General features: G+C 46.5%; 1 protein-coding gene and 1 long non-coding RNA gene across 5 annotated transcripts; both read right to left on the bottom strand.

The window, feature by feature from the left end:
* Positions 1-32,606: 32,606 nt before the first annotated feature.
* Positions 32,607-33,674, bottom strand: LOC118476095 (uncharacterized). Its single transcript, XR_004855418.1, has 3 exons — positions 33,532-33,674; positions 33,335-33,455; positions 32,607-32,905 (listed from the first exon to the last, which is right to left on the bottom strand). It is a non-coding gene; the product is annotated as an uncharacterized lncRNA (long non-coding RNA).
* A 19,102-nt stretch (positions 33,675-52,776) lies between these two features.
* Positions 52,777-55,611, bottom strand: LOC100383462 (uncharacterized). 4 transcript variants are annotated; one of them, NM_001366819.1, is made up of 11 exons: positions 55,356-55,551; positions 55,155-55,267; positions 54,894-54,984; positions 54,510-54,637; positions 54,200-54,270; positions 54,031-54,073; positions 53,846-53,942; positions 53,622-53,705; positions 53,364-53,491; positions 53,208-53,283; positions 52,777-53,107 (listed from the first exon to the last, which is right to left on the bottom strand). In NM_001366819.1, exons 1-11 carry the CDS (start codon positions 55,439-55,441, stop codon positions 53,005-53,007), a joined length of 1,020 nt encoding a protein of 339 aa, NP_001353748.1. In that variant the 5' UTR covers positions 55,442-55,551; the 3' UTR covers positions 52,777-53,004. The 4 variants fall into 4 exon arrangements, with proteins under 4 accessions (NP_001353748.1, XP_035815399.1, XP_035815396.1 ...); XM_035959506.1 differs by having other exon boundaries at positions 52,788-53,107; positions 53,208-53,280; positions 53,622-53,702; positions 55,356-55,611; XM_035959503.1 differs by having other exon boundaries at positions 52,788-53,107; positions 53,208-53,280; positions 55,356-55,610.
* Between the last annotated feature and the right edge of the window lie 16,079 nt (positions 55,612-71,690).

Here is a 71,690-nt window from a genome sequence, read left to right as displayed (position 1 = left end):
CACACCCAAGAGTCCACCAAGCAATACAACGAGATCACCCTGTCGACACCATCCTCGGCGACATTCATAAGGGGGTAACCACTCGATCTCGTGTCGCACATTTTTGTGAACATTACTCTTTTGTTTCCTCTATTGAGCCACATAGGGTGGAGGAAGCACTTCAAGATTCGGATTGGGTGGTGGCGATGCAAGAAGAGCTCAACAATTTCACGAGGAACGAGGTATGGCATTTAGTTCCACGTCCTAACCAAAATGTTGTAGGAACCAAATGGGTCTTCCGCAACAAGCAAGATGAGCATGGTGTGGTGACAAGGAACAAAGCTCGACTCGTGGCCAAAGGGTATTCACAAGTCGAAGGTTTGGATTTCGGTGAAACCTATGCACCCGTAGCTAGGCTTGAGTCAATTCGAATATTATTAGCCTATGCTACTTACCATGGCTTTAAGCTTTATCAAATGGACGTGAAAAGTGCCTTCCTCAACGGACCAATCAAGGAAGAGGTCTATGTTGAGCAACCTCCCGGCTTTGAAGACAGTGAGTACCCTAACCATGTTTATAGGCTCTCTAAGGCGCTTTATGGGCTCCAGCAAGCCCCAAGAGCATGGTATGAATGCCTTAGGGATTTTCTTATTGCAAATGGCTTCAAAGTCGGCAAGGCCGATCCTACTTTGTTCACTAAAACTCTTGCAAATGATTTGTTTGTATGCCAAATTTATGTTGATGATATTATATTTGGGTCTACTAACGAATCTACATGTGAGGAATTTAGTAGGATCATGACTCAAAAATTCGAGATGTCAATGATGGGGGAGTTGAAGTACTTCTTAGGATTCCAAGTGAAGCAACTCCAAGAGGGCACCTTCATTAGCCAAACAAAGTATACTCAAGACATTCTAAGCAAGTTTGGAATGAAGGATGCCAAACCCATCAAGACACCCATGGGAACAAATGGGCATCTCGACCTCGACACGGGAGGTAAATCCGTCGATCAAAAGGTATACCGGTCGATGATAGGTTCTTTACTCTATTTATGTGCATCTCAACCGGATATTATGCTTTCCGTTTGCATGTGTGCAAGATTCCAATCCGACCCTAAGGAATCCCACCTTACGGCCGTAAAACGAATTTTGAGATATTTGGCTTATACTCCTAAGTTTGGGCTTTGGTACCCTCGGGGATCCACATTTGATTTGATTGGTTATTCGGATGCCGATTGGGCGGGGTGTAAAATCAATAGGAAGAGCACATCGGGGACTTGCCAGTTCTTGGGAAGATCCTTGGTGTCATGGGCTTCAAAGAAGCAAAATTCGGTCGCTCTTTCCACCGCCGAAGCCGAGTACATTGCCGCAGGCCATTGTTGCGCGCAATTGCTTTGGATGAGGCAAACCCTGCGGGACTACGGTTACAAACTAACCAAAGTCCCTTTGCTATGTGATAATGAGAGTGCAATCAAAATGGCCGACAATCCCGTCGAGCATAGCCGCACTAAGCACATAGCCATTCGGTATCATTTTCTTCGGGATCACCAACAAAAGGGAGATATCGAGATTTCTTATATTAACACTAAAGATCAATTAGCCGATATCTTTACCAAGCCTCTTGATGAACAAACTTTTACCAAACTTAGGCATGAGCTCAATATTCTTGATTCGCGCAATTTCTTTTGCTAGATTGCACACATAGCTCATTTATATACCTTTGATAATATCTCTTTCATATGCTATGACTAATGTGTTTTTCAAGTCTATTTCAAACCAAGTCATAGGTGCATTGAAAGGGAATTGGAGTCTTCGGCGAAGACAAAGGCTTCCACTCCGTAACTCATCCTTCGCCATCGCTCCAAGAAAAGGACCTTGTCTTTGGGGGAGAGAGTAAGAGCCCAAAGCAAAAGGACCGGACTTCGTCTTTGGTATAATCTTAACTCATTTACTTATGACCAAAGGGGAAGATAGTACTTCGATGGGCTCTAATGATTCCGTTTTTGGCGATTCATGCCAAAGGGGGAGAAAGTATGAGCCCAAAGCAAAAGGACCAGCACCACCACCAATTTCAAAAACTTAATTTTTCAAAGAGTATTTTCAATTGGTATTCTATTATGTTCAAGAAGGGGGAGAAAGTAGTATTTCAAAAATGCTATATCAAAACCCTCTTGAACTCTAAGAGGAGAATCTCATTTAGGGGGAGTTTTGTTTAAGTCAAAGGAAAAGCATTTGAAACAGGGGGAGAAAATTTCAAATCTTGAAAATGCTTTGCAAACTCTTATTCATTTACCTTTGACTATTTGCAAAAAGAACTTTGAAAAGATTTACAAAAGATTTTGCAAAAACAAAACATGTGGTGCAAGCGTGGTCCAAAATGTTAAAAATGAAAGAAACAATCCATGCATATCTTGTAAGTATTTATATTGGCTCAATTCCAAGCAACCTTTACACTTACATTATGCAAACTAGTTCAATTATGCACTTCTATATTTGCTTTGGTTTGTGTTGGCATCAATCACCAAAAAGGGGGAGATTGAAAGGGAATTAGGCTTACACCTAGTCCCTAATTAATTTTGGTGGTTGAATTGCCCAACACAAATCTTTAGACTAACTAGTTTGCCCAAGTGTATAGACTATACAGGTGTAAAAGGTTCACACTCAGCCAATAAAAAGACCAAGTTTTGGATTCAACAAAGGAGCAAAGGGGCAACCGAAGGCACCCCTGGTCTGGCGCACCGGACTGTCCGGTGTGCCACCGGACATGTCCGGTGCACCAGGGGGACTCAGACTCAAACTCGCCACCTTCGGGAATTTCCAGAGGCGACTCGGCTATAATTCACCGGACTGTCCGGTGTACACCGGACAGTGTCCGGTGCGCCAAGGGAGGTCGGCCTCAGGAACTCGCCAGCTTCGGGAAACTCCAACGGCTAGTCCGCTAAAATTCACCGGACTGTCCGGTGTGCACCGGACTGTCCGGTGCGACTCCGAAGCAACGGCTAACTCCGCGCCAACGGCTACCTGCTGCGCAATAAATGCGCGCGCAGCGCGCGCAGATGGCAGGCGCGCCCATGCTGGCACACCGGACAGCAAACAGTACCTGTCCGGTGTGCACCGGACACCCAGGCGGGCCCACAAGTCAGAAGCTCCAACGGTCAGAATCCAACGGCAGTGATGACGTGGCAGGGGGCACCGGACTGTCCGGTGTGCACCGGACTGTCCGGTGCGCCATCAAACAGACAGCCTCCCAACGGCCACTTTTGGTGGTTGGGGCTATAAATACCCCAACCACCCCACCATTCATTGCATCCAAGTTTTCTACTTCCCAACCACTACAAGAGCTCTAGCATTCAATTCTAGACACACTAAAGAGATCAAATCCTCTCCATATTCCACACAACGCCCTAGTGACTAGAGAGAGTGATTTGCTTGTGTTCTTTTGAGCTCTTGCGCTTGGATTGCTTCTTTTCTTTCTCACTTGTTCTTGTGATCAAAACTCCATTGTAATCAAGGCAAGAGGCGCCAATTGTGTGGTGGCCCTTGCGGGGAAGTTTTGTTCCCGGCTTTGATTTGAGAAGAGAAGCTCACTCGGTCCGTGGGATCGTTTGAGAGAGGGAAGGGTTGAAAGAGACCCGGCCTTTGTGGCCTCCTCAACGGGGAGTAGGTTTGCGAGAACCGAACCTCGGTAAAACAAATCCGTGTGTCACACTCTTCATTTGCTTGAGATTTGTTTTGCGCCCTCTCTCGCGGACTCATTTATATTTCTAACTGATAGTCGCCTAGAGGGGGGGTGAATAGGGCGAAACTGAAATTTACAAATATAAACACAACTACAAGCCGGGTTAGCGTTAGAAATATAAACGAGTCCGCGAGAGAGGGCGCAAAACAAATCGCAAGCGAATAATGAAGTGAGACACACGGATTTGTTTTACCGAGGTTCGGTTCTCGCAAACCTACTCCCCGTTGAGGAGGCCACAAAGGCCGGGTCTCTTTCAACCCTTCCCTCTCTCAATCGGTCCCTCGGACCGAGTGAGCTTCTCTTCTCAAATCAAAGCCGGGAACAAAACTTCCCCGCAAGGGCCACCACACAATTGGTGCCTCTTGCCTTGATTACAATGGAGTTTTGATCTCAAGAACAAGTGAGAAAGAAAAGAAGCAATCCAAGCGCAAGAGCTCAAAAGAACACGGCAAATCTCTCTCGCTAATCACTAAAGCCTTGTGTGGAATTGGAGAGGATTTGATCTCTTTGTATGTGTCTAGAATTGAATGCCTAGCTCTTGTAAGTGGTTGAGAAGTGGGAAAACTTGGATGCAATGAATGGTGGGGTGGTTGGGGTATTTATAGCCCCAACCACCAAAAGTGGTCGTTGGGAGGCTGTCTGTTCGATGGCGCACCGGACAGTCCGGTGCACACCGGACAGTCCGGTGCCCCCTGCCACGTCATCAATGCCGTTGGATTCAGACCGTTGGAGCTTCTGACTTGTGGGCCCGCCTGGGTGTCCGGTGCACACCGGACAGGTACTGTTGGCTGTCCGGTGTGCCAGCATGGGCGATTCTGACTCCTGCGCGCGCTGTGCGCGCATTAAATGCCGCAGCAGGTAGCCGTTGGCGCGAAGTAGCCGTTGCTCTGGAGTCGCACCGGACAGTCCGGTGCACACCGGACAGTCCGGTGAATTATAGTGGACTAGCCGTTGGAGTTTCCCGACGCTGGCGAGTTCCTGAGGCCGACCTCCCTTGGCGCACCGGACACTGTCCGGTGTACACCGGACAGTCCGGTGAATTATAGCCGAGTCGCCTCTGGAAATTCCCGAAGGTAGCGAGTTTGAGTCTGAGTCCCCCTGGTGCACCGGACATGTCCGGTGCCACACCGGACAGTCCGGTGCGCCAGGCCAGGGGTGCCTTCGGTTGCCCCTTTGCTCCTTTGTTGAATCCAAAACTTGGTCTTTTTATTGGCTGTGTGTGAACCTTTTACACCTGTATAATCTATACACTTGGGCAAACTAGTTAGTCCAAAGATTTGTGTTGGGCAATTCAACCATCAAAATTATATAGGAACTAGGTGTAAGCCTAATTCCCTTTCAATCTCCCCCTTTTTGGTGATTGATGCCAATACAAACCAAAGCAAATATAGAAGTGCATAATTGAACTAGTTTGCATAATGTAAGTGTAAAGGTTGCTTGGAATTGAGCCAATATAAATACTTACAAGATATGCATGGATTGTTTCTTTCATTTTTAACATTTTGGACCACTTTTGCACCACATGTTTTGTTTTTGCAAATTCTTTTGTAAATCCATTTCAGAGATCTTTTGCAAATAGTCAAAGGTAAATGAATAAGAGTTTGCAAAGCATTTTCAAGATTTGAAATTTTCTCCCCCTGTTTCAAATGCTTTTCCTTTGACTTAACAAAACTCCCCCTAAATTGAGATCCACCTCTTAGTGTTCAAGAGGGTTTTGATATATCATTTTTGAAATACTACTTTCTCCCCCTTCTTGAACATAAAAGAATACCAATTGAAAATATTCTTTGAAAAACTAAGTTTTTGAAATTGGTGGTGGTGCGGTCCTTTTGCTTTGGGCTCATACTTTCTCCCCCTTTGGCATGAATCGCCAAAAACGGAATCATTAGAGCCCATTAAGTACTATCTTCCCCTTTGGTCATAATTAAATGAGTTAAGATTATACCAAAGACGAAGTCCGGTCCTTTTGCTTTGGGCTCTTACTCTCTCCCCCAAAGACAAGGTCCTTTTCTTGGAGCGATGGCGAAGGATGAGTTACGGAGTGGAAGCCTTTGTCTTCGCCGAAGACTCCAATTTCCTTTCAATACACCTATGACTTGGTTTGAGATACACTTGAAAAACACATTAGTCATAGCATATGAAAGAGATATGATCAAAGGTATATAAATGAGCTATGTGTGCAAGTTAGCAAAAGAAATTTCTAGAATCAAGAATATTGAGCTCATGCCTAAGTTTGGTAAAAGATTGTTCATCAAGTGGCTTGGTAAAGATATCGGCTAATTGATCTTTAGTATTAATGTAAGAAATCTCGATATCTCCCTTTTGTTGGTGATCCCTAAGAAAATGATACCGAATGGCTATGTGCTTAGTGCGGCTATGCTCGACGGGATTGTCGGCCATTTTGATTGCACTCTCATTATCACATAGCAAAGGGACTTTGGTTAATTTGTAACCGTAGTCCCGCAGGGTTTGCCTCATCCAAAGCAATTGCGCGCAACAATGACCTGCGGCAATGTACTCGGCTTCGGCGGTGGAAAGAGCGACCGAATTTTGCTTCTTTGAAGCCCATGACACCAAGGATCTTCCCAAGAACTGGCAAGTCCCCGATGTGCTCTTCCTATTAATCTTACACCCCGCCCAATCGGCATCCGAATAACCAATCAAATCAAAAGTGGATCCCCGAGGATACCAAAGCCCAAACTTAGGTGTATAAGCCAAATATCTCAAGATTCGTTTTACGGCCGTAAGGTGAGATTCCTTAGGGTCGGATTGGAATCTTGCACACATGCAAACGGAAAGCATAATGTCCGGTCGAGATGCACATAAATAAAGCAATGAACCAATCATCGACCAGTATACCTTTTGATCCACGGACTTACCTCCCGTGTCGAGGTCGAGATGCCCATTTGTTCCCATGGGTGTTTTGATGGGCTTGGCATCCTTCATTCCAAACTTGCTTAGGATGTCTTGAGTGTACTTCGTTTGGCTGATGAAGGTGCCCTCTTGGAGTTGCTTCACTTGAAATCCTAGAAAATACTTCAACTCCCCCATCATAGACATCTCGAATTTCTTTGTCATGATCCTACTAAATTCTTCACATGTAGATTCGTTAGTAGACCCAAATATAATATCATCAACATAAATTTGGCATACAAACAAATCATTGTCAAGTGTTTTAGTGAATAAAGTAGGATCGGCCTTGCCGACTTTGAAGCCATTAGCAATAAGGAAATCTCTTAGGCATTCATACCATGCTCTTGGGGCTTGCTTGAGCCCATAAAGCGCCTTAGAGAGCCTATAGACATGGTTAGGATACTCACTGTCTTCAAAGCCGGGAGGTTGCTCAACATAAACCTCTTCCTTGATTGGTCCGTTGAGGAAGGCACTTTTCACGTCCATTTGATAAAGCTTAAAGCCATGGTAAGTAGCATAGGCCAATAATATGCGAATTGACTCAAGCCTAGCTACGGGTGCATAGGTTTCACCGAAATCCAAACCTTCGACTTGGGAATATCCCTTGGCCACAAGTCGTGCTTTGTTCCTTGTCACCACACCATGCTCATCTTGCTTGTTGCGGAAGACCCATTTGGTTCCTACAACATTTTGGTTAGGACGTGGAACCAAACGCCATACCTCATTCCTTGTGAAGTTGTTGAGCTCCTCTTGCATCGCCATCACCCAATCCGAATCTTGAAGTGCTTCCTCCACCCTGTGTGGCTCAATAGAGGAAACAAAAGAGTAATGCTCACAAAAATGTGCAACCCGAGATCGAGTAGTTACCCCCTTATGAATGTCGCCGAGGATGGTGTCGACGGGGTGATCTCGTTGGATTGCTTGGTGGACTCTTGGGTGTGGCGGCCTTGGTTCTTCCTCATCCTCCTTTTCTTGATCATTTGTATCTCCCCCTTGATCATTGCCATTATCTTGAGGTGGCTCATCTTCTTGATTTTGTCCTTCATCAACTTGAGCCTCATCCTCATTTTGAGTTGGTGGAGATGCTTGCGTGGAGGAGGACGGTTGATCTTGTGCATTTGGAGGCTCTTTGGATTCCTTAGGACACACATCCCCAATGGACATGTTCCTTAGCGCGATGCACGGAGCCTCTTCATTACCTATCTCATCAAGATCAACTTGCTCTACTTGAGAGCCGTTAGTTTCATCAAACACAACGTCACATGAGACTTCAACTAGTCCAGTGGGCTTGTTAAAGACCCTATATGCCCTTGTGTTTGAGTCATAACCAAGTAAAAAGCCTTCTACAGTTTTAGGAGCAAATTTAGATTTTCTACCTCTTTTAACAAGAATAAAGCATTTGCTACCAAAAACTCTAAAGTATGAAATGTTGGGCTTTTTACCGGTTAGGAGTTCATAGGATGTTTTCTTGAGGATTCGGTGAAGATATAACCGGTTGATGGCGTAGCAGGCGGTGTTGACCGCTTCGGCCCAAAACCGGTCCGGTGTCTTGTACTCATCAAGCATGGTTCTTGCCATGTCCAATAGAGTTCGATTCTTCCTCTCCACTACACCATTTTGTTGTGGCGTGTAGGGAGAGGAGAACTCATGCTTGATGCCCTCCTCCTCAAGGAAGCCTTCAATTTGAGAGTTCTTGAACTCCGTCCCGTTGTCGCTTCTTATTTTCTTGATCCTTAAGCCGAACTCATTTTGAGCCCGTCTCAAGAATCCCTTTAAGGTCTCTTGGGTTTGAGATTTTTCCTGTAAAAAGAATACCCAAGTGAAGCGAGAATAATCATCCACTATTACAAGACAATACTTACTCCCGCCGATGCTTATGTAAGCAATCGGGCCGAATAGATCCATGTGGAGTAGCTCAAGCGGCCTGTCGGTCGTCATGATGTTCTTGTGTGGATGATGGGCTCCAACTTGCTTTCCCGCCTGGCATGCGCTACAAACCCTGTCTTTCTCAAAATGAACATTTGTTAATCCTAAAATGTGTTCTCCCTTTAGAAGCTTGTGAAGATTCTTCATCCCAACATGGGCTAGTCGGCGGTGTCAGAGCCAACCCATGTTAGTCTTAGCAATTAAGCAAGTGTCGAGTTCAGCTCTATCAAAATCTACCAAGTATAGCTGACCCTCTAACACTCCCTTAAATGCTATTGAATCATCACTTCTTCTAAAGACAGTGACACCTACATCAGTGAATAGACAGTTGTAGCCCATTTGACATAATTGGGATACGGAAAGCAAATTGTAATCTAATGAATCAACAAGAAAAACATTTGAAATAGAATGGTCAGGAGATATAGCAATTTTACCAAGACCTTTGACCAAACCTTGATTTCCATCCCCGAATGTGATAGCTCGTTGGGGATTTTGGTTTTTCTCATATGAGGAGAACATCTTTTTCTCCCCAGTCATGTGGTTTGTGCACCCGCTGTCGAGTATCCAACTTGAGCCCCCGGATGCATAAACCTACAAAACAAATTTAGTTCTTGACTTTAGGTACCCAAACTGTTTTGGGTCCTTTGGCATTAGAAACAAGAACTTTGGGTACCCAAACACAAGTCTTGGAGCCCTTGTGCTTGCCCCCAACAAACTTGGCAACGACCTTGCCGGATTTGTTAGTTAAAACATAGGATGCATCAAAAGTCTTAAATGAAATGCTATGTTCATTTGATGCAATAGAAGTTTTCTTAGGCAACTTAGCACGGGTTGGTTGCCTAGAGCTAGATGTCTCACCCTTATACATAAAAGCATGATTAGGGCCAGAGTGAGACTTCCTAGAATGAATTCTCCTAATTTTGCTTTCAGGATAACCGGCAGGGTATAAAATGTAACCCTCGTTATCCTGAGGCATGGGAGCCTTGCCCTTAACAAAATTAGACAAGTTCTTAGGAGGGACATTAAGTTTGACATTGTCTCCCCTTTGGTAGCCAATGCCATCCTTGATGCCAGGGCGTCTCCCATTATAGAGCATACTTCTAGCAAATTTAAACTTTTCATTTTCTAAGTTATGCTCGACAATTTTAGCATTTAATTTAGCTATATGATCATTTTGTTGTTTAATTAAAGACATGTGATCATGAATAGCATTAATATCAACATCTCTACATCTAACACAAATAGAAGTGTGCTCAACGGTAGATGTAGAGGGTTTGCAAGATTTTAGTTCTACAACCTTAGCATGCAATATTTCATTCTTACTTCTAAGGTCGGAAATAGTGGCATTGCAAACATCAAAATCTTTAGTCTTAGCAATCAAATTTTCATTTTCTAATCTAAGACTAGCAAGAGAAATGTTCAATTCTTCAATCCTAGCAAGCAAATCATCATTATCATTTCTAGGGTTGGGAATTGAAACATTGCAAACATGAAAATCAACCTTAGCTAACAAATTAGCATTTTCATTTCTAAGGTTGTCTATCATCTCACGGCAAGTGCTTAGCTCATTAGATAACTTTTCACATTTCTCAATTTCAAGAGCATAAGCCTTTTTAACCTTAACATGTTTCTTGTTTTCTTTAATTAGACAATCCTCTTGAGAATCCAAAAGGTCATCCTTTTCATGGATAGCACTAACCAATTCATTTAATTTTTCCTTTTGAGCTATGTTAAGGTTGGCAAAAAGGGAACGCAAATTATCCTCCTCATCACTAGCATTATCATCACTAGAAGATTCATATTTAGTGGAGGAGTTGGATTTAACCTTCTTCCGTTTGCCGTCCTTTGCCATGAGGCACTTGTGGCCGACGTTGGGGAAGAGGAGTCCCTTGGTGACGGCGATGTTGGCGGCGTCCTCGTCGTCGGAGGAGTCGCTTGAGCTTTCGTCGGAATCCCACTCCCGACAAATATGGGCATCGCCGCCCTTCTTCTTGTAGTACCTCTTCTTCTCCTTTCTTCTCCCCTTCTTGTCGTCGCCTCGGTCACTGTCACTAGATATGGGACATTTAGCAATAAAATGACCGGGCTTACCACATTTGTAGCAAACCTTCTTGGAGCGGGACTTGTAGTCCTTCCCCTTCCTTTGCTTGAGGATTTGGCGGAAGCTCTTGATGACGAGCGCCATTTCCTCATTGTCGAGCTTGGAGGCGTCTATTGGTTGTCGACTTGGTGTAGACTCCTCCTTCTTCTCCTCCGTTGCCTTGAATGCAATGGGTTGAGCTTCGGATGTGGTGGCATCATCAAGCTCGTTGATCTTCCTCGAGCCTTCGATCATGCACTCAAAACTAACAAAATTCCCGATAACTTCCTCGGGGGTCATTTTAGTATATCTAGGATTACCACGAATTAATTGAACTTGAGTAGGGTTAAGGAAAATAAGAGATCTTAGAATAACCTTAACCACCTCGTGGTCATCCCACTTTACGCTCCCGAGGTTGCGCACTTGGTTTACCAAGGTCTTGAGCCGATTGTACATGTGTTGTGGCTCCTCCCCTTTGCGAAGCCGGAACCGACCGAGCTCCCCCTCAATCGTTTCCCGCTTGGTGATCTTGGTGAGCTCATCACCTTCGTGCGCGGTCTTGAGTAAATCCCAAATCTCCTTTGCGTTCTTCAACCCTTGAACTTTGTTATACTCCTCTCTACTCAAAGAGGCTAGGAGTATTGTTGTTGCTTGAGAGTTGAAGTGCTCGATTTGGGCCACCTCATCCTCATCATAGCCCTCATCCCCTACGGACGGTACCTGCGCACCAAACTCAACAACATCCCATATACTTTTGTGGAGCGAGGTTAGATGAAATCGCATTAAATCGCTCCACCTTGCATAATCTTCACCATCAAAAGTTGGTGGTTTGCCTAATGGGACGGAAAGTAAAGGTGTATGTTTGGAAATGCGAGGGTAATGTAGGGGGATCTTACTATACTTCTTGCGCTCTTGGCGCTTAGAAGTGACAGATGCCGCGTCGGAGCCGGAGGTAGATGTCGATGAAGTGTCGGTCTCGTAATAGACGACTTTCCTCATCCTCTTGTGTTTGTCCCCACTCCGACGTGGCTTGTGGGAAGAAGATTTCTCCCTCCTCTCCTTGTGATGAGAAGAAGACTTCTTCTCCTTCCCTTTGTTGGAGGAGCTCTTCTTCTTCTCCTTCCTTTTGATGCGGGACTCTTCCGATGAAGTGCTCCCGTGGCTTGTAGTGGGCTTTTCGCCGGTCTCCATCTCCTTCTTGGCGTGATCTCCCGACATCACTTCGAGCGGTTAGGCTCTAATGAAGCACCGGGCTTTGATACCAATTGATAGTCGCCTAGAGGGGGGGTGAATAGGGCGAAACTGAAATTTACAAATATAAACACAACTACAAGCCGGGTTAGCGTTAGAAATATAAACGAGTCCGCGAGAGAGGGCGCAAAACAAATCGCAAGCGAATAATGAAGTGAGACACACGGATTTGTTTTACCGAGGTTCGGTTCTCGCAAACCTACTCCCCGTTGAGGAGGCCACAAAGGCCGGGTCTCTTTCAACCCTTCCCTCTCTCAATCGGTCCCTCGGACCGAGTGAGCTTCTCTTCTCAAATCAAAGCCGGGAACAAAACTTCCCCGCAAGGGCCACCACACAATTGGTGCCTCTTGCCTTGATTACAATGGAGTTTTGATCTCAAGAACAAGTGAGAAAGAAAAGAAGCAATCCAAGCGCAAGAGCTCAAAAGAACACGGCAAATCTCTCTCGCTAATCACTAAAGCCTTGTGTGGAATTGGAGAGGATTTGATCTCTTTGTATGTGTCTAGAATTGAATGCCTAGCTCTTGTAAGTGGTTGAGAAGTGGGAAAACTTGGATGCAATGAATGGTGGGGTGGTTGGGGTATTTATAGCCCCAACCACCAAAAGTGGCCGTTGGGAGGCTGTCTGTTCGATGGCGCACCGGACAGTCCGGTGCACACCGGACAGTCCGGTGCCCCCTGCCACGTCATCAATGCCGTTGGATTCAGACCGTTGGAGCTTCTGACTTGTGGGCCCGCCTGGGTGTCCGGTGCACACCGGACAGGTACTGTTGGCTGTCCGGTGTGCCAGCATGGGCGATTCTGACTCCTGCGCGCGCTGTGCGCGCATTAAATGCCGCAGCAGGTAGCCGTTGGCGCGAAGTAGCCGTTGCTCTGGAGTCGCACCGGACAGTCCGGTGCACACCGGACAGTCCGGTGAATTATAGTGGACTAGCCGTTGGAGTTTCCCGACGCTGGCGAGTTCCTGAGGCCGACCTCCCTTGGCGCACCGGACACTGTCCGGTGTACACCGGACAGTCCGGTGAATTATAGCCGAGTCGCCTCTGGAAATTCCCGAAGGTAGCGAGTTTGAGTCTGAGTCCCCCTGGTGCACCGGACATGTCCGGTGCCACACCGGACAGTCCGGTGCGCCAGGCCAGGGGTGCCTTCGGTTGCCCCTTTGCTCCTTTGTTGAATCCAAAACTTGGTCTTTTTATTGGCTGTGTGTGAACCTTTTACACCTGTATAATCTATACACTTGGGCAAACTAGTTAGTCCAAAGATTTGTGTTGGGCAATTCAACCATCAAAATTATATAGGAACTAGGTGTAAGCCTAATTCCCTTTCACTAACGCTAACCCGGCTTGTAGTTGTGTTTATATTTGTAAATTTCAGTTTCGCCCTATTCACCCCCCCTCTAGGCGACTATCATGATCCCATGTGGTGTAACCGCGTGAGCCATGTGAAGGATGTGTGGGCAATGTATCCTGACTTGGTTGGGAGGGTCACTGTTCAGTGCATGAGTGCGCTGTACCGCCTTCAGGCCCTTCAGAGCGATGCTATGACGCTTCTTGCTAACACCGCTCAGACTGCCAAGCTCACTCTCGACAGTCGGGAAGATTTCGTGGTCGACCTATCCACAGAGTTGGTGGAGAAAGATCTGCAGGTGGAGAGGCTGAGCCAGCGTATCGCTACCCTGGAGCAGCAAGTGGAGATCCGAGACAACACTATTGATGTCTTGGAGAACCAGCTTCACGATGTGCAGAGGGAACTCGAGGAAGCCAATGACCACTTGGACATGCACCACCTGGAGATGGAGGCCAATGAAGCGGGAAGCGAGGGAGAAGAGGCTCCCGAGGAGCTAGGACCAGCCCCTGGTGCCAATGGGACTACCTCCGCGATGCCTCCTTCACCCGCATCCAGTGTCGCTTCCACCGCTCAGGGTTTAAGCAGTCGCTTTGACATTTTTTAGGCGGATAGAAACCTATGCGAGCTTAGTAGTATCACATTTTGGACTAGGCTTGTGGGTACTTTCCCCTGATTGATGTAACCCTGTAAACTTTTGATATCTGTGGGATCCTTGTCACCATGTTATCTTCATTTCGAACCTAATATTATGATTATGGCATTTTTCCTTCCATATGAGATGATATCTTGTCGTTCGGAAATGTGAGTTGGGATAACAATGACGACAATCTCTGTTTTCAGATGGCAGCTAGGCAGCGTCGCGGGCAGAACGAGCAAGCTCCCCCGCCACCTCCCCCAGCTCCCACAGTGCAGGAGCTGATGGCCTAGCAGAATGAGATTCTGCGACAGCTCTTGCAGCGCCAGCCCCACCAACAGCATCATGGTGGAGGCCAGCATCAGCGACCTCCGGCTATGGCAACTTACCAAGAGTTTCTGAGCACGCAGCCGCCCTTGTTCACCAAGGCAGAGGATCCGTTGGACGCCGACGTGTGGCTTCGCATCGTCGAGTCCAAGTTTCCCCTCCTCACAGGAGACTGCCCTGATGAGGCCAAGGCTCGCTTCGCCGCACAACAGCTTCGCGGCCCTGCTCGGACTTGGTGGGACCACTTCCGTGCTATGCTCCCTGCTGATCGTGAAGTATCTTGGGAGGAATTCAAGACTGCCTTCAGAGGACACCACATTCCAGCTGGCATTCTTGATCGGAAGTTGAATGAATTTTTGGCCCTCAATCAAGGAACCCGCACGGTACTGCAGTATGCGCAAGCCTTCAACGACTTATGCCAGTATGCGGGGTATCATGCCGATTCTGATGAAAAGAAGAGGGATCGCTTCCGCAGGGGTCTCAATACCAAGCTGCGGGAACGACTCAACACTGTCCGGGCTGATAGCTTCAATGAGTTGGTCAACATGGCCATCTCTCAGGAGGATTGCATTGTTGCTCACCGGGCAGAGAAGAAGAGAAAGGCACCAATGGCAGCACCATCCGCTCAGGCTCAGAGGTTCCGGATTGTTTCTCACAATCAGAGCAGGGGTTTCCAGCAGCAGGCAGGCAGATGGGTGATCAGGCCACCTCAGCAGCAGCAGCAGCCGGCACCCAACCGCTATCCAGCTCCCGCCCCAAGGAACAATCAGCCTCCACAGCAGCAGCAGTTCCGCCAGGGCAATGGGAACAAGTGTTTCACTTGTGGCAATGTGGGCCACTATGCCAAGAATTGTCCCAGGAACCAGCAGAGGCAGATGCCAGCACCAAATCAAGACAAGGGAAGAAAGCAGAAGGTGCAAGTCAGGCAAGGGAAGCTCAACTTCACTGCTCTAGAGGAAGTGCCAGAAGGAGCTCCTATCATGACCGGTACCTTTTCAGTTTATAATCGACCTGCTTTAATTCTGTTTGATTCTGGTGCATCTCATAGTTTCATTAGCCAAAAGTTCAGTGCTAAATGCAAACTGCCATTCTCTCACTCAAAAGGGTCATTCATGATAGTCACACCTGGGGGTAAAATTGCAACTAATCAATTAAACCAAAGTGTGCCTATTCAACTGGGAAGCCACATTATCAAAACCACTCTTCTTGTATTGGGATTGGAAAATGTGGACATTATTCTAGGGGCAAATTGGATGACCTTGCACCAAGTTGTGCTTGATGTAGCCAGTCGTACCGTGGAAGTTAATTCTCCTTTCTGCGGGAATTTCACTTTGATTCTGCCTAGTCAGGGTTCTTCTTAGTCATGTGCTTTCTCTATGACGGAGTTACCCCTGAAGAAGATCCCAGTGGTCTGTGAGTATGCAGATGTCTTTCCTGATGAATTGCCGGGAATGCCACCGGACCGGGATATCGAGTTCGCCATCGAGTTGCAACCGGGAACGGCCCCAATTTCTAAGAGGCCCTACCGAATGCCACCCGCTGAGTTGGCAGAGTTGAAGAAGCAGTTACAAGAGTTGCTGGATAAGGGTTTTATTCGCCCAAGCACTTCGCCTTGGGGATGTCCAGCACTATTTGTGAAGAAGAAGGATGAAAGCTTGAGGTTGTGTATAGATTACCGCCCTCTTAATGCGGTAACTATCAAGAACAAGTATCCTTTGCCTCGTATTGATGTTCTCTTTGACCAGTTGGTCGGAGCCAAGGTGTTTTCCAAGATAGACCTTCGCTCTGGCTACCATCAGATCAAAATACGAGCAAGTGATATTCCGAAGACGGCATTCTCAACCAGATATGGGCTATATGAATTCTTGGTGATGTCATTCGGGCTGACAAATGCACCAGCATACTTCATGTATTTGATGAATTCTGTTTTCATGCCGGAATTGGACAAGTTCGTGGTGGTTTTCATCGATGATATTCTGGTGTACTCAAAGAACGAAGAAGAACATGCCGGCCATTTGCATGTACTGCTTCAACGTCTGCGAGAGCACCACCTTTATGCCAAGTTATCCAAGTGTGATTTTTGGCTAAAGGAAATCAAATTCTTGGGTCACACTATCTCTCAGGATGGAATAGCTGTTGATCCTGACAAAGTGCAAGAGGTGATGAACTGGAGGCCACCAACGACTGTTCGCCAGATTCGGAGTTTTCTGGGATTAGCTGGTTATTACCGAAGATTTATTCCGGACTTCTCTCGAATTGCGAAGCCTAATACTGAGTTGCTGAAGAAAGAAGTCAAATTTGTGTGGAGTCAGAAGTGCGAAGATGCCTTCCATGCATTAAGACAACATCTGACCACAGCACCAGTGTTGGCGCAACCCGACAGCAGCAAGCCTTTTGATGTATATTGCGATGCCTCTGGCACCGGGCTAGGTTGTGTCTTGATGCAAGACAACCGAGTCATTGCTTATGCCTCAAGAGCACTCAGGCCTCATGAGCAAAATTATCCCACTCATGACCTTGAGTTAGCAGCAGTGGTTCATGCATTGAAGATGTGGGGGCACTATCTAATGGGAACCCACTGCAACATCTTCACTGATCATAAGAGCCTTAAGTACATTTTTACTCAGGCTGATCTCAACATGAGGCAGAGAAGGTGGCTAGAGCTGATCAAGGATTATGACCTGGAGGTACATTATCACCCAGGGAAGGCTAATGTAGTAGCAGATGCCTTGAGTCGGAAGTTGCAATGCAACTGTATTCTGATGGATTCTCGTGTTAACACCTTGTGTGATGAGTTGAGCAAGATGCAAATTGAAGTGATTCCTTCTGGTTCTTTGTCTCACGTTTCTGTTGAGCCAGCTTTGCAAGACCAGATTATCATGGCCAGCTCAGTGACAAAGGAGTGCAGATTATCAAGAAGAATCTCCATCAGAAGGTTGAGAAGTATAATTGTTTCCGCCAGGATGAGAAAGGTGTATTACGGTTCAAAAGCAGATTGGTAATTCCTAAGGACCAGGATCTCAAGAGGAAAATTTTGGATGAAGCTCATCTCTCCAAATTCTCTATGCATCCGGGAAGCACCAAGATGTACCATGATTTGAAGCTTTTATACTGGTGGACCAGAATGAAGAGGGAGATAGCCCAGTATGTATCAGAGTGTGACACCTGTCAGAGGATAAAGGCAAGCCACTTGAAGTCCGCTGGAGCTTTGCAACCACTGTCCGTACCTTCGTGGAAGTGGGACGACATCAGCATGGATTTCATTGTGGGTCTGCCCAACACCTCTCGTCGTCATGATTCGATTTGGGTTATTGTGGACCGATTGACGAAAGTAGCACATTTTCTTCCTGTGCACACCACTGATAAGGCTCAGAAATATGCAGAATTGTATATTGACCGGATCGTGTGTTTGCATGGATTACCTCGGACCATTGTTTCTGACCGAGGAGCCCAATTTGTTGCCAGATTTTGGGAACAATTGCAAGAGTCTTTGGGAACCAAGCTAATCAGGAGTTCAGCTTACCACCCACAGACTGATGGTCAGACGGAAAGGGTAAACCAAATTCTGGAAGATATGCTGAGAGCTTGTGCGATCGATTGTGGCAAGAACTGGGATAAGCACCTCTCCTTGGCAGAGTTTGCTTATAACAATAGTTATCAATCCAGCCTAAAGATGGCACCTTTTGAAGCTCTCTATGGGAGAAGGTGCAGGACACCACTCAATTGGTCTCAGCCTGGTGAAAGAGAAGTTTTTGGACCTGATTTAGTGACTGAAGCCGAAAGGAAGGTCAAGCTAATCAGGAAGAATCTAGAAGCTGCTCAGGCCAGGCAGAAGAGCTATCATGATAGAAGAAGGAAACCTCTCTAGTTCGAGGTGGGAAGTTTTGTATACCTCAAGGTATCACCCACCAAGGGAGTGCAGAGGTTTGGGATCAAAGGCAAGCTAGCCCCTCGTTACATTGGACCTTATGAGATCATCGAAGCATGTGGACCCGTGGCATACAAGCTGAAGTTACCTTCAAAGATGTCTGCCATTCACAGTGTATTCCATGTATCTCAGCTAAAGAAGTGTGTTCGATTGCCGACCGAGATCATAGCAGAGCCAGAATTGGAGATAGAGCCAGATCTATCGTACCAAGAGTACCCCTCCAAGATTCTGGATTGCAAGGAAAGATCAACTCGGGCTAAATCGATCAAGATGTTCAAGGTCCAGTGGAGTAATCACTCGGAGGAGGAAGCTACTTGGGAAACCGAGGCATTCCTGAGATCCAACTTCCCCGATTGCCTACCTAAGAAAGCTGGTACGTAATCACCCCCAACCCCTCCTCCTGCCTTTCGAATCTAATTTCCAAAAATATGATCTTAATTCAGAATGAAGTAACTATAAAGTAAAACTTAAAAGGACTTCCTTCTGAAGTTGCAAAGAGAATGACATTCGAAGAGCAGTTTTGCCCTAATAATAACAATCATCACCCTTTTTCCTATCAGTCTCACCCTTCGCTTCACCCCGGGAGGACTCTGGCCCGAATCTCGGGACGAGATTCCTTTAAGGGGGGAAGGCTGTGACCCCCCCAGTGTCACCTAGGGTTCCTCTTAAAAAAGCCAAACCAAGAACCATCATTTTATGTGAACCAAAGTAAGCATGAGAAACAAAACAATTTAAGTGAGAAAGAAATCACCAAGTATATACTTAAAAGTGTCATGATCAAAACAATTTAGACTTTTGAAGGATAAGAATGTGCAACCCTAATTGAAAACCCTAAGTAAGCCCCATGATCAAAATTCAAGAAAATATGAAAAGAGGATGAAAAGTTTAAAATTTTGAGTTGAGCCAATTATATAAGTTAAAGTATATTTGTTAAGCAACAAGAAAGATTGAGAAGGCTTAGCCAAAATAACTCAATTAAATCCCCAAATCAGCCCTTGATCAATGAACCCTTAGAGAAATTCAGGTTTCTGAATTTCTGAATTTCAGACCTCTTCTCAAAGATCATCTGTGTTCTCTGCTTTTCAAAACTCAAAGCCAGAAGATCCAAATATCAAAGTCGTGCCAAATTACCTTGAACACATTCTGGGAAAGTTTGAACTCAAACCAAATTCATTTGACACGGTTTTGGCGCAGCTCAACCTCGGTGAAAGGGAAATGTGCCCTTGGGCCATTTCTAAGTATTTTGGTGATTGAGTGTCAACACAAGTGCTTAAATGTGAATTCATGCTTATGGATGGACAAAGTGCAAAACAAGAGCAAAGGTATGTTTCTAAGTCTTAGTACATTGGTTTTGTGTACTAATATACTTGTCTAAGTGTTAGAAACAGAAAGAAGAAGAACAGAGAAGAGTTGGCTGTGTACAGCCAGAAGGCTGTTTCGGTCTGGGGCACCGGACTGTCCGGTGGTGCACCGGACAGTGTCCGGTGCGCCAGGCTGACTCGGCGCGAAGTGGCCGCTCTCGGGAATTCGCCGACGGCGTACGGCTAAAATTCACCGGACTGTCCGGTGTGCACCGGACTGTCCGGTGAGCCAACGGTCGGCCGCGCGATCTGCGCGGGACACGTGGTCGAGCCAACGACTAGAAGGGGGCACCGGACTGTCCGGTGTGCACCGGACATGTCCGGTGCGCCAACGGCTCCAAGTCTGCCAACGGTCGTCTTCGCTATTTAAGGAAGGGAATCGGGCACCGGACAGTGTCCGGTGTGCACCGGACTGTCCGGTGCGCCACTCGACAGAAGGCAAGAATTGCCTTCCCAGATTGCTCTCAACGGCTCCTAGCTGCCTTGGGGCTATAAAAGGGACCCCTAGGCGCATGGAGGAGAACACCAAGCAACCTTAGAGCATTCTTGATCATCCACACTCAGTCTTTGCGCATTCGTTTGTCATTCTCAGTGATTCGAGCTCCGTTCTAGTGAGAACTTTGAGATAGTCTTTTGAGCTCGATTCTTGGCCGTGTGTGTGCGCATTTTGCTGTGGATCTGTGTGTGTTGCTTCCCTCCCTTACTCCGTATTTCTTTGTGAATCTCAAGTGTAAGGGCGAGAGGCTCCAAGTTGTGGAGATTCCTCGCAAACGGGATATTGAAAGGCAAAGCAAAACACCGTGGTATTCAAGTTGGTCTTTGGACCGCTTGAGAGGGGTTGATTGCAACCCTCGTCCGTTGGGACGCCACAACGTGGAGTAGGCAAGCGTTGGTCTTGGCCGAACCACGGGATAAACCACTGTGTCATCTCTGTGTTTGATCTCTTGTGGTATTGTGTTTTGTTGAGACTTCTCTCTAGCCACTTGGCGATTATTGTGCTAACACTTAACAAGTTTTTGTGGCTATAAGTTTAAGTTTTACAGGATCACCTATTCACCCCCCCTCTAGGTGCTCTCAATTGGTATCAGAGCCGTTCTCTTCAAGAAAGGGACTAACCGCCCGAAGAGATGGATCCTAAGGGGAAAGGAATCGTGATCAACGACAAGGAGAAGGAGTCCTTCGTCAACGAGCCGAAGGATGACAAGCCTACTGACTCGGGCTCGGGCCACAAGCGTAAAGATGGAAAGAAGAAGAAGACAAGGCGCATCAAGGAGATCGTCTATTACGACGATAGCGATGAGTCTACTTCTTCCCAAAAGGACGACGACAACGACTACAGGAAGATGGTCAATTCGAACTTTTCATTTGATTATTCTCGTATTCCACATAGTTCGAATTCGCATTTGCTTTCCATTCCTCTTGGCAAACCTCCACACTTCGATGGGGAAGACTACGGATTTTGGAGTCACAAAATGCGTAGTCACTTATTCTTTCTCCATCCAAGCATATGGGAGGTTGTAGAGAATGGAATGAAATTTGATAGCTCGGATAGCCCTATGCTTATAAATGAACAAATCCATAGAAATGCACAAGCTACTACTGTTCTATTAGCATCTTTGTGCAGGGAAGAGTACAATAAGGTGAGCGGCTTGGACAACGCCAAGCAGATATGGGACACCCTCAAGATCTCTCACGAGGGGAACGACATCACCATGCTAACTAAAATGGAGTTGGTGGAGGGCGAGCTTGGACGATTTGCAATGATAAGGGGAGAGGAGCCAACCCAAACTTACAACCGGCTCAAGACCCTTATCAACAGAATAAGGAGCTACGGAAGCACGCGATGGACGGACCACGACGTCGTCCGCCTAATGCTAAGGTCCTTTACCGTTCTTGATCCTCATCTCGTAAACAATATTCGTGAGAATCCCAGGTACACGATGATGACGCCCGAGGAGGTACTTGGAAAATTCGTAAGCGGGCGGATGATGATCAAGGAGGCGAGATACGTCGACGACGCTCTAAACGGTCCAATCAATGAGCCTCAACCTCTTGCTCTCAAGGCAACAAGAAGCAAGGAAATGCTACCTAGCAAGGTGGCACAAATTGAGGCGGCCGGACTTAATGATGAAGAGATGGCTCTCATCATCAAGAGATTTAAGACGGCACTAAAAGGCCGCAAGGGGCAACCAAGCAAGACCAAGACAAAAGGGAAGCGCTCATGCTTCAAATGTGGTAAGCTTGGTCATTTTATTGCTAACTGTCCCGACAATGATAGTGATCAGGATCAAGGGAACAAGAGGGAGAAGAAGAAGAACTATAAGAAGGCAAAGGGCGAGGCGCATCTAGGCAAGGAGTGGGACTCGGACTGCTCCTCTTCTGACTCCGACAATGAAGGACTCGCCGCCCACCGCCTTCAACAAGTCATCCCTCTTCCCCAACGAGCGTCACACATGCCTTATGGCAAGGGAGAAGAAGGTGAGTACTCGAGACTCCACTTATGCTTCTTCTAGTGATAATGAGTCTAGTGATGATGATGACATAGACTATTCATGCTTATTCAAAGGCTTAGATAGATCTAAGATAGATAAGATTAATGAGTTGATTGATGCTTTGAATGACAAGAATAGATTACTAGAAAAACAAGAAGATCTTTTATATGAGGAGCATGATAAATTTGTTAGTGCACAAAATTCTCTTGCTCTAGAAATTAAGAGGAATGAAATGCTATCTGGTGAATTATCTACTTGTCATAAAACCATTTCTACTTTAGAAGGTGTCAACAATGATTTAAATGCTAAATTAGAAGTAGCAAATAAATCTAATTCTTGTGTAGAACATGTTGTCATTTGTACTAGGTGTAAAGATTTTGACATTGATGCTTGTAGTGAACACCTAGTTTCAATTTCCAAGCTTAATGATGAATTGGCTAGTCTTAATGCTCAACTTAAGACTAGCAAGAATGATTTCGATAAACTAAAATTTGCAAGGGATGCCTACACGATTGGTAGACACCCCTCAATTAAGGATGGACTTGGCTTCAAGAAGGAAGCCAAGAACTTAACAAGCCATAAGGCTCCCATCTCCGCCAAGGAGAAAGGGAAGGCCCCTATGGCAAGTAGTACTAAAAGGAACCATGCTTTTATGTATCATGATAAGAGACAAACTAGAAATGCTTATAGGAATTATAATGCTTATGATGATTTTGACTCTCATGCCATGTTTGCTTCTAGTTCTTCCTATATGCATGGTAGAAATATGTCTAGGAGAAATGCTATTCATCATGTGCCTAGAAAGAATATTATTCATGCTCCTAGGAAAGTAGTGAATGAACCTTCTACAATTTATTGTGCTTTAAATGCTTCCTTTGCTATTTGTAGAAAGGATAGGAAAATAGTTGCTAGGAAGCTAGGGGCAAAATGCAAGGGAGACAAAACTTGCATTTGGGTCCCTAAGGATATTTGCACTAACCTTGTAGGACCCAACATGAGTTGGGTACCTAAGACCCAAGCCTAAATTTGCCTTGCAGGTTTATGCATCCGGGGGTTCAAGCTGGATTATCGACAGCGGATGCACAAACCATATGACGGGGGAGAAGAAGATGTTCACCTCCTATGTCAAGAATAAAGATTCCCAAGATTCAATTATATTTGGTGATGGGAATCAAGGCAAGGTAAAAGGGTTAGGTAAAATTGCAATTTCTAATGAGCACTCTATATCTAATGTGTTTTTAGTTGAGTCTCTTGGCTACAATTTGCTATCTGTTAGCCAACTATGCAATATGGGATATAATTGTCTTTTTACAAATGTAGATGTGTCTGTCTTTAGAAGAAGTGATGGTTCACTAGCATTTAAGGGTGTATTAGACGGCAAACTTTATTTAGTTAATTTTGCAAAAGAGGAGGCCGGTCTAGATGCATGCTTAATTGCTAAGACTGGCATGGGCTGGCTGTGGCATCGCCGCTTAGCACATGTGGGGATGAAGAACCTTCACAAGCTTCTAAAGGGAGAACACGTGATAGGCTTGACTAATGTGCATTTCGAAAAAGATAGACCTTGTGCAGCTTGTCAAGCAGGTAAACAAGTGGGAGGAGCGCATCACAGCAAGAATGTGATGACCACTTCAAGACCCCTGGAGTTACTACATATGGACCTCTTTGGACCCGTCGCCTATCTAAGCATAGGAGGAAGTAAGTATGGTTTAGTTATTGTTGATGACTTTTCCCGCTTCACTTGGGTGTTCTTTTTGCAGGATAAGTCTGAAACCCAAGGGACCCTCAAGCGCTTCCTCAGGAGAGCTCAAAATGAGTTTGAGCTCAAGGTGAAGAAGATAAGGAGCGACAACGGGTCCGAGTTCAAGAACCTTCAAGTGGAGGAGTTCCTTGAGGAGGAGGGGATCAAGCACGAGTTCTCCGCTCCCTACACACCACAGCAAAATGGTGTGGTAGAGAGGAAGAACAGGACGCTCATTGATATGGCGAGGACGATGCTTGAAGAGTTCAAGACCCCCGAGTGCTTTTGGTCGGAAGCCGTGAACACGGCTTGTCACGCCATCAACAGGGTCTACCTTCACCGCCTCCTCAAGAAAACGTCGTATGAGCTTCTAACCGGTAACAAACCCAATGTATCTTACTTTCGTGTATTTGGGAGCAAGTGCTACATTCTAGTGAAGAAGGGTAGAAATTCTAAGTTTGCTCCCAAAGCTGTAGAAGGGTTTTTGTTAGGTTATGACTCAAATACAAAGGCGTATAGAGTCTTCAACAAATCATCGGGTTTGGTTGAAGTCTCTAGCGACGTTGTATTTGATGAGACTAATGGCTCTCCAAGAGAGCAAGTTGTTGATTGTGATGATGTAGATGAAGAAGATGTTCCGACGGCTGCTATACGAACCATGGCGATTGGAGAAGTGCGGCCACAGGAACAAGAAGAACGAGATCAACCTTCTTCCTCAACAACGGTGCATCCCCCAACTCAAGACGATGAACAGGTTCATCAAAAGGAGGCGTGTGATCAAGGGGGAGCACAAGATGATCAAGTGATGGAGGAAGAAGCACAACCGGCACCTCCAACCCAAGTTCGAGCGGTGATTCAAAGGGATCATCCCGTCGACCAAATTTTGGGTGACATTAGCAAGGGAGTAACTACTCGATCTCGATTAGTTAATTTTTGTGAGCATTACTCCTTTGTCTCTTCTATTGAGCCTTTCAGGGTAGAGGAGGCCTTGCTAGATCCGGATTGGGTATTGGCCATGCAGGAGGAACTCAACAACTTCAAGCGCAATGAAGTTTGGACACTGGTGCCTCGTCCCAAGCAAAATGTTGTGGGAACCAAGTGGGTGTTCCGCAACAAACAGGACGAGCACGGGGTGGTGACGAGGAACAAGGCTCGACTTGTGGCAAAAGGTTATGCCCAAGTCGCAGGTTTGGACTTTGAGGAGACTTTTGCTCCTGTGGCTAGGCTAGAGTCCATTCGTATCTTGCTAGCATATGCCGCTCACCATTCCTTCAGGTTGTTCCAAATGGATGTGAAGAGCGCTTTCCTCAATGGGCCGATCAAGGAGGAGATGTATGTGGAGCAACCCCCTGGCTTCGAGGATGAACGGTACCCCGACCACGTGTGTAAGCTCTCTAAGGCGCTCTATGGACTTAAGCAAGCCCCAAGAGCATGGTATGAATGCCTTAGGGACTTTCTAATTATTAATGCTTTCAAGGTTGGGAAAGCTGATCCAACTCTTTTTACTAAGACATGTGATGGTGATTTGTTTGTGTGCCAAATCTATGTCGATGACATAATATTTGGTTCTACTAACCAAAAGTCTTGTGAAGAGTTTAGCAGGGTGATGACGCAAAAATTCGAGATGTCGATGATGGGAGACTTGAACTACTTCCTTGGGTTCCAAGTGAAGCAACTCAAGGACGGCACCTTCATCTCCCAAACGAAGTATACACAAGATTTGCTAAAGCGGTTCGGGATGAAGGACGCCAAGCCCGCAAAGACGCCGATGGGAACCGACGGACACACCGACCTCAACAAAGGAGGTAAGTCCGTTGATCAAAAAGCATACCGGTCAATGATAGGGTCTTTACTTTATTTATGTGCTAGTAGACCGAATATTATGCTTAGTGTATGCATGTGTGCTAGATTTCAATCCGATCCTAAGGAGTGTCACTTAGTGGCGGTGAAGCGAATTCTAAGATATTTGGTTGCTACGCCTTGCTTCGGGCTCTGGTATCCAAAAGGGTCTACCTTTGACTTGGTTGGATACTCAGATTCCGACTATGCTGGATGTAAGGTCGATAGGAAGAGTACATCGGGGACGTGCCAATTCTTAGGAAGGTCCCTGGTGTCATGGAATTCTAAGAAACAAACCTCCGTTGCCCTATCCACCGCTGAGGCCGAGTATGTTGCCGCAGGACAGTGTTGCGCGCAACTACTTTGGATGAGGCAAACCCTCAGGGACTTTGGCTACAATCTGAGCAAAGTTCCACTCCTATGTGATAATGAGAGTGCTATCCGCATGGCGGAAAATCCTGTTGAACACAGCCGCACAAAGCACATAGACATCCGGCATCACTTTTTGAGAGACCACCAGCAAAAGGGAGATATCGAAGTGTTTCATGTTAGCTCCGAGAACCAGCTAGCCGATATCTTTACCAAGCCTCTAGATGAGAAGACCTTTTGCAGGCTGCGTAGTGAGCTAAATGTCTTAGATTCGCGGAACTTGGATTGAATTATAGCATACATGTGTTTATGCCTTTGATCATGTTCCTTTTGCATTTTGTTGTTTAGTATGGTGCTCAAGTTGTACAAACACTCCCTGGACCTCACAAGTCTGTTGCAAAGTGATGCACAGTTTTAGGGGGAGAAGTGTTACAACTTGACCCTTTGAGACTAACCATATGCTTGAGTTTGCTTGATTTAGTCTCGAAGGAGAATTGAAAGGGAAAAGGTGGACTTGGACCATGAAAGACTTCCACTGCACTCCGATGAAAGAGTAACTTTTCCAAGTTCATCTTTAAACTCTCATTGTCATTTGCTCTTAATTGAAGATTTTGGTGAGGCAATGGGGTTAAAAGGCCAAGATTGATCCCGTTTTGGTGCTTGATGCCAAAGGGGGAGAAAATAAAGGCCAAAGCAATAGATGGATCAGCTACCACTTGAGAAATTTTGAAAATAGTAGAATAGAGCTTTTTGTTTGTCAAAACTCTTGCATTGTCTCTTTTGTCAAAAGTTTGGCCTCTTGTGGGGAGAAGTGTTGATTATGGGAAATAGGGGGAGTTTTTGAAATCTTTGATCAATCTCTTTTGGAATGACTCTCTTTATGCTTCAACATGTGTGTTTGACTTAGAGATAGAGATTTGAGTTTGATTTGCAAAAACAAACCAAGTGGTGGCAAAGGATGATCCATATATGCCAAAAATGAATCAAAATAAATTTGAGTTTTATTTGAAGTGATTTTGCACTTGTTCTAGTTGCTTTATGTTGTGTTGGCATAAATCACCAAAAAGGGGGAGATTGAAAGGGAAATGTGCCCTTGGGCCATTTCTAAGTATTTTGGTGATTGAGTGTCAACACAAGTGCTTAAATGTGAATTCATGCTTATGGATGGACAAAGTGCAAAACAAGAGCAAAGGTATGTTTCTAAGTCTTAGTACATTGGTTTTGTGTACTAATATACTTGTCTAAGTGTTAGAAACAGAAAGAAGAAGAACAGAGAAGAGTTGGCTGTGTACAGCCAGAAGGCTGTTTCGGTCTGGGGCACCGGACTGTCCGGTGGTGCACCGGACAGTGTCCGGTGCGCCAGGCTGACTCGGCGCGAAGTGGCCGCTCTCGGGAATTCGCCGACGGCGTACGGCTAAAATTCACCAGACTGTCCGGTGAGCCAACGGTCGGCCGGGCCAACGGTCGGCCGCGCGATCTGCGCGGGACACGTGGTCGAGCCAACGGCTAGAAGGGGGCACCGGACTGTCCGGTGTGCACCGGACATGTCCGGTGCGCCAACGGCTCCAAGTCTGCCAACGGTCGGCTTCGCTATTTAAGGAAGGGAATCGGGCACCGGACAGTATCCGGTGTGCACCGGACTGTCCGGTGCGCCACTCGACAGAAGGCAAGAATTGCCTTCCTAGATTGCTCTCAATGGCTCCTAGCTGCCTTGGGGCTATAAAAGGGACCCCTAGGCGCATGGAGGAGAACACCAAGCAACCTTAGAGCATTCTTGATCATCCACACTCAGTCTTTGCGCATTCGTTTGTCATTCTCAGTGATTCGAGCTCCGTTCTAGTGAGAACTTTGAGATAGTCTTTTGAGCTCGATTCTTGGCCGTGTGTGTGCGCATTTTGCTGTGGATCTGTGTGTGTTGCTTCCCTCCCTTACTCCGTATTTCTTTGTGAATCTCAAGTGTAAGGGCGAGAGGCTCCAAGTTGTGGAGATTCCTCGCAAACGGGATATTGAAAGGCAAAGCAAAACACCGTGGTATTCAAGTTGGTCTTTGGACCGCTTGAGAGGGGTTGATTGCAACCCTCGTCCGTTGGGATGCCACAACGTGGAGTAGGCAAGCGTTGGTCTTGGCCGAACCACGGGATAAACCACTTTGTCATCTCTGTGTTTGATCTCTTGTGGTATTGTGTTTTGTTGAGACTTCTCTCTAGCCACTTGGCGATTATTGTGCTAACACTTAACAAGTTTTTGTGGCTATAAGTTTAAGTTTCACAGGATCACCTATTCACCCCCCCTCTAGGTGCTCTCACTCGGGACCAGGCATTCTGACACTGGCACCTTGGTGACGCTACAACTCCCTGTCCCTAGCCTAAAACCGCACGTCGTCCATACACAAAAGACAAAGCTTGGTCTGGTGAACAAATCCCTTGCAGTGATCTTGCCCAAATTCGCGAAGATTTGCTCCCAATCGGCGCTTGAACAGGGGCAGAGGCAACGGGAACACGTGTTCGACCGCGGCTGACACCCCTGGTTCACGCCCGTTCGCGCACCGCGCCTTCCCAGTGCACGCCCGCGCGCACTCGCCGGTCCACGACCGCTCGTGCACCGCGCCGCGCCTATAAAGCCTTCCCAGGCGCGCCCCACTTCGCCCCGCACTCACCCTCTCCGGCCAGCCACTTTCCCTTAGCTCCGGCGAGCTTATTTCCGCCCGCCATTGCCGCCAGAGCTTCGGCCACCGTGGCCAGCCCACCCCAGCCATCCTCAAGCCAAGCCAGTGCTTCGGCTAGCTCCGCCAGTAGCCCGTGAAGCTTGCCAAGCCCTCGGACCCGACCGGACTTCACCGGAGGCCCGAGATCGACTTCACTGGACTTCAGTCTTCCGCCGCCGCGCGTGGACCGAGCTATCCAGTGAGTCTCCGACCAATTCCTTGCGCTCATAGCTTCTCTGGCATCCCGTGGACCTCCCTGACCTATTTGATTGAACTATCTCGCCGTGACCAGGCCGGTCTCCTCGCCGCCGACGAGCATCCCCGCCTGCGCGCGTGGACCGACCGACTCCGGCCATCTCCGACGGCGTTCCGCACACCGTTGTGATCCCCGCGACCTCCCCTTCATCCTCGACCGCTTCACCGGAACAGTCTCGCCGCCGGTAAGCCCCTCCGCCCTTTTCTTCGCCGCGGCTACTGTTTAAGGTAGAAGAAGGACCTCGGGTTAGGTTCTGTAGAACCCGAGGGGTTTTCTGTAATGTCAGCGACTCATGTGAATAGTAACATAAGGACCGATTCGCGAAGGAAACTTAGAAAACCGCCAGGGACCCCAGTGCAAAGTGGATTTCCTTTTAATCAATTCTGTTATTCTTTTTAAAATGACCAGAGAACTTAGAAAATCCATAACTTGATGAAATCTTAATAAAAGGTTGTCAAACCAATTTTGCTAGCTCTGGAATATTGTAATTTGTCATTTAAAAATAGTAAACCCTATGCTTTCTGTTCTAAAATTTAGAGTTTAAAATTAAAAACAGAAACCCCCTAAACCTTGTTTAATTAAGGAAAATTAGTTTTTCTTTTGTACTAAGCTTAAGAAAATTTGTAGATGTTTATACCTTATTTAGACACTGTTTAAAAATAGTAGGAACCCTAGCATTGAAAAATATGATGTAGTTATTCATTTAAAGCTATTTTGTCCAAAACTTAGAGAAAATCAAAAAGGCCTTAGAAATTAATGAACAGTGATTAATAATATTTTTCCTAGTTTACTTATGCAACAGAGAACCTAAGAAAAATACAGAGACCCTTAAGTTGGACCAGTTTTAAATTAAAACGATTTGTTTAGCCTTATATGGACTAAAAATCAATTATTAGAATTGCAAAACTATAACCAAAGTGATTAATAAAAATTCAGTGAACTTATAACCACCAGAGCCCCACTACAAAAATACAGAGCACCCCAGCCCAACTCTTTAAGTAGGGAAAATAAATACAGAATGATAATAAGGCATTTTTCCAATAAATCATAAACAACCCCTTTTAATGTGATAATGGGCAACCAAAAATTTGCTAAGTCCATGATGAGACAATCCACCAAAGAAAAATGCAAACCCATGAAAAGGAAGTAAACCCATACCTTTTGCTAGTAGTTTATGAGAAAGGCCATTTAATTCAAATAATACAAACCACCCCTTCCCTTAAGCAAAAAGAGACCAAACTTCAGAATGATTGCTCTTGCACAAAATAATAACTAAGAAAAATAAGAACTCTGTTGTTTGATGCTTTTCAAATATAGTGGTAGTAGAAAGCACCCATTTGGCTAGAAACTTGAGAAAACCATAAGAAAATAATTAAAGAGTATTAATGACTAGAAATTTGTATCAAGTCATGTTATAACACCTAAAAGCCAGCAAAAATGAGTTTTAGAGAATTACCCACGCTTAAATAATAGTTGTAGTTCAAAGCACCCCTTCTGCCCTAAAATTTGGTAATTTCGTCCAGAGAAAACCATTCACTTTCTGATCCCCAAATTTTGAGACAGAGCAACACACACCAGTAACAAGCCACTGTAATTTTTGCAGAATGTTTGGAATTTTATAAAAGCAACTTGTAGTTCAAACCTACTCCAAAACATTAAAAGAATAAAAGAAAAGGAAAGAAGAAATAAACCCCACCTCAATAAGTCTAACTTGAGAACTTATCATTTATCACTAAGACTTAAAAAGAATTCAGTGGAACCCCAAAAATAAACCTACCCCTTACCTTAGCTAAGTCTAACCCAATTTACCAAGTATACCACTAAAGGGTTTTACCTAAGTAAAGTTAACTTGTTTAAACTCAAAAGATCATACATCTTTAAAGTTGTAATTTCTAAAAGCACATATCATATCATGCATATATCTTACGCATTGTATTCATTAGATTGTAATCTTGCCGACGGAGAGTACGTGCTCATCCCCGAGCAAGGACCTGTCCAAGAGGAGGACCAGGAGCAGGCTTCAGAGGCTGCTATTGAGGATCTCCCCGCAGCCCCAGCAATTGAAGGCAAGCCCCGGTTTTATGCATAACCATGTTATTATATGCTACTTTACTACACTTAATGCTTGTAGGTTTGCAATGTGCACTTAAGTGTAGGAGTTGTTTGAAACCTCTAGCTGCACGAACTTAGGATTCCTTTTTGAGATGAATACTAGTATGCTAGGTCGAGTAGCTGCTTGCTAATCAGGATCTCGGTAGAAGTCGAGTGATTTTTCAAGCACTCGCGCGAGGTCAGGAATTGCTTGTATTCATCTTGATAACGGGAATTATGTTGGTCTATGGACTTGGATCCAGGGAGGATGCCTTGTCCAGGAGACGGGAAAAATGAATTAAGGATTAATGTGTGGATACCTGAGTCAAGCTTTTGAACGTACTAAGCACATGCCGGGAAAAATGGTAACCGGTAAACCTAGTACCTGAGTGAAGCCGGGCGCGGACTTTTATCCCTCATGCGACCTGAGACTGGGTCTCCCATGCTAGCTATGGTGGGTACAAGTGCGGTCACTGCACGGCGGCAGCCGGGGTCAGTGGAGCATTGTATGCCAAGGCGGTGAGGCCTGGACGTGAACGGGGAATCGATGGGGACGGTTGTCTTGTGTGGGGTCGGAGTACCCTGACTTGACGTGTGTTTAGGTTTACCTTGCAAGGTTTAAAACTCGATTCGAATCGTCTGCTTCTCGCAGCTAATGAGACTGCTTGATTCCTTGTACTGCATCGAGTAAGAAGTGAAATGTGGATTATATGAGATAACTTGTTGATTGAACTAATTGATTGTTACCATGTATGCTTAGAAGGAGCAAATCTAGCTAAGTTAATGATGGTAGAATTTGGAAAGCTAAAAATTGATTTAGAAACAGCTAGTTCTTTTGGCAAACCAAACCCCTCAGCCAAACAGCTGCATAGTCTAGAGGTAGAGGAGTAGACTCCTCACACCGGTTAAGTCTAGCTGAGTATTAGTATACTCAGCCTTGCTTGTGGCACCATTTTTGCAGGTACCATGCAGGATTTGGTTGATGGTGTGACTTGGCCTACCACCCTGCCACCGGGTTGGACGGTCGAGTGGGATGTTGCTCCGGCAGGAGAGGAGCATGAGGAGTAGTGGGCTAGGCCTTGCCCATTTCCTCACTACCGACGACATCGATTATCCGCTGCACTTTAATTTATGAACTTTATTTGCTACTAAAAAAAACTCCGATTTATGTAATAACTCAGTACTTAATTTGAGGTTTCCTGTTTTATTGTATTTCTTCTGTGACTCACCTTCGAGTGAGATTGTGGGATTTGATCCTAGTTAAGTGGCTTCATCAGACTAGATCTGAGGGACTGACGGGTTATTCCGATTTAAGTGTGTTACGGCCCCCTGAGGCGTGACTTAGGCACTTAAGCTGGAATAATTCGGGTGGTTCTGCCACAATACGATGCCATATCATCAGATGCACAATAATACTAAGCATGTTCAAGATGAAATTCGTGTGTGTGATGTTCCTCAACAAACAGATCTATCAGATACGATGCCATATCATCAGATGCACAATAATACTAAGCATGTTCAAGATGAACTTCGTGTGTGTGATGTTATCAATTTATTCAGTTAGCTAGAAGATGATATGCCAAACGACAATATAGAAGAGCTTGGCATCATGGATTGAGAAATAGACATACCAAAGCAGATGGAAGCTGAACGTCGAGATTAGACATGAAACTCGGTTGTTGAGGTTTGGTGGGCACCGAGATGATCACCCTTTTGATTTGTTCGTCTTTTGCAGAAGCTGAGAAAATCATATTATCAACACACATGCTACACAAATCGGAAATATTTAAGCAAGCATGTTATCTTTGGAACGGTATTGGGGCTCGTCCTGGCCATGTTTCGATTCTTTCAAAGTATTTCACAGGGCCGACACCATCAAAACCTTCTATCAAGATCCCTTTGTTGTCTGAAATATAAAGCTTCATCCCATCTGTGCGACAAATTTAGGTGTTATACCAGTCTCTAGCACTTAGAAAATGAAAGAAAAAACTGGGCCTATCTGTAAGCAATGTATAAGTGCTTTACAAACATCCAGATGTTCACATTCTGTCGTATACCAAAAGATGGGAAAAGAAAATCAAGTCTGTTGCGGCATCAACATAATAAACATTGAAAAACATGCTACAAAAGTGCAACAACTGAAGTCATCAAGGTAAGTAACTAACTTAAGGAATAATAATGATGACTGGAAGCATATTAGATTACAACAGAAATTTGACAACAAAGGTTTTTTACAAAAATAATCCTGATGACCTTCGACGTTGATGATATACTGTACTCAAATCATCTGCTAACATAACATAATTGATTCTTCTACGAACATATTACATAATAATGTCTCTAAAGAAAGAAATCATACCACTGATTACTTCTTCGTCTAATGGTAAGCCACTTGAGAAATGTACATGTAACCTTGCCATACGCTTTAGCCCAGATTGCAAAATCGAGTCAAGTTTTTTCTGTAATTCCATGTATGCAAACTGCAGACGGAACACATTAGAAAAATATATGATTACATTCCGAGCAAATTCAAAAGTGATTGTTATTTTCACATACCTGCCACTTCATCAGAGGAAAAAATAGGCTTGATCGGGCTCTCCAATATCGTTCTAAAGATAACCGACCACGTTGAGGATGAAGTCAATCAACATTTTGCCAAGGAGCAGAGTGGGTGCCGTCGTCGTCCTTGTCTGCCGCATCATCTATGTAACGCCCCGAATTTTGCAGTTGAATTTTTTCTTTTCTTTACTCGCCAAAATTCGGGCGTTACCTTTCCCTTTTCTTTTTCCCCTCGCTAAACCTTGACCTTTTTCAAAGTTTAGCGGGATTCGGTTTGGAATTCCCGTAGGTATTAAAAAAAAACCCTAAATACTTTATGTTGTTTGATGCACCATGCCGCCCTTGCATTTTTGGTTGTTTGAAAGTGCAATCGCATTCATCTAAAAGATCGGATTTCGAGAACAAGCGGAAAATCTTTTATCTTTCTTTCTCTCTCTTTCTCTCTCCCCTTTCTCTCTCTCCCGCGCCCTGGGCCGACCCCGGCCGGCCCAGCCGCCCCCTGGCGCCCCCCCTTGGGCCCAATTGGCCCAAGCCGCCGCCCCCACCCCCTCTATTTTTCCCAATTCTCTCTCCCTCCCTCTCATTTTCTTTCATTTTCTCTCCCTCACCCTAAGCCGCCGCCGCCCCTGCCCCCTACCCTAAGCCGCCGCCGCCCCTGCCCCCTACCCTAGGCCGCCACGCCGCCCCCTGCCGCCGGCCGCCCCTCGCCGTCGATCCCCGCCGGTGAGCCCCCTCCCCCTCCCCCTCTCCCCCCTCCCCCTCTCCTCCCTCCCCTTCCCCTCGCCCGCTCGGCCCCTTGGCCGCGCCCCCGGCCCCCCAGCGCGCCCCCGGCTCGGCCGCCTGGCCAGCCCGGCCGCCCCCCCCCGCGCGCGCCCCCATGGCCGGCTCGGCCGCTCGGCCGCCCCGCGCCCTGCCCCGCGCCCCTGCGCGCCCAGCGGCTCGGCCGCCCCGCCCCCCTGCTCGGCCGGCTCGGCCGCCCCCTGCGCCGCCCGCCCTCGCCAGCCCGGCCGCCCGCCGCCGGCTCAGCCGCCCCGGCTCGGCCGCCCCTGCGCGCCCCGCCTAGGGCCGGTTCAACCGCCCCTAGGGCCGGTTCAACCGCCCCCCCCCTCTATTTTTTTTATTTTTTTTATTTTTATTTTTATTTTATTTACTTTCTGTGATCATAATTACTGTATTTTAAGTAGGCTAATCACTGTTCATGCTATGGGAAAATAGGAAGGTTAATTTAAAATTCCGTTATGTTATTGATTCACGTAGTTAATTGTTTACCCTGTGCAATGTTGATCAACTAAAAGTGATTAGGTTTCCATTAGTATATATAAATATATATAACAGAATTATTTTGTTAAAAACCAATTGTGTCATTAGTGCATAAGATTTAACCCCCTGCGAGACCTTTCCCGTTTCTTTCTAACCATAACAAATGCGATATCGAATGTCATACTTGGTGCATATTCACTTTATTTGTTATCTTGTATGGTGTACTGTTCTTTTGTATTAAATATGTGGATGGATGTATGTATGTTTGCGCTCGCATAGAGAACGATCCGGTCGAAGAGCCCGAGGAATTCGCAGGAGAAGCCCCTGAGCAGCAGTCGGTTGGTGGAGGCAAGTGTCCTTTGACCTATCTCTGTCCTATTCATTATTTAATTCACCTCCCGCATTACACATTTATACCTAAGGATTGACTAGCTTTTGTTATCCATGTCCTTGTTTACCTATTTGGGTCGGATTATTACTACTTAGTCTGATGCTATTGCTCAACTCTAATCAATGAACATGATGTGATTATCTATGATACGTTGTTTTCCCGTTCTTCTTTATGATTATACTTGTGGTTTTCAAGGGGACTCAAGCGGTTTCTCGAGTGCCTCTCCGTAAGGACCTGTTCTATGGATGACCGCCCGGGAAAACAGTGCAACCATGAGGGTGGAATGGGGTGCCCTTAGCTGAATAATTAGAGGATCCGGGATGTAGTTCACTTAGTCGTCGTGCCGTCAATGGGGCTCGGTGTATGCGGCTCGCTCTGCCAAGTTTGGGTTCGCCCCTTGGGGAGGAGTGCGGTGCATTTAGGAAACCTAACGGGTGGCTACAGCCCCGGGGAATCTTTGTAAAGGCTACGTAGTGAAACCCTGCCTATTCACCTTGGTAGTGTTTAAGGGTTTGATCGGCCCGAGGCAAGAGGGAATCACGGCTTGTGGGTAAAGTGCACAACCTCTGCAGAGTGTTATGAAACTGATATATCAGCCGTGCTCACGGTTATGAGCGGCCAAGGGAGCTCCAGAGATTAGTGATACTTGATCAGAGATATTTTGGTACAGGTGGCAATGAGATTGATGGTTCTGGTTATGATTATGGTATTGGTAAGTGGTATTCTTTCCGTTTGGAAAGGATACATTGGGTTAATAACTTGGGTTAATGTTAAAACCTGGCTTTCTACTAGTAAGTAATAACCTGACCAACTAAAAGCAACTGCTTGACTTATCCCCACATAAAGCTAGTCCACTACAGCCAAACGGGATGCTTGCTGAGTATGTTGATGTGTACTCACCCTTGCTCTACACACCAAACCCCCCCCAGGTTGTCAGCATTGCAACCACTGCTCAGGAGAAGATGAAGCTGTGGAAGGAGACTTCCAGGAGTTCCAAGACTACGACGAGTTCTAGGTGTGGGTTAGCGGCAACCCCCAGTCGGCTGCCTGTGAAGGCCGTGTTATCTACGTTTCGTTTTCGCACTTTGATTTATTGTAAGAACTATATGGACGTCTCAGACGTATGATGTAATCGACTATTTCCCTTATTAATACTATTTTGAGCACTGTGTGATGATGTCCATGTTATGTAACTGCTGTGTACGTGAATAACTGATCCTGGCACGTACATGGTTCGCATTCGGTTTACCTTCTAAAAACCGGGTGTGACATAAGTGGTATCAAAGCCGTGCTGACTGTAGGACCGCTAACCTAGAGTAGAATGGTCGTTCTAAGGATTATAGACCTCTGTCCCTGCCTTGACTTTGGTATCCCTTCAAAAGTTGGTCATACCGACCAAACCTATGTTCTACTATATATTATACCTTGCTGAAAATCATGTTTTATTCTAATCCTTCATTTACTTATGATTCATTATTTGCTGGTCATATTAATTCTGTTCTTACCCTTTTGCTTGCGATGTCTTTTGTAGATGGCTCGACTTAGACACACTGCACGAAAGTCAGTCATCCCCTTCTTACCCTCCCGCCTTGCTGAGCGTCCGCTTCGCCGTCCTGTGGCCGGACAGTCCAGCCACTTGGAGAGACTACACCACCGCCTGCGTGAGGAGCAGGAGCGTCGACGACAGGAGCAGCAGAGCTCTTCCTTCTCGCTCCACCAGGAGATAGAGTCTGTGAGGAGCTGCTCCCCTGTGCTTCCTCTGGAGCCGCCCCCTGCATCACCACTGGGCGCCCCAGCTTCTGGAGTAGCTGCTGGAGGAGACCCAGACGACGGAGATGGCGACGACAGCTCGAGCCATGACACCGACTTCTCTGCTAACCTTGAGCCGGAAGGATGGGTTGCTCGACCCATCACTCGCGACGCTGCTCGCGGGTGTCACTTCCACGATGCGCTCGACACCCTGCTACGTCGGGCATTTGACCGGCATACTTGGTCCGTCGAGTATCGCTGTGTGGTCTACCAGCACAGTCGCGGGGTCTACCCGGATCGCTGGGAGGCAACTTGCTTGGTGCGCTGCCCGGAGAACAGTCTCCAGGGAGCGGAGGCTTGCTCAGAGCACTATTCTATCTCTGAGCGGGACTCAGCTGAGGCAGCCATGCAAGATGCTGCACGGCGTGCGCTTTCGCACTACTGCTCGGTTTTCGGTGGGGCAGCTGATGGTCTTGACCTGAAGTATTACCCCCGCCGTTCATCTGGCAGCACAGGAGGCGTGATTGTCTCACCTGTCGGTGAGGGCAATCCTAGGTTGAGCAGCACAGTCAACCTAGCCGCCGTGCTAAACACGGAGCTGGACCATGCATTAGACGAGCTGAGTAGGGCTCGTGCTGAGATCGCCCTGCTGCGGGCTGAGCGCGCGGAACGTCGTCACTTGGATGGTGGTTCCCCCGCTCCCGTTGGGACTCAGCACCCGTACCGCTCACCTCAGCGTGGACACCAGTCTTATGGCAATCCCGACTGCAAGACCAAGATAACTCTAGAACCATAGCTCGTTAGAGTTGGATCTTGTAATTAATACGAAATATATATACATAGAAGCTTCAGTCTTAGTGTTAGTCTCACTCTTAGTTAGTCTTAGTTAGACAAGGTAGTTTGCTATATCCCTGTGCATTTATGTTTGTCATGATGAGCTATGTTTGGTTTGGATCTTTGTAATGATTGTCACCAGAGTGTGGGTATCCCCTGCATTTTGGTTTATCTATTATGGTAATAAAGTTAGTTATATAGTTGGGAAACCTTTTATTCCACTTTCCTCTTTATCTGAGAAGCTGTGTGGTCTGTGTTGGAGATCAGTGAAGATGCTCATCTGTTCAGTGCTGTTGGAGAATTCTATACTCTTTTCTTATGCTGCAAGCTTTGCCAGATCAGTTCTGATGTGTGGTTGCGTTCTGCAGATGTCAGAGAACAGGCGCAGAGGAGGAAGGCGTGCTCAGCAGGAGCAAGCCGGTCAGCAAGATGAGGCGCCCCAGCAGCAGCAGCTGCCGCCCCCGCCCCCGATGTCGATTGAGCAGATGTTTCTGATGCAGACTCAGGCAGTTCAAGCCATCGGTCAGACTCTGGCCGCCATTCAGCAGCAGCAGCAGCAGCAGGCTCCACCCCAGCCTCAGATGCCTAGAGATAAGCGTGCTGAATTCATGAGAGGTCATCCACCAACGTTCGCTCATTCTTCTGACCCCATGGATGCTGAAGATTGGCTGCGCACTGTGGAGCGGGAGTTGCATACCGCTCAGTGCGATGACAGGGAGAAAGTCTTGTATGGTCCCCGTCTGTTGAGAGGAGCAGCCCAGTCATGGTGGGAGTCTTACCTCGCCACCCATGCCAACCCCGACACCATCACCTGGGAAGAGTTCAGAGGTAGCTTTCGTCAGTACCATGTTCCTGCAGGTCTGATGACAGTGAAGAAGGAGGAATTCCTGGCCCTCAAGCAAGGGTCATCATCTGTCAGTGAGTATCGAGACAGGTTTCTGCAATTGTCTCGCTATGCTCCTGAAGATGTCAACACCGACGCCAAGCGACAATACCGTTTTCTGAGAGGCTTGGTTGACCCTCTGCAGTATCAGCTGATGAATCACACCTTCCCGACATTCCAGCACCTGATTGACAGAGCAATCATGACAGAAAGAAAGCGCAAGGAGATGGAAGATCGTAAGCGCAAGATCAGTGGACCCCAGCCTGGAAGCAGCAGTCGTCCTCGTTTCTCAGGCAATCAACCTCAGCAGTTCAGGCAGAACCAGCGTCCACCTCAGCAGCATCAGCAGCGTCAGCAGTATCAGCAGTTCCAAAGGCAGTATCCTCAGCATCAGTACCAGAATCGTCAGAGCAATCAGTCAGGAGGAGGTCAGTTTCAGAGGCAGAATCAGCAGACACCTCGCCTTCCTGCCCCAGCAAATCAGCAGAACAGTCAGGCAGCACCAGCTCAGGTTGGAAACAGGGCATGTTTCCACTGTGGAGAGCAGGGCCACTGGGTGATGCAATGTCCGAAGAAGGCAGCCCAGCAGCAGTCAGGCCCCAATGCCCCAGCGAAGCAGAATGTGCCTCAGCCTGGATCAGGCAATCGCCCTCAGCCGCGCTATAATCATGGAAGGCTGAACCATTTGGAAGCTGAAGCAGTTCAGGAGACCCCCGGCATGATAGTAGGTATGTTCCCAGTCGACTCCCATATTGCAGAAGTGTTATTTGATACTGGAGCAACGCATTCTTTCATTACTGCATCATGGGTAGAAGCACATAATCTTCCAATTACTACCATGTTAACCCCCATTCAAATTGACTCAGCCGGTGGTAGAATTCGAGCTGATAGCATTTGTTTGAATATAAGTGTGGAAATAAGGGGGATAGCGTTTCCCGCCAACCTTATAGTAATGGGTACTCAGGGAATAGATGTCATCCTAGGGATGAATTGGTTAGATAAGTATCAGGCAGTTATCAGTTGTGATAAAAGGACAATCAAGTTGGTGTCCCCACTAGGAGAGGAAGTGGTGACCGAGTTAGTCCCGCCTGAGCCAAAGAAAGGAAGTTGTTATCAGATGGCTGTCGATAGCAGTGAAGCAGATCCAATTGAGAGTATCAAGGTTGTGTCTGAATTCCCAGATGTGTTTCCAAAGGATTTACCGGGTATGCCACCAGAGCGGAAAGTTGAATTTGCTATAGAGCTTCTTCCTGGAACCGCCCCCATCTCTAAGAGAGCTTACAGAATATCTGGACCAGAGTTGGTTGAGCTTAAGAAGCAGATTGATGAGCTGTCAGAGAAAGGTTACATCCGGCCAAGCACCTCGCCTTGGGCCGCCCCTGTCTTGTTTGTGGAGAAGAAAGATGGCACCAAGAGGATGTGTATCGATTATCGAGCTTTGAATGAGGTCACGATCAAGAACAAGTATCCTTTGCCCAGAATAGAAGATCTGTTCGACCAGTTGAGAGGAGCCAGTGTGTTCTCCAAGATTGATCTGAGATCAGGTTATCATCAGCTCAGGATCCGACCTTCGGACATTCCGAAGATGGCATTTATTACCAAGTATGGTTTGTATGAGTTCACAGTGATGTCTTTTGGTTTGACCAATGCGCCAGCATTCTTTATGAACTTGATGAACAGTGTATTCATGGATTACCTTGATAAGTTTGTGGTGGTATTCATTGATGACATTCTGGTTTATTCTCAAAGCGAAGAAGAGCACGCAGATCATTTGAGGATGGTATTGCAGAGATTGCGAGAGCACCAGTTGTATGCAAAGTTGAGCAAGTGTGAGTTCTGGATCAGTGAAGTCCTGTTCTTGGGTCACATAATCAACAAAGAAGGATTGGCTGTGGATCCGAAGAAAGTGGCAGACATTCTAAACTGGAAAGCGCCAACGGATGCTCGAGGAATCAAGAGCTTCATTGGAATGGCCGGATATTATCGGCGATTCATTGAAGGGTTTTCGAAGATTGCGAAGCCAATGACAGCGTTGCTAGGCAACAAGGTTTAGTTCAAGTGGACCCAGAAATGCCAAGAGGCCTTTGAAGCGCTGAAAGAGAAGTTGACAACAGCGCCTGTCCTAGTCTTGCCTGACGTGCACAAGCCCTTCTCGGTGTATTGCGATGCTTGTTACACAGGTTTGGGATGTGTGTTGATGCAAGAGGGAAGAGTTGTGGCTTACTCGTCCCGACAGCTGAAGGTTCATGAGAAGAACTACCCAATCCATGATCTAGAGTTGGCAGCAGTGGTTCACGCACTGAAGACATGGAGGCACTATCTGTATGGACAGAAATGCGATGTTTACACAGACCACAAGAGTCTGAAGTACATATTCACTCAGTCAGAATTGAACATGAGGCAACGAAGATGGTTAGAATTGATCAAAGACTATGAGTTGGAGATTCATTACCATCCAGGAAAAGCGAACGTAGTGGCAGATGCTTTGAGCAGAAAGAGTCAAGTCAATCTGATGGTCGCTCGTCCGATGCCTTATGAGTTGGCCAAAGAGTTTGACAGGTTGAGTCTCGGGTTTCTGAACAATTCGCGAGGAGTCACAGTTGAATTGGAACCTACCTTGGAGCGCGAAATCAAAGAAGCGCAGAAAAATGATGAGAAGATCAGTGAGATTCGGCGATTGATTCTAGAAGGCAAAGGCAAAGATTTTCGAGAAGATGCAGAAGGCGTGATATGGTTCAAAGATCGCTTGTGTGTTCCCAATGTCCAGTCCATTCGGGAGTTGATTCTCAAGGAAGCTCATGAGACAGCCTATTCGATTCACCCTGGTAGTGAGAAGATGTATCAGGATCTGAAGAAGAAATTCTGGTGGTACGGAATGAAAAGAGAAATCGCAGAGCATGTGGCTATGTGCGATAGTTGTCGAAGAATTAAGGCAGGACACCAGAGACCAGCTGGATTGTTGCAACCGTTGCAGATCCCTCAGTGGAAATGGGATGAAATTGGTATGGATTTCATAGTCGGATTGCCTCGCACTCGAGCCGGCTACGATTCCATTTGGGTAGTAGTGGACCGCTTGACCAAGTCAGCCCACTTCATACCTGTCAAGACCAACTACAACAGTGCAGTATTGGCAGAATTGTATATGTCTCGGATCGTTTGTCTTCATGGTGTGCCAAAGAAGATAGTGTCAGACAGAGGAACGCAGTTCACCTCTCATTTCTGGCAGCAGTTGCATGAAGCCTTGGGCACGCATCTGAATTTCAGTTCAGCTTATCACCCGCAGACAGATGGTCAGACTGAAAGAACCAATCAAATTCTTGAAGATATGTTGAGAGCCTGTGCGTTGCAAGATCAGTCCGGATGGGACAAGCGATTGCCTTATGCGGAGTTTTCCTATAACAACAGTTACCAGGCCAGTTTGAAGATGTCACCGTTTCAAGCGCTGTATGGAAGGAGTTGCAGAACTCCGTTGCAATGGGATCAGCCTGGAGAGAAGCAGGTGTTTGGGCCAGATATTTTGCTCGAAGCCGAAGAGAACATCAAGATGGTTCGAGAGAATCTGAAGATAGCGCAATCGAGGCAGCGAAGCTATGCAGACACAAGAAGAAGAGAGCTGAGTTTCGAAGTCGGAGACTTTGTCTATCTGAAAGTGTCACCGATCAGAGGAGTCAGAAGATTCGGAGTCAAAGGCAAGCTGGCACCCCGCTACATTGGTCCGTATCAAATTCTCTCAAAGCGTGGAGAAGTGGCTTATCAGCTCAGCCTGCCAGAGAATTTGTCTGCTGTGCATGATGTCTTTCATGTGTCTCAATTGAAGAAGTGTTTGCGTGTGCCAGAAGAGCAGTTGCCAGTGGAAGGTCTTGAAGTCCAGGAGGACTTGACCTATATTGAGAAGCCAGCTCAGATCCTTGAGGTTGCAGATAGAGTCACCCGAAGGAAGACCGTCAGAATGTGCAAAGTCAGATGGAGTCACCACTCTGAGGAAGAAGCAACCTGGGAGCGTGAAGATGATCTGATGGCCAAGTACCCGGAGCTCTTTGCTAGCCAGCCCTGAATCTCGAGGGCGAGATTCTTTTAAGGGGGATAGGTTTGTAACGCCCCGAATTTTGCAGTTGAATTTTTTCTTTTCTTTACTCGCCAAAATTCGGGCGTTACCTTTCCCTTTTCTTTTTCCCCTCGCTAAACCTTGACCTTTTTCAAAGTTTAGCGGGATTCGGTTTGGAATTCCCGTAGGTATTAAAAAAAAACCCTAAATACTTTATGTTGTTTGATGCACCATGCCGCCCTTGCATTTTTGGTTGTTTGAAAGTGCAATCACATTCATCTAAAAGATCGGATTTCGAGAACAAGCGGAAAATCTTTTATCTTTCTTTCTCTCTCTTTCTCTCTCCCCTTTCTCTCTCTCCCGTGCCCTGGGCCGACCCCGGCCGGCCCAGCCGCCCCCTGGCGCCCCCCTTGGGCCCAATTGGCCCAAGCCGCCCCCCCACCCCCTCTATTTTTCCCAATTCTCTCTCCCTCCCTCTCATTTTCTTTCATTTTCTCTCCCTCACCGTAAGCCGCCGCCGCCCCTGCCCCCTACCCTAAGCCGCCGCCGCCCCTGCCCCCTACCCTAGGCCGCCGCGCCGCCCCCTGCCGCCGGCCGCCCCTCGCCGTCGATCCCCGCCGGTGAGCCCCCTCCCCCTCTCCCCCCTCCCCCTCTCCTCCCTCCCCTTCCCCTCGCCCGCTCGGCCCCTTGGCCGCGCCCCCGGCCCCCCAGCGCGCCCCCGGCTCGGCCGCCTGGCCAGCCCGGCCGCCCCCCCCCCCCGCGCGCCCCCATGGCCGGCTCGGCCGCTCGGCCGCCCCGCGCCCTGCCCCGCGCCCCTGCGCGCCCAGCGGCTCGGCCGCCCCGCCCCCCTGCTCGGCCGGCTCGGCCGCCCCCTGCGCCGCCCGCCCTCGCCAGCCCGGCCGCCCGCCGCCGGCTCAGCCGCCCCGGCTCGGCCGCCCCTGCGCGCCCCGCCTAGGGCCGGTTCAACCGCCCCTAGGGCCGGTTCAACCGCCCCCCCCCCTCTGTTTTTTTTTATTTTTTTTATTTTTATTTTTATTTTATTTACTTTCTGTGATCATAATTACTGTATTTTAAGTAGGCTAATCACTGTTCATGCTATGGGAAAATAGGAAGGTTAATTTAAAATTCCGTTATGTTATTGATTCACGTAGTTAATTGTTTACCCTGTGCAATGTTGATCAACTAAAAGTGATTAGGTTTCCATTAGTATATATAAATATATATAACAGAATTATTTTGTTAAAAACCAATTGTGTCATTAGTGCATAAGATTTAACCCCCTGCGAGACCTTTCCCGTTTCTTTCTAACCATAACAAATGCGATATCGAATGTCATACTTGGTGCATATTCACTTTATTTGTTATCTTGTATGGTGTACTGTTCTTTTGTATTAAATATGTGGATGGATGTATGTATGTTTGCGCTCGCATAGAGAACGATCCGGTCGAAGAGCCCGAGGAATTCGCAGGAGAAGCCCCTGAGCAGCAGTCGGTTGGTGGAGGCAAGTGTCCTTTGACCTATCTCTGTCCTATTCATTATTTAATTCACCTCCCGCATTACACATTTATACCTAAGGATTGACTAGCTTTTGTTATCCATGTCCTTGTTTACCTATTTGGGTCGGATTATTACTACTTAGTCTGATGCTATTGCTCAACTCTAATCAATGAACATGATGTGATTATCTATGATACGTTGTTTTCCCGTTCTTCTTTATGATTATACTTGTGGTTTTCAAGGGGACTCAAGCGGTTTCTCGAGTGCCTCTCCGTAAGGACCTGTTCTATGGATGACCGCCCGGGAAAACAGTGCAACCATGAGGGTGGAATGGGGTGCCCTTAGCTGAATAATTAGAGGATCCGGGATGTAGTTCACTTAGCCGTCGTGCCGTCAATGGGGCTCGGTGTATGCGGCTCGCTCTGCCAAGTTTGGGTTCGCCCCTTGGGGAGGAGTGCGGTGCATTTAGGAAACCTAACGGGTGGCTACAGCCCCGGGGAATCTTTGTAAAGGCTACGTAGTGAAACCCTGCCTATTCACCTTGGTAGTGTTTAAGGGTTTGATCGGCCCGAGGCAAGAGGGAATCACGGCTTGTGGGTAAAGTGCACAACCTCTGCAGAGTGTTATGAAACTGATATATCAGCCGTGCTCACAGTTATGAGCGGCCAAGGGAGCTCCAGAGATTAGTGATACTTGATCAGAGATATTTTGGTACAGGTGGCAATGAGATTGATGGTTCTGGTTATGATTATGGTATTGGTAAGTGGTATTCTTTCCGTTTGGAAAGGATACATTGGGTTAATAACTTGGGTTAATGTTAAAACCTGGCTTTCTACTAGTAAGTAATAACCTGACCAACTAAAAGCAACTGCTTGACTTATCCCCACATAAAGCTAGTCCACTACAGCCAAACGGGATGCTTGCTGAGTATGTTGATGTGTACTCACCCTTGCTCTACACACCAAACCCCCCCCCCCCCAGGTTGTCAGCATTGCAACCACTGCTCAGGAGAAGATGAAGCTGTGGAAGGAGACTTCCAGGAGTTCCAAGACTACGACGAGTTCTAGGTGTGGGTTAGCGGCAACCCCCAGTCGGCTGCCTGTGAAGGCCGTGTTATCTACGTTTCGTTTTCGCACTTTGATTTATTGTAAGAACTATATGGACGTCTCAGACGTATGATGTAATCGACTATTTCCCTTATTAATACTATTTTGAGCACTGTGTGATGATGTCCATGTTATGTAACTGCTGTGTACGTGAATAACTGATCCTGGCACGTACATGGTTCGCATTCGGTTTACCTTCTAAAAACCGGGTGTGACAATCTACTACTGCTTATGGTCCTCCACCAACGGCTTCTCGAACTCCCATTTCTTCCGTGCACGACCTCCTCCTCCATCTCCACTCTTGGCAGTGTTGCCTTAGGCTGCTCCTCCTTTCGGGGAGACAGGGACTGGGCAAACAGTGGCTAGGCCGGAGGCGGAGGGGGTGGGGGCGGAGTAGCTGGGGGTGGGGACGGAGGCGGGGGTGGCGTCGAAGGGGAGGAGGAGGCGAGTTACCTTTCTCTGCTCCGGCCCAAGCACGATGTGGCGAGTGACGAGGCGGTCTCCGTCGTTTATATGATGGCTCTCGTCGAGGAGGTTGAGCAGCGGAGGTGGGGGGAGGGCGGCGACATGCAGAGGATGGGGGAGGCGGCTCGCGCGACGTTGGGGAGGGAGTGCAGGGGCAGGGGCATGGAAGCGCTGACCGGATCTGGCTGCCGCCGTGACCAGCCTCTCCTCCCGCTCGCTGGCCGCCGCCGATCGGTTGGTCGTGCCCGGTGTGGAGGAGGACAACGCAGGGGACGACAGAGGGCGCTGCCTCGGTGGGTGTGCTGGCCGAGACTGGTGGGCATGGCTGAAATTGGTGGTCGTGGCCGGCGCGAGATCTGGGGCGGCGGGGGGGGGGGGGGAATGGTTCCTGCGCGGTTGTGGGGTGAGGGGCACGGCGGGGGCTCTCGTGCTGCTTCCATGCGCGCGCGTGGGAGGGTGCGGGGGCAGATAGGGCGAGATGGAGGAGGTTTTCGGGGGGGATCGGGCGAGGTAGGCAAGGTCTTCGGTGCGCGGTGGAGGGCGCTGATGGCGGTCGGTTGAGGCAGCGTGGATGTCGGGGGCGCAGAGAGGGGTGGTTTGGGCGAAGGGGATTTCGTGGGGGAAGGGAGCACGATGTCTGCGGGGCCGGTGGGTGTAATCGGAGACCGGAGGATGTCGCGGGATCGGACGATTTATAGCACAGAACGATAAACGGACGGCTGAGATTGTCTAACGGCAGAACACAGGGAGGCAGGCTACCCTTGCAGCCTTAATAAGTAGTAAAGATTATTTAACATAACAATTTAGGCTTGACTAAAAAATATTAATACCTTTTTATTCTAAATTAGTGTCGCTATGTATATCTGTCAGTGACACAGGCGAGGTACTGGAGGAACAAAGCAAGGAGCGGGAGCAGTCGGGACCAGATGGTGGACCCGATGGGCCGCGGCGGTCGACCAGGCCCAGGCGCAGCAACAAGATGGTGACTGGGCCGACGTGGATCAACTTCATGGAAGTATTGCGTGAGGCTTAAGTAGATGAGAGAGGAGTTGAGAGGAATAACTTGTAACAGAATATTATTCCACTTCTGAACTAAGAACTACTCTCTGCCTCCCTCGCTGTTCTTCTCTGTTCTTCTCTGTAATCCTATCGGTTCCGTATCCAGAGAGGTGCTAACAAATTGGTATCAGAGGTACCGATCTCTGGCGAATTGAGTTTCCGCGCACTGGATTCATCGGTGCATCACGAGCACTTCACCAGGCTGCGCCGTCGTCAAGTCATCATGAACCCCGACACGCAAATCATCCTCGACGAGATCGCACGCCGCTTCACCGACAACGACGCCAAGTGGGATCGACGCCTCGCTGCACAGGACAAGGCGATCTCAACACTCGTGGCGGCACAGGAAGGGTTTGTGGCGGCGCAGGAAGGTCGTATCAACGCCTTGGAGAAGACCACGGGCCTGTTCGAAGATTGGCGCCAGAACCTGGAGGGAATCGTCGATGACTTGCGATTGGAAGTCGGAAGGGTTTCCAAGCACTGGGAGCGCGCGCTGGTGGACAAGCCGTCATCCATGCCAGGCGTCCTCGTGCCTGCCCCATCAGCTGTCGAGCGTCCTCCGGCTGGATCGACAGCTGCTTCGCCCTGTGGGCACCGCTGCGAATCAGGGAACCGGGAGATGGGATTTGGGTCGGTAACGACTCTTCTCCCTCCCCCGGACAAGGGTACGTTCACCTCTATGAATCCACCACTGTTTGCTTCTCCTCCGGTTGTACATCATATGCCTGTTCAGTTTCCGAGCAGTGATCCAATACTCATGGGGGGGCTAAGTGGTGAAGTTCGTGGTCGCTTACCTAAACTGAATTTTCCTGTGTTTGATGGCGAGAATCCCAAACTATGGATCCGTCGCAGTCAGGATTATTTTGATATGTATTCAGTTGAGCCTCAGCTTTGGGTGCGGGTAGCGTACATGAATTTTGTTGGGGTGGCGGCGCGCTGGTTATCTTCTCTAGAAGAGTCGTCGAGTGTGTTGGGTTGGCACGAATTTTGCCGCTTGCTGCTGGAACGTTTTGGCAAGGATGAACATGAGGCGTTCATTCGCAAATTATTTCGTATTCGGCAGACTGCTTCAGTGGCCGAGTATGTGGATCAATTCTCGCAGCTAATGGATAATTTGGCGGCGTACGGCAAACCAATGGATCCATTATATTTTGTGCAACGATTTGTGGATGGATTGCGTTCAGATATTCGTGCTACTGTGCTTTTGCAGCGCCCATCTTCCATCGATACTGCTTGTGTTCTCGCATTGTTGCAGGAAGAGGTGGCCGTGCCTGAGAAACGGATGGAATTCCGTCGTCCATCAGTGCCAGTATTGAATTCAAGTTTGGGAAGGCAACCTCTGCCTCTACCGCTACCACCAAAGAGTGACAAGAATGTTTATATTGCTGATGATGTCAAGCGCACTGAACCAAGCAGAATTCGTGCTTCAGATGACAAGATGGCTGCCCTCCGCGCCTATCGTCGAGCTCGAGGATTGTGTCAACGGTGTGCTGAGAAGTGGTCGAGGGATCACCAGTGTCCTCCGACAGTGCAGCTTCATGCATTACAGGAAGTGTGGGAATTGTTTTCTGAAGAGGATGATGCTGTTTCAGTTACTGCTTGTGTTCAGGATACACCAGTGGAGCAGCAATGCTTAGCCGTGTCACTCGCGGCTGTGCAGGGAAATGAAGCAAATCAGACAATCAAATTTCAAGGGCTTATTCAGAATATTCCAGTGTGTATCTTGCTGGATTCTGGCAGTTCTCACTCTTTCATTGCAGCTCGAGTTGCATCCCAGCTATCTGTTGTTACAAAGCTGCTGGCACCAGTGATTGTTCAGGTGGCTGATGGTACTCGTCTTAAGTGTTCTCACCAAATCAAGAGTGCTTGTTGGTCCCTGCAAGAATGTGTGTTTATTACTGATTTACGTGTGCTGGAATTACCTGTCTATGACATTATTGTGGGTATGGATTGGTTATCTTCTTACAGCCCCATGCACATTCATTGGTTACACAAGTGGGTATGCATTCCTTATCAGCAGTCATCAGTCACTTTATATGGTGTTTCGGCTGTTTTGCAACCTGGAGCGGTGGTGCAGGTGGCTACGGTTGAAAAGGAGTCGCTCAGGTTCAATGAAATGAATTTACCCACACCTATGGTGCAGTTGCTGTCCAATTTTTCAGATGTTTTTGAACCACCTACCGGTATGCCACCAATCCGTGACTGCGATCATGTCATTCCATTGATCGCTGGTGCGACTCCAGTGCGCGTTCGACCTTATCGCTATCCTCCAGCGATTAAGGATGAAATTGAACGCCAAATTGCCATCATGCTTGACGCTGGTATTATTCAAGCGAGTTCCAGTTCTTTTTCTTCTTCGGTCCTGTTAGTCAAGAAGAAGGACGGCACGTGGCGATTTTGTGTGGATTTTAGGCATCTCAATGCTATCACTGTCAAAACGTCATTTCCAGTGCCTATCATTGAAGAATTATTGGATGAGTTGGGTCAAGCCTCTTGGTTTACAAGCTTGGATTTAACAGCTGGATATCATCAAATTAGGCTCCATTCCAGTGACACACATAAGACAGCGTTTCAAACTCACTCAGGGCAATATGAATTTCGAGTTATGCCATTTGGGTTAACAGGTGCCCCGGCTACCTTTCAGCGGGCAATGAATGCAACCTTATCATCTTTATTGCGCTGTTGTGTGTTGGTGTTTTTTGATGATATTCTTATTTATAGTACCAGTTTTGAACAGCATATCGAGCATGTGCAGTTGGTATTGGAACTGTTGCGAAGGGATCATTGGCAGATCAAACTTTCTAAGTGTAAATTTGCACAGCAGCAGTTAGCTTATTTGGGGCATGTAATCTCTGCTGCCGGTGTATCAACAGATCCGGAAAAAATTAAGGCAGTGGCTAAGTGGACTAGTCCAACCAATGTGAAAGAGTTAAGAAGTTTTTTGGGCTTGGCAGGGTATTATAGACGGTTCGTGAGAAATTTTGGAGTGATTGCAAAACCGATCACGACACTTTTAAAGAAAGGAGTCTTGTTTGTTTGGACACCTTCTCATGAATCTTCGTTTACAGCTCTGAAAGAAGCATTAGTGTCGGCCCCTGTATTATCATTACCAAACTTCAATCTGCCGTTTATTTTGGAAACAGATGCTAGCAACATTGGAGTAGGTGCTGTCCTCATGCAAGCCGGCCATCCAATAGCTTATCTGAGTAAGGCATTGTGTCCTCGCAATCAAGGCTTGTCCACATATGAGAAAGAATTTTTGGCCATCATCCTTGCAGTTGACCATTGGAGGCATTATCTTCAACTCAAGGAATTCATTATTTATACAGACCATCGAAGTTTAGCACAGTTGGATGAGCAAAGGTTGCACACTCCATGGCAAAAGAAGATGTTTACAAGGTTATTGGGACTACAATATCGCATTGTGTATAAAAAAGGAATAGATAATGGTGCTGCTGATGCGTTGTCTCGCAATCCACAGTTGTCAAGTGATTGTTTGGCCATTTCTTCGTGCACTCCTCAGTGGGTGTCAGAAGTTACAGATTCATATACACATGACCCAATTGCTAAAGATCTCCTTGTCAAACTAGCAGTTGATGCATCGGCTGTGCCTCATTATTCCTTACAAGATGGTCTCCTTCGTTATAAAGGAAGAATATGGGTGGGACAGTCAGCTCCTCTTCAGGATCGCCTAATTACAGCATTGCATGCGTCAGCAGTTGGTGGTCATTCCGGGTTTCCCGTCACATATGCTCGCTTGAAACAACTGTTTGCTTGGAAAGGTATGAAAAAAGCAGTAAATCAGTTCGTTTCTCATTGCCTCATCTGTCAACAATCCAAAGCTGACCGAGCTCGTTTGCCCGGCCTGTTACAACCTCTGCCTGTACCCTCATCATTATGGCAAGTGATCAGTATGGATTTTATCGAGGCTCTTCCATGTTCACAATCGTATACATGCATCCTGGTGATAGTTGATCTCTTCACTAAGTATGCAAATTTCTTACCTCTTAAACATCCATATACGGCATTGTCAGTCGCTAGGCTCTTTCATGATCAAGTGTACAAGCACCATGGACTACCCCAATCGATTGTATCTGACAGAGACCGTGTGTTTCTCAGCCACTTGTGGAAAGAGTTGTTTCACCTGGCTGATGTGCAGCTTCAGATGAGCACTGCGTATCATCCTCAGTCCGATGGGCAGTCAGAGCGTGTCAATCAGTGCTTAGAAACTTTTCTTCGTTGTTTTGTCCACGCCTGTCCGCACCAGTGGAGTCGGTGGTTGTCTGTTGCGCAGTTCTGGTATAATTCTTCTCCACACTCAGCTATAGGCATGTCTCCATTTCAGGCATTGTATGGTTGCCCACCCAAGCAGTTTGGCATTGCAGATCAGACTGTTATTACATCTTCTGAATTGAGTTCCTGGTTGAAGGAGCGTCAGCTAATGTCTGAGCTGGTGAAGCAGCATTTGGAGCGTGCCAAACTACGTATGAAGCGTCAGGCAGACAAAGGTCGTTCGGAGCGTGAGTTCGCAGTGGGTGATTGGGTATTTCTCAAGCTTCAACCGTATGTTCAATCGTCTGTGGCTGTTCGAGCACATCAGAAGCTGGCGTTCAAGTTTTTCGGACCGTTCCAAGTGTTGCAGCGCGTTGGCACCGTGGCGTATAAGCTGCAGTTACCCCCATCTTCACGCATTCACCCAGTTTTTCATGTGTCGCAGCTTAAGCGTGCGTTGGGCACTGGTTTCACTGCATCTGTGACTTTGCCGACTGACCAATTTCATTTTAGTGTGCCATTCAAGATTCTGCAACACCGCACAGTGATGAAAGGGCTGCAAGCATGTGCACAGGTCCTGGTCCAATGGTCTCATATGTCACCAGAACTCGCGACGTGGGAAGATATTCAAGATCTACGACAACAATTTCCATATGCGCCTGTTTGGGGGCAAACAGCCAGCTTACCAGGGGGGAATGTCAGTGACACAGGCGAGGTACTGGAGGAACAAAGCAAGGAGCGGGAGCAGTCGGGACCAGATGGTGGACCCGATGGGCCGCGGCGGTCGACCAGGCCCAGGCGCAGCAACAAGATGGTGACTGGGCCGACGTGGATCAACTTCATGGAAGTATTGCGTGAGGCTTAAGTAGATGAGAGAGGAGTTGAGAGGAATAACTTGTAACAGAATATTATTCCACTTCTGAACTAAGAACTACTCTCTGCCTCCCTCGCTGTTCTTCTCTGTTCTTCTCTGTAATCCTATCGGTTCCGTATCCAGAGAGGTGCTAACAATATCATAAATTAGTGACATACTTAAAACAGTTTTAAAATACTTTGGCTTGCCTTAATGTGATTCTAGTCCTACGGGATTGATTTATTAGGTCTTGTTCGGTTAATCCCGTTACCAATGAATTGGATGGGATTGGAAAAATTTAAGAAAGAGTTTGACTTACTTGGGATTTAATCCCACTCAATCTCACTCCATCCACATGGATTGAGAGCTAACCGAACAAGCCATGGAGGGAATAATCGAATAACAATTCGTCATCAGTGGTTTCGAGTTGTGTTGTAAACTCCTGTTCCACAAGTTTTGTGCATGCAAGAAACTTGTGGGTTCATTGCTAGGGAGAAATAGAATACAGATCCAATGAATCTAAACTGACAGCAACCTTTTCCCACCCAACCTTCCCCCAAATAATAAAAATCCTTTGTTTTTCGTAAAATTTCAGCGCAACCCCTATGTTCTACAGGGGCGGATCCGTTAAGGCCTTGTTCGTTTACACCAATCCAGCTCTGGATTAGCATGGATTGGAATTAAATTCATGGCACAATCCATATCCCAAAACAATCCAAGCCTACTCAAATTTTTGTATTCGGTTAAACCCATCATGGATTATAACCCAAGAGTTTAGGAATTTTTTAAACTATGAAAGGCATGGATTCTATCCATAGCTCATTATGTATGGAGCAAATCCATGAAGATGTTGCACAAGTTTATATTAGAATCCATGAATCAAAAGAATAACTAGTTTTAAGAGATACATGGATTAAATGGTGTATTTAATCCCACCATAGGATTGGGTGTGACATATGGATTCACCCAATCCAGATCCGGATTAAATCCATGGTGGGATTTATTCCCTTATAACCGAACAAGGCCTAACACTGTAGAGAAACAGGCAGTTCTAGTCAAGCTGTTCTCCACGAGGCTCCGCTGTCTACGAGCTTGATGTACGTGTCCCTGAAGTCGTCGAAGAACCTAGCTTGGTCCTCTGCGTAGATCCTGATCCATCTGCAGGTTTCAAACATACGCAGCGTCATTAAGCTGATGGAGCATCTAGCATTTTCTTGGTGTCTTCAGAAACCGAGGTAGCTGAGGTTTCATAAACTACCTCAAGCACTCGTCGTCTTCAGTGAGCGCCCAGTCCGTGCGCAGCCCAACCATCGCCGCCATGCCATTGCCAGCTTCTTCACAGAGGAACACGCAGTAAGTTCTGATAAAAGCATAGACATCAATCAAAAGCAATTGGTGAGGAAGATGCACTTACTCGAAGATGTCTGCGGCGGCCTATTATCGAGCAGCACCTTGAAATAGGTGTTGTCGAAAACAACTGGACTCCCGAACCCTTTCCCTCCAATCGTGTGCGCTCCCGACAAAACAACCAGCTCCTGCGCCCTGTCGTTAAGCGCCAAACATGGATTCAGACATGGATATGGAACAATGGCTGCAAGCCACAGGGATTAAAATTGAGAACTGGAATGCGTAGAGTATATATAATTTGACAAAAAAAAGGGGGGCATCTCACGAAAAGCCCTTCTTGCTGAATAATGTCTTCAAGGAAGCTGCGTCCAATGTTTCTTCAGGAAGTTTACCACTAGGGTCAGCACTGCTGCAAAAAGAACCCATGTTCTTCAGAAAACTGACTGATACAAAGACACTACACAATCTGGAATATATATATACATACATAGCTTTCTTAGAACTGTAAGTTGGAGGAGTAAAATAAGAAAAATCACTGTGATTTCTCACCTAGAATCTACTCTTCCTAGCCTTACTGGAATCTCAGGCCCGCCACAGAGCGCAACTGCCTCAGCGCCAGCCACGGCAATCAGATCCGCCCACGACACTGTCAGCGCAAACAGCAGGAGATTTGACTCCCAAACTGGAGTTTTCGTAAAGAAAGTGCAGGACAGAAGATGGCATGGTTTACATACCTTTCTGAACGTTGTCGATTCCTTCTTTTGCTTTTCTTAGTATCTGTTCAGTTATGATGTGATTAAGTAGACGTCAACTGAAGGAAATACGACATCAAGAAGGATATGATATTCTTCAAGAAAACGAGTAAAGATAAAGCAATTTATCGTCACAAAGACACGCACCCACCTTTATGGATCTATTTAGGCCAATGTTTTCAGGCCTGTCAACTTCATAAATTATAGAGCCATTCATGCCACCTGGAAGGTATCACTGTTAGTAGTCTGACGAAAGTCATGTCTCTTTGCTGAACTAATATCATGTCTCTTTGCTGAACTAATATAGCAGTCAGGTAGCAATCCTACCGATGTATGCACCACAAATGATGATATTTCTTTCCTTTAAAAATAGAATTCTGTATCTTCTTAGCAATACCGTTTTGGATCATTTTTTCGTACACAAATGCTTTTTTCCCCTCAAACACACTAAAGAGGCTAACCTGATCCGTCCCCAATTTCAAAAGTCCCTGCATCATGGAAAACCAACCGAAGCACACCAGCAGCCTTGCCCTTGGTTAAAACACTCCTCACACCACTTCGAATAATTGATGCGTCGTATATCTCAGCCCTGTGAAATCAACCAGATAACTTCTCATATAGATGGCAATGGCATCACTGTTTTAGGAGCAAGAAACCAGATTTAAGGATCTTTCCTTTACTAGATCACTGTCCTATGTCTACAAGATTCAACTGTGGCTCATTACATGCTTCCCCTTTCTCACAGTATTTACCATTTGAAACATCAAGAAGACGCTCTTTTGAATGTCAGCTAGTAATTTCAAGAGCTGGATAGCTAAATTCTTTGATAATAATGCACTACTTACGCGATAGAGATGTTAACACGAGGAATCAGAAAAGGGAGTAAAATGGCAGAAGCAAGGTCTCTCCTCCTTATACGCCAGGAAGATCTAGGACCTGGAACCACCAGAGAAGAGAAACTTTGAGTTGACCATGCTAAATTTCCATGGTCCGGCATCAGCCCAAGCAACAAAAAAGTTTCCCATTGTCATTAAAATATTTACAGCTCCAGCAAAAAAACGGTTTGGAACCAAGTGATATATGAGGCTAAGAACAGCGATGTGTACCTGAAATGGAATCTTCAGTTCCCTGCTCAGAGAGTTGTGAACATACTGAATCAGCAGCACGCTTACGACCAGCTGCAGAAGCTTTTGTTACCAGCTTCCCATCTCTTGTACCTCTGTACATAAGGATTTCTCAGGTCGTTTGCTTCCATGCAGACAAGACTGCATCATTTGCGTACGGGAACGAGAGTTCTCTAACATCACCTGCAGGCGCAGCGACTGTAGCTGTAGTAGAAGCAGCTCGAGGAGGAAGACCACGACGCAATATAGGGGATGCTGTTGAGCTCCATCTCCTTTCCCCGTCCTGCCTTCTCTTAGTTTTTCAGTAACAGCTACCAACCTACCAGTCTACCACAGCTCTGAAATGAAAAGAAAAAAAAAAGAAAATGACACAACCCAGTAGTCAGGCTATCCATGCCTGGCTAGTGGCTATCCATGTGTGGTTCCCAACTTCCGGTCCCCACGAAGTCACTTGGATAAGCTGTGTTCCAAAGATATTTATCCCTCCAATTTTTTTTTGTCCTACAGCTAAGACCATTGCTTATCTCTGTAAGACACAATGAAACTTCACTGTCTTTGATGTCTTTTTCAATGTGGCACAATCATAGTTTGTCTTTTTGTTTACAATTTGACAAGATTGGGAAAAAAACTTTGACTTGTAGGGTAAAACCACTCTCTGGGTATTGTTGTGAAAGAGAAGACCTCACACATACCGAAAAACATCATGAACCCTTGTTCTACTCTGACATTGAGCACTATTGTGTTGTGAGAACTGGATCGGATCTTTTTGGCCATAGGACAGACAAGATATTTTTTACGCTCAATCTGAAATTTTGCTCTCATAAGAAAGGATATGAGGGGTGCTACTTGAATGTTCTAACCAACCAATAGTAGCTAGAGGCCTTTTTGCCTATATACAATAACGAAGAGTTTTTCGGTAGGGTGCCTCTCGGAATTAGGGATGGCAACGAGCACATTTTACTCACCTATAGGATCTGGGTTTCGGTGTGAGTTTGTACCCGTGAGCATGAATACGGGTTTGATTCTCAACCCGACGGGTTTTTTCTCGCGGATATGAAAATGTTGTACGGTGCGGGTTTGTAAACCCTGTACCCGCGGGTTTCAAACCCGTTGCCATCCCTACTCAGAATAGCCTTGAAAAAATAATATGAAATACAAAATAGTTTTGAATGTGTAATGTTTGAAATGGAGGGGTAGATTAGTACAGCTCAACCTGCACAACACACGATAGTGTCGCACTCTCAAGCAGTGTTGTGCCCCACAAAAGGGAAGGTCACCAATATATCCCCTGATCGGGCTAAAGCCCATACAAGAAAGGTGCCTAGACAAAAGAATGTTTCCCAAAAAAACCAAATTGATCATTTAGGTCAACAAAAACAAATATGCATATCAACCAAAGGCACATGCATCTCTAGATAGTTTGGAAAATTGTTGTTTTTAGGCGCAACAGCCTTGGTAAAGTTGTTGCCAAGTATGTTGGGAATTAGACTAACATATGTATGAAGAAAACAATTTGGGTTCCTAATATACTTGTGACTAACATGCAAGGCCCCAATCCTACTTGGGGACCTAAACTAGAAACTTGATTTGTTTTGTAGGTGTACTCCTTCGGTGGATTAAGTTGGGTGCTTGATAGTGAATGCATAAATTATATAACCTAGGAAAGGAGTATGTTCTCATCATATTCCCTATGCCTAATTCAAATGAAAACATTATCTCTTAAGACAGTTCTAAAGGGAATGTTATCGATCTTGGTAACGTTGCTATGACCCTTGAACAATTAGTTACTAATGTTTTACATGTTGAATCATTGAATTACAATTTGTTATCTATTTCACAATTGTGTGAGATGGGCTACCATTGTCTCTTTATGGGTAAGGGTGTGACCATTACTAAAAGGGAGGGTTTCTCTGTTGCATTTATGGACTACTAAAAGGGCAAGCTTTACTTAGTTGATTTCAACAAAAGTAAGTCAAAGTTTGTAACGTTTTAGTGGCAAAATCTAACATGGTTGACCTTGGCAACACCTACTAGCCCATGTTTGAATGAGAAACCCGGCCAAACTTCTAAAGATGAGCACATTCTTGGACTAACAAATATTCACTTTAAGAAAGGGTGTGTAATTGAGAGCACCTAGAGGGGGGTGAATAGGTGATCCTGTAAAATTAAACACTAAATAGCCACAAAACTTAGTTATAGAGATGTTAGTGCGACTAAGTAGTTGAAGCGAGTTCTTGTGGACAAAATAATCACAGAGAAAACAATCACAAGAGACACGCGATTTTATCCCGTGGTTCGGCCAAGTAACACTTGCCTACTTCCACGTTGTGGCATCCCAATGGACGAGGGTTGCACTCAACCCCTTTAAGTGATCCGATGATCAACTTGAATACCACGGTCTTTTCCTTTAGTGTATTTTTCCGTTTGCGAGGAATCTCCACAACTTGGATTCTCTCGCCCTTACAATAGAGATCACAAAGAAAGCACAGAGTAAGGTTGGGAGAGCAACACACACAAGACACAAATACACAGCACACACACGCACACAAGCCAAGACTTGAGCTTGAAACGTAGCACAGAGAGTTCACAACTCAAACAGAGCTCAAATCACTAACACAATCGATCAAATGCGCGGTGGCGGAGTGTGGGAGTCTTAGAATGCTTAGTGAATGCTTAGGTAACTCCTCCATGCGCCTAGGGGTCCATTTTATAGCCCCAAGGCAGATAGGAGCCGTTGGAGGCAAACTTGGAAGGCCATCCTTGCCTTCTGTCGAGTGGCGCACCGGACAGTCCGGTGCGCCACCGGACAGCTACTGTAGCCTGTCCGGTGCGCGATTTCCTTCCAAATCGGGCACAGTCGACAGTTGCAGCTTCAGGCCCGTTGGCGCACCGGACGCTGTCCGGTGCAACCTGCCGACCGTTGGAGCTGCCACGCGTCGCCCGCAGATTTCGTGGCCGACCGTTGGCGCTGGCGACCGTTGGCTCACCGGACAGTCCAGTGAATTATAGCCACGTCGCCTTTCCGTTTCCCGAGAGCGACGAGTTTGCCGTGGATGACTCACCGGACAGTTCGGTGCACCACCGGACAGTCCGGTGAATTATAGCCGTACACCGTTGTCAACTCCTGAGAGCGGCCTTTTCACCGAAGACCAGCCTGGCGCACCGGACATTGTCCGGTGCACCACCGGACATTGTCCGGTGCACCACCGGACAGTCCGGTGTGCCAGACTGAGCTGAAGTTTGGCTGCACAGAGCCAAGTCTTTTCGGTTTCTTTACTTCTTCTTTTCTCACTGTTTCTAGCACTTAGATAACCTCGTTAGTATTCAAAAACAAATGTACTAAGTCTAGAAACATACCTCAAGTCTTGATTTGCACTTTTCACTTTATTTGTCACATAAGAACTTAATCAGACGTGTTGGACATTTAATCACCAAAACATTATAGAAATGGTCCAAAGGCACATTTCCCTTTCAATCTCCCCCTTTTTGGTGATTTATGCCAACACATCAAAAAGCAACCAAAATAAGTGCAACATCAATGCAAATGAGGACTAAATCATTTTTGCACAAGATTTGACATATTTGGGTCATTCTTTGCCACCACTTGGTTTGTTTTTGCAAATCAAATTCATTTTCCTATCTCTAAGTTAAACATGCTTGTTTGGGCACAAAGAGAGATATTCCACGAGTGAAATTGATCAAGTGTCAAAAACTCCCACTTTTCCCATAATCAAAATTCTCCCCCACAAGAGACCAAATTTTGCAATAAGAGCATTTTGGACAAATCAAAAGTTCTAACTCTATTATTTTCAAAATTCACAAGTGGTAGCTGATCCATTTGCTTTGGCCTTAATTTCTCCCCCTTTGGCATTAAGCACCAAAACGGGATCATTTTTGGCACTTTAACCCCATGCCTCACCAAAAATGTCAATTAAGAGCAAAAAGGCAATGAGAGCATAAGTATGAACTTGGAAGTGAGTACACTAATACCGGAGTGTAGTGGAAGTCTTTGCATCGTCCAAGTTCACATTTCCCTTTCAAAGCACTTTTGAGACTATATCAAGTATATTCAAACACAAAGGTTAGTCTCAAAGGGTCAAGTTGTAGCATATCTCCCCATAAATATGTGCACCATTTGCATATGGACTTGTGAGGTCCGGGGAGGTCTTGTACAACTTGAGCACCACAAATATACAATGATAAATGCTTCAAAGTAACATGATTAAAGGCATAGAGCACATGTATGCTATAGATCAATCCAAGTTACGCGAATCTAAGACATTTAGCTCACTACGCAACCTGCAAAAAGTTTTCTCATCCAACGGTTTGGTAAAGATATCGACTAGCTGGTTCTCGGTGCTAATATGGTACACTTCGATATCTCCCTTTTGTTGGTGGTCTCTTAGGAAGTGATGCCGGATGTCTATGTGCTTAGTGCGGCTGTGTTCAACAGGATTATCCGCCATGCGGATTGCACTCTCATTGTCACATAGGAGTGGGACTTTCCTCAGATTGTAGCCAAAGTCCCGGAGGGTTTGCCTCATCCAAAGTAGTTGCGTGCAACACTGTCCTGCGGCAACATACTCGGCCTCAGCGGTGGATAAAGCAACGAATGTTTGTTTCTTTGAACTCCAGGACACCAGGGACCTTTCTAGAAATTGGCACGTCCCTGATGTGCTCTTCCTATCAACCTTGCACCCGGCATAATTGGAGTCTGAGTATCCAATCAAGTCAAAGGTAGACCCTTTCGGATACCAGATCCCGAAGCAAGGCGTAGAAACTAAATATCTAAGAATTCGCTTAACGGCTACAAGGTGACATTCCTTGGGGTCGGATTGATATCTAGGACACATGCATACACTTAGCATAATGTCCGGTCTACTGGAACATAAATAAAGCAATAAACCTATCATAGACCGGTATGCCTTTTGATCAACGAACTTACCTCGTTTGTTGAGGTCGACATGCCCGTCGGTTCCCATAGGTGTCTTCGCGGGCTTGGCGTCCTTCATCCCAAACCGCTTGAGAAGATCTTGTGTGTACTTCGTTTGGAAGATGAAGGTGCCGTCCTTGAGTTGCTTCACTTGGAACCCAAGAAAGTAGGTCAACTCACCCATCATCGACATCTTGAACTTTTGTGTCATCACCCTGCTAAACTCCTAACAAGACTTTTGATTAGTAAAACCAAATATTATGTCATCGACATAAATTTGGCACACAAAAAGATCACCATCACAAGTCTTTGTAAAAAAAGTGGGATCGGCTTTCCCAACCTTGAAGGCATTAGCAATTAAGAAATCTCTAAGGCATTCATACCATGCTCTTGGGGCTTGCTTAAGTCCATAGAGCGCCTTAGCGAGCTTGAACACATGGTCGGGGTACCTGTCATCCTCATAGCCAGGGGGTTGTTCCATGTATACCTCCTCCTTTATTGGCCCATTGAGGAAAGCGCTCTTCACATCCATTTGAAATAGCCTGAAAGAGTGGTGAGCGACATAGGCTAATAGAATTCGAATAGACTCTAGCCTAGCCACAGGAGCAAAAGTCTCCTCGAAATCCAAACCTACGACTTGGGCATAACCTTTTGCCACAAGTCGAGCCTTGTTTCTTGTCACCACCCCGTGCTCGTCTTGCTTGTTGCGGAATACCCACTTGGTTCCCACAACATTTTGATTTGGACGTGGCACTGAGAGCACCTAGAGTGGGGGGTGAATAGATGATCCTGTAAAACTTAAACTTATAGCCACAAAAACTTGTTAAGTGTTAGCACAATAATCGCCAAGTGGCTAGAGAGGAGTCTCAACAAAACACAATACCACAAGAGATCAAACACAGAGATGACACAGTGGTTTATCCCATGGTTCGGCCAAGACCAACGCTTGCCTACTCCACGTTGTGGTGTCCCAACGGACGAGGGTTGCAATCAACCCCTCTCAAGCGGTCCAAAGACCAACTTGAATACCACGGTGTTTTGCTTTGCCTTTCAATATCCCGTTTGCGAGGAATCTCCACAACTTGGAGTCTCTCGCCCTTACACTTGAGATTCACAAAGAAATACGGAGTAAGGGAGGAACTAGCAACGCACACAAGACTCAAAATCAGAGCAACAACACGCACACAAGTCGCAACAAGAGCTCGCAACACCACTCAATGAGTTCACAACTCAACAAGAGCTCTAGATGCTATCACAATGAACCAAATGTGCGGAATCGATGTCTTGGTGCTTAGGAATGTTGTAGGAATGCTTGGTGTACTCCTCCATGCGCCTAGGGGTCCCTTTTATAGCCCCAAGGCAGCTAGGAGCCGTTGAGAGCAAATCTGGAAGGCTGATCTTGCCTTCTGTCGACTGGTGCACCGGACAGTCCGGTGCACACCGGACACTGTCCGGTGCCCGATTTCTTTCCTAAAACGGCGCAGCTGACCGTTGGCCGCCAGAGAGCCGTTGGCGCACCGGACATGTCCGGTGCACACCGGACAGTCCGGTGCCCCCTTCTAGCCGTCGGCTCGGCCACGTGTCCCGCGCAGATCGCGCGGCCGACCGTTGGCCCGGCCGACCGTTGGCTCACCGGACAGTCCGGTGCACACCGGACAGTCCAGTGAATTATAGCCGTACGTCGCCGGTGAATTCCCGAGAGCGGCCCCTTCGCTTGAGCCAGCCTGGCGCACCGGACACTGTCCGGTGCACCACCGGACAGTCCGGTGCTCCCAGACTCAACAGATTCTTGGCTGCTCGAGCCAAGACATTTTCAATTGGATTTTTCCTGTTTCCAGCACTTAGACACAATACATTAGTCCATAAAACAATGTACTAAGTCTGAGAAACATACCTTTATCCTTGATTTGTACATTGTCCACCTTTTTACACTTAGGCACTTGTGTTGGACACTAAATCACCAAAATACTTAGAAATGGCCCAAGGGCACATTTCCCTTTCAATCTCCCCCTTTTTGGTGATTTATGCCAACACAACATAAAGCAAGTAGAACAAGTACAAAATTAATTCAAATAAGAACTCAAATTGTTTTGATTCGAATTTGACATATATGGATCACTCTTTGCCACCACTTGGTTTGTTTTTGCAAATCAAATTCAAATTTCTATCTCTAAGTCAAACACACATGTTAAGACATAAAGAGAGTCATTCTAAGAGAAATTGATTCAAGATTTCAAAAACTCCCCCTTTTTCCCATAATCGATACTTCTCCCCACAAGAAGCCAACTTTTGACAATAGAGACAATAAAAGAGTTTTGACAAACCAAAAAACTCTATTCTACTATTCTCAAGTCAATAAAAGAGTTTTGACAAACCAAAAAACTCTATTCTACTATTCTCAAGTGGTAGCTGATCCATTTATCGCTTTGGCCTATATTTTCTCCCCCTTTGGCATCAAGCACCAAAACGGGATCAATCTTGGCCCTTTTAACCCCATTGCCTCACCAAAATCATCAAATGAGAACACAAAGACAATAAGAGTATAAAGATGAACTTGGAAAAGTTACTCTTTTCATCGGAGTGCAGTGGAAGTCTTGCATGGTCCAAGTCCACCTTTTCCCTTTCAATCCTCCTTTGAGGCTAAAACAACCAAACTCAAGTACATGGTTAGTCTCAAAGGGTCAAGTTGTAGCACAGCTCCCCCTAAATATGTGCATCACTTGCAAAAAGGACTTGTGAGGTCCAGGGAGTGTTTGTACAACTTGAGCACCACAATAAGCAACACAATGCAGAATGAACATGATCAAAGGCATAAACACATGTATGCTACAATTCAATCCAAGTTCCGCGAATCTAAGACATTTAGCTCACTACGCAGCCTGCAAAAGGTCTTCTCATCTAGAGGCTTGGTAAAGATATCGGCTAGCTGGTTCTCGGTGCTAACATGAAACACTTCGATATCTCCCTTTTGCTGGTGGTCTCTTAGAAAGTGATGCCGGATGTCAATGTGCTTTGTGCGGCTGTGTTCAACAGGATTTTCCGCCATGCAGATAGCACTCTCATTGTCACATAGGAGTGGGACTTTGCTCAGATTGTAGCCAAAGTCCCGAAGGGTTTGCCTCATCCAAAGTAGTTGCGCGCAACACTGTCCTGCGGCAACATACTCGGCCTCAGCGGTGGATAGGGCAACGAAGGTTTGTTTCTTAGAGTTCCACGACACCAGGGACCTTCCTAAGAATTGGCACGTCCCTGATGTACTCTTCCTATCGACCTTACATCCAGCATAGTCGGAATCTGAGTATCCAACCAAGTCAAAGGTAGACCCCTTTGGATACCAGAGCCCGAAGCAAGGCGTAGCAACCAAATATCTAAGAATTCGCTTCACCGCCACTAAGTGACACTCCTTAGGATCAGATTGAAATCTAGCACACATGCATACGCTAAGCATAGTATCCGGTCTACTAGCACATAAATAAAGTAAAGACCCTATCATTGACCGGTATGCTTTTTGATCAACAGACTTACCTCCTTTGTTGAGGTCGGTGTGTCCGTCGGTCCCCATCGGAGTCTTTGCGGGCTTGGCATCCTTCATCCCAAACCGCTTTAGCAGATCTTGCGTGTACTTCGTTTGGGAGATGAAGGTGCCGTCCTTGAGTTGCTTCACTTGGAACCCAAGGAAGTAGTTCAACTCGCCCATCATCGACATCTCGAATTTCTGAGTCATCACCCTGCTAAACTCTTCACAAGACTTTTGGTTAGTAGAACCAAATATTATGTCATCGACATAAATTTGGCACACAAACAAATCACCATCACATGTCTTAGTAAAAAGAGTTGGATCAGCTTTCCCAACCTTGAAAGCATTAACAATTAGAAAGTCTCTAAGGCATTCATACCATGCTCTTGGGGCTTGCTTAAGTCCATAGAGCGCCTTAGAGAGCTTACACACGTGGTTGGGGTACCGTTCATCCTCGAAGCCAGGGGGTTGCTCCACATACACCTCCTCCTTGATCGGCCCGTTGAGGAAAGCGCTCTTCACATCCATTTGGAACAACCTGAAGGAATGGTGAGCGACATATGCTAGCAAGATACGAATTGATTCTAGCCTAGCCACAGGAGCAAAAGTCTCCTCAAAGTCCAAACCTGCGACTTGGGCATAACCTTTTGCCACAAGTCTAGCCTTGTTCCTTGTCACCACCCCGTGCTCGTCTTGTTTGTTGCGGAACACCCACTTGGTTCCCACAACATTTTGCTTGGGACGAGGCACCAGCGTCCAAACTTCATTTCTCTTGAAGTTGTTGAGCTCCTCCTGCATGGCCAATACCCAGTCCGGATCTAGCAAGGCCTCCTCTACCCTGAAAGGCTCAATAGAAGAGACAAAGGAGTAATGCTCACAAAAATTAACTAATCGAGATCGAGTAGTTACTCCCTTGCTAATGTCACCCAGAATTTGGTCGACGGGATGATCCCTTTGAATCATCGCTCGAACTTGGGTTGGAGGTGCCGGTTGTGCTTCTTCCTCCATCACATGATCATCTTGTGCTCCCCCTTGATCACATTCCTCTTGATGAACCTGTTCATCGTTTTGAGTTGGGGGATGCACCATTGTTGAGGAAGAAGGTTGATCTTGCTCCAATTGTTCCTGTGGTCGCACATCACCAATCGCCATGGTGCGCATAGCGGCCGTTGGAACGTCTTCTTCATCTACATCATCAAGATCAACAACTTGCTCTCTTGGAGAGCCATTAGTCTCATCAAATACAACGTTGCTAGAGACTTCAACCAAACCTGATGATTTGTTGAAGACTCTATACGCCTTTGTATTTGAGTCATAACCTAACAAAAACCCTTCTACAGCTTTGGGAGCAAACTTAGAATTTCTACCCTTCTTTACTAGAATGTAGCACTTGCTCCCAAATACACGAAAGTAAGATACATTGGGTTTGTTACCGGTTAGTAGCTCATACGAAGTCTTCTTGAGGAGGCGATGAAGGTAGACCCTGTTGATGGCGTGGCAAGCCGTGTTGACGGCTTCCGACCAAAAACGCTCGGGGGTCTTGAATTCTTCAAGCATCGTCCTCGCCATATCGATTAGCGTCCTGTTCTTCCTCTCTACCACACCATTTTGCTGTGGTGTGTAGGGAGCGGAGAACTCGTGCTTGATCCCTTCCTCCTCAAGGAACTCCTCCACTTGAAAGTTCTTGAACTCGGACCCGTTGTCGCTCCTTATCTTCTTCACCTTGAGCTCAAACTCATTTTGAGCTTTCCTGAGGAAGCGCTTGAGGGTCCCTTGGGTTTCAGATTTATCCTGCAAAAAGTATACCCAAGTGAAGCGGGAAAAGTCATCAACAATAACTAGACCATACTTACTTCCTCCTATGCTTAGATAGGCGACGGGTCCGAAGAGGTCCATATGTAGTAGCTCCAGGGGTCTTGAAGTGGTCATCACATTCTTGCTGTGATGCGCTCCTCCCACTTGTTTACCTGCTTGACAAGCTGCACAAGGTCTATATTTTTCGAATTGCACGTTAGTCAAACCTATCACGTGTTCTCCCTTTAGAAGCTTGTGAAGGTTCTTCATCCCCACATGTGCTAAGCGGCGATGCCACAGCCAGCCCATGCTAGTCTTAGCAATTAAGCATGCATCTAGACCGGCCTCCTCTTTTGCAAAATCAACTAAATAAAGTTTGCCGTCTATTACACCCTTAAAAGCTAGTGAATCATCACTTCTTCTAAAGACAGACACATCTACATTTGTAAATAGACAATTATATCCCATATTGCATAATTGACTAACAGATAACAAATTATATCCAAGAGACTCAACTAAAAATACATTAGAGATAGAGTGCTCATTAGATATTGCAATTTTACCTAATCCTTTTACCTTGCCTTGATTCCCATCACCGAATATTATTGAATCTTGGGAATCCTTATTCTTGACGTAGGAGGTGAACATCTTCTTCTCCCCCGTCATATGGTTTGTGCATCCGCTGTCAATAATCCAGCTTGAACCCCCGGATGCATAAACCTGCAAGGCAAATTTAGGCTTGGGTCTTAGGTACCCAACTCATGTTGGGTCCTACAAGGTTAGCACAAATATCCTTAGGGACCCAAATGCAAGTTTTGTCTCCCTTGCATCTTGCCCCTAATTTTCTAGCAACTATCTTCCTATCCTTTCTACAAATAGCAAAGGAAGCATTTAAAGCATGATATATTGTAGAAGGTTCATTAACTTTCCTAGGAACAACATTTCTCCTGGGCATATTATGAACAACATTTCTCCATTCAACATTTCTATCATGCACATAAGAAGAACTAGAAGCAACCATGGCATGAGAGTCAAAGACATTATATGCATTACAACTCCTATAAGCATTTCTAGATTGTCTCCTATCATGATACATAAAAGCATGGTTCTTTTTAGCACTACTAGCCATAGGAGCCTTCCCTTTCTCCTTGGCGGAGATAGGAGCCTTATGGCTTGTCAAGTCCTTGGCTTCCCTCTTGTAGCCAAGTCCATCCTTAATTGAGGGGTGTCTACCAATTGTGTAGGCATCCCTTGCAAATTTTAGCTTATCAAAATTACTCTTGCTAGTCTTAAGTTGAGCATTAAGACTAGCCAATTCATCATTAAGTTTGGAAATTGAAACTAGGTGTTCACTACAAGCATCAATGTCAAAATCTTTACACCTATTACAAGTTTCAACAATTTCTACACAAGATGTTGATTTACTAGCTATTTCTAACTCAGCATTCAAATCATCATTAACACTTTTTAATTTAGAGATGGATTCATGACAAGTAGATAATTCACTAGAGAGCATTTCATTCCTTTTAATTTCTAGAGCAAGAGAATTTTGTGCACTAACAAATTTATCATGCTCCTCATATAAAAGATCCTCTTGTTTTTCTAGTAATCTATTCTTGTCATTCAAAGCATCAATCAACTCATTAATTTTATTAATTTTAGATCTATCTAATCCCTTGAATAAGCATGAGTAATCTATCTCATCATCATCACTAGACTCATCCTCACTTGAAGAACCATAAGTACTAGTATCATGAGTGCTTACTTTCTTCTCCCTTGCCATGAGGCAAGTGTGACGCTCGTTGGGGAAGAGGGATGACTTGTTGAAGGCGGTGGCGGCGAGTCCTTCATTGTCGGAGTCGGAGGAGGAGGAATCCGAATCCCACTCCTTTCCGATATGTGCCTCGCCCTTGGCCTTCTTGTAATGCTTCTTCTTCTCCCTTTTGTTCCCCTTTTCCTGGTCACTTTCATTATCGGGACAGTTAGCAATGAAATGACCAATCTTACCACATTTGAAGCACGAGCGCTTCTCCTTTGTCTTGGTCTTGCTTGGCTGTCCCTTGCGACCTTTAAGCGCCGTCTTGAAGCGCTTAATGATGAGGGCCATCTCCTCATTATTTAGCCCGGCCGCCTCAACTTGCGCCACCTTGCTCGGTAGCGCCTCCTTGCTCCTCGTTGCCTTGAGAGCAATGGGTTGAGGCTCATGAATAGGACCGTTCAACGCGTCGTCCACATATCTTGCCTCCTTGATCATCATTCGCCCGCTTACGAACTTCCCCAGAACTTCTTCGGGCGACATCTTGGTGTACCTAGGATTTTCACGAATATTGTTCACCAAATGAGGATCAAGAACGGTAAAGGACCTTAGCATTAGGCGGACGACGTCGTGATCCGTCCATCGCGTGCTTCCGTAGCTCCTTATTTTGTTGATAAGGGTCTTGAGCCGGTTGTATGTTTGAGTTGGCTCCTCGCCCCTTATCATTGCGAACCGTCCAAGCTCGCCCTCCACCAACTCCATCTTGGTGAGCAAGGTGACATCATTCCCCTCATGAGAGATCTTGAGGGTGTCCCAGATCTGCTTGGCATTGTCCAAGCCGCTCACCTTATGGTACTCGTCCCTGCACAAAGAAGCTAGAAGAACAGTAGTAGCTTGTGCATTCTTATAAATTTGCTCATTAATGAACATGGGACTATCCGTACTATCAAAGTGCATTCCACTCTCTACAATCTCCCATATACTAGGATGGAGAGAGAACAAGTGACTACGCATTTTGTGACTCCAAAATCCATAGTCCTCTCCATCAAAATGAGGAGGTTTACCAAGTGGAATAGATAATAAATGAGCATTTGCACTTTGAGGAATACGCGAATAATCGAAAGAAAAGTTCGAGTTAACCGTCTTTCGTTTGTCGTAGTCGTTGTCGTCGTTGTCCTTGTGGGAAGAAGTGGACTCATCACTGTCGTCGTAGTAGACGATCTCCTTAATGCGCCTTGTCTTCTTCTTCTTCTTCCCATCTTTTCGTCTATGGCCCGAGCCCGAGTCGGTAGTCTTGTCATCCTTCGGCTCGTTGACGAAAGATTCCTTCTCTTTATCGTTGATCACGATACCCTTCCCCTTAGGATCCATCTCTTCGGGCGGTTAGTCCCTTTGTGAAGAGAACGGCTCCGATACCAATTGAGAGCACCTAGAGGGGGGGGTGAATAGGTGATCCTGTAAAACTTAAACTTATAGCCACAAAAACTTGTTAAGTGTTAGCACAATAATCGCCAAGTGGCTAGAGAGGAGTCTCAACAAAACACAATACCACAAGAGATCAAACACAGAGATGACATAGTGGTTTATCCCGTGGTTCGGCCAAGACCAACGCTTGCCTACTCCACGTTGTGGTGTCCCAACGGACGAGGGTTGCAATCAACCCCTCTCAAGCGGTCCAAAGACCAACTTGAATACCACGGTGTTTTGCTTTGCCTTTCAATATCCCGTTTGCGAGGAATCTCCACAACTTGGAGTCTCTCGCCCTTACACTTGAGATTCACAAAGAAATACGGAGTAAGGGAGGAACTAGCAACGCACAGAAGACTCAAAATCAGAGCAACAACACGCACACAAGTCGCAACAAGAGCTCGCAACACCACTCAATGAGTTCACAATTCAACAAGAGCTCTAGATGCTATCACAATGAACCAAATGCGCGGAATCGATGTCTTGGTGCTTAGGAATGTTGTAGGAATGCTTGGTGTACTCCTCCATGCGCCTAGGGGTCCCTTTTATAGCCCCAAGGCAGCTAGGAGCCGTTGAGAGCAAATCTGGAAGGCTGATCTTGCCTTCTGTCGACTGGTGCACCGGACAGTCCGGTGCACACCGGACACTGTCCGGTGCCCGATTTCTTTCCTAAAACGGCGCAGCTGACCGTTGGCCGCCAGAGAGCCGTTGGCGCACCGGACATGTCCGGTGCACACCGGACAGTCCGGTGCCCCCTTCTAGCCGTCGGCTCGGCCACGTGTCCCGCGCAGATCGCGCGGCCGACCGTTGGCCCGGTCGACCGTTGGCTCACCGGACAGTCCGGTGCACACCGGACAGTCCGGTGAATTATAGCCGTACGTCGCCGGTGAATTCCCGAGAGCGGCCCCTTCGCTTGAGCCAGCCTGGCGCACCGGACACTGTCCGGTGCACCACCGGACAGTCCGGTGCTCCCAGACTCAACAGATTCTTGGCTGCTCGAGCCAAGACATTTTCAATTGGATTTTTCCTGTTTCCAGCACTTAGACACAATACATTAGTCCATAAAACAATGTACTAAGTCTGAGAAACATACCTTTATCCTTGATTTGTACATTGTCCACCTTTTTACACTTAGGCACTTGTGTTGGACACTAAATCACCAAAATACTTAGAAATGGCCCAAGGGCACATTTCCCTTTCAGGCACCAGACTCCAAACTTCATTTCTCTTGAAGTTGTTGAGCTCTTCCTGCATGGCCAACACCCAATCTGGATCCTGCAAGGCCTCTTCTACCCTGAAAGGCTCAATGGAAGAGATAAACGAGTAATGCTCACAAAAGTTAGCTAATCTTGAGCGAGTAGTTACTCCCTTGCTTATGTCACCCAGAATCTGGTCAATGGGGTGATGTCGTTGGATCGTTGCTCGGACTTGAGTTGGAGGGGCATGTGGTGCTTCTTCCTCCATCACTTGTTCTTCCTGTGCTCCCCTTGATCCTGTCCCTCTTCTTGAGGTACCTGTTCACCGTCTTGAGTTGGAGAATGCACCATTATGGAGGAAGATGGCTGATCTTGCTCCTGTTGTTCCTGTGGTCGCACATTACCAATCACCATCGTGCGCATTGCGACCGTTGGAACATCATCTTCATCTATGTCATCAAGATCAACTTGCTCTCTTGGATAGCCATTAGTCTCATCAAATACAACGTCGCTAGAGACTTCAACCAAACTCGATGATTTGTTGAAGACTCTATACGCCTTTGTATTTGAGTCATACCCTAGTAAAACCCTTCTACTGCCTTGAGAGCAAATTTAGAATGTCTACTTTTTTTACCAGAATGTAACATTTGCTCCCAAATACACGAAAGTGGGAGACGTTGGGTTTGTTACCGGTAAGGAGTTCGTAGGAGGTCTTCTTGAGAAGGCGATGCAGATAGAGCCGGTTTATGGCGTGACAAGCTGTGTTCACAGCTTCCGACCAAAACCGCTCGGGCGTCTTGAACTCTCCAAGCATTGTTCTCGCCATGTCGATAAGTGTCATGTTCTTCCTCTCTACCACACCATTTTGCTGTGGTGTGTAGGGAGCGGAGAACTCGTGCTTGACGCCTTCCTCCTCAAGATACTCCTCAACTTGCAGATTCTTGAACTCGGACCCGTTGTCGCTCCTTATCTTTTTCACCTTTAGCTTAAATTCGTTTTGAGCCCTCCTTAGAAAGCGCTTTAGGGTCCCTTGGGTTTCTGATTTATATTGCAAAAAGAACACCCCAAGTGAAGCGGAGAAAATCATCAACAATTACAAGACCATACTTACTTCCCTCGATGCTAAGGTAGGCAACGGGTCCGAAGAGGTCCATGTGAAGAAGCTCCAGTGGTTGATGTTGTCATCACATTCTTGCTATGATGAGTGCTTCCCACTTGTTTCCCTGCCTAACATGCTGCACAAGGCCTATCTTTCTCAAAACAAACATTGGTTAGTCCTAACACATGTTCTCCCTTTAGAAGTTTATGAAGGTTCTTCATCCCTACATGTGCTAGACGGCGATGCCACAGCCAGCCCATACTAGTCTTAGCAATTAAGCATGCATCTAGATCGGCCTCCTCTTTCGAAAAATCAACTAAGTAGAGTTTGCCGTCTAATACACCCTTAAAAGCTAATGAACCATCACTCCTTCTAAATACAGATACATCAACGTTTGTAAAAATACAATTGTAACCCATGTGACACAATTGACTTACAGACAGAAGGTTGTAACCAAGCGACTCTACTAGAAATACATTCGATATGGAGTGCTCGTTGGTGATGGCTATCTTGCCCAAGCCTTTGACCTTGCCTTGGTTCCCATCTCCAAAGATGATCGTATCCTGTGAATCCTTGTTCTTGATGTAGGAGGTGAACATCTTCTTCTCCTCCGTCATGTGGTTTGTGCATCCGCTGTCGATAATACAGCTTGAGCCCCTGGATGCATAAACCTGCAAAGCAATTTACGCTTGGGTTTTAGGTACCCAACTCTTGTTGGGTCCTACAAGGTTAGTCACAATGATTTTTGGAACCCAA

Source organism: Zea mays, chromosome 1 (genome assembly GCF_902167145.1).
Source record: "Zea mays cultivar B73 chromosome 1, Zm-B73-REFERENCE-NAM-5.0, whole genome shotgun sequence".
NCBI classification, from domain to species: Eukaryota; Viridiplantae; Streptophyta; class Magnoliopsida; order Poales; family Poaceae; genus Zea; species Zea mays.
Note: the sequence above shows the minus strand (reverse complement) of the source record. Positions and strands in the feature narration are given on the sequence as shown.

Bases quoted from the DNA above. Each gene is read 5' to 3' on its own strand.
- LOC100383462 (NM_001366819.1), bottom strand. From the start codon at position 55,441: ATGGAGCTCAACAGCATCCCCTATATTGCGTCGTGGTCTTCCTCCTCG. The intron at 54,638-54,893 runs GTAAGTAGTGCA...TTGATTTCACAG, and splicing joins CGTGTTAACATCTCTATCGC to GGCTGAGATATACGACGCAT. The intron at 53,108-53,207 runs GTAGTTTATGAA...TGAAACCTGCAG, and splicing joins GAAGACGACGAGTGCTTGAG to ATGGATCAGGATCTACGCAG.